Genomic DNA, 67,150 nt, shown 5'->3' with positions numbered 1-67,150 from the left:
GCTGGGGGTCCCCTGGAGCAGCTCGGCAGTGACTGCGCCCTCCTGCCCCTGCTCAGGGGCCTTCATGCTCAGGGAGGGGTGGTGCGGGGGCGGGCGAGGCTGGGGCTAGTCGTGGCCTCCCTGAGCCTCCGTTCCCTCATCTGAGGACAGGGTGCATGGGAATCTTGGCAGGCAGTGGGTCACACGAGGAGGGTGCTGTGCACAGGGAACAGGGGGCATACGTGGGGACGGGACTGGCCCGGGGCATTGGCCCCAGAAGCCTTTGCTCCCTGGGGTCCCCGCTGCCAGCCCCCCACCCGCAGGTCTGATAAAGTGATGGGCTTGCTGGAGTCTGGTGAAGCCAGGCGGGGTCCGGCACTCACAGGGTCTAGCCGGCCTTGGCCGCGTCCCAGAGTGGGGCTCTTGCTGTCACCGCTATCGCTGGGCCACTCAGATTTGGGACAGGAAGCGGCCATCAGATGGCCCTCTTTGTCACGGGTGGCTGGACCGAGACTGACCCAGGTGAGGACGAAGCCCACCAGCCGGGATCAGGCCTGAGCAGGGCCCCAGGGGGAGCAAGGGCCCCGCAGGTGGGTGCGATTCAGTGCCCCCCTCCTGGGGCGAGGGTGAAGATGGGGGGCAGTGTGCTCCCTGCAGCTCAGATGCATGAGGTGATGGAGAGGCAGCCCCCAGCTCCTCACCTGGGACAGAGCCCCCCCTCCTACTCCTCTGACGCCCATCACTATAGGAAGAGCCACGGTCCTGGGACTCCCGGCCCCCAGCCCTGGCCTGACCCTGACCCTGACCCGGCCCAGCCCAGCCGTTCCTGGGCAAGGTGACCAGGGTGGGGGACACTGGTTTCCACACCACCGGCCCCCTGTCGGGGTTCCTACCCTGGACACAGCCAAGGCCCCGAAGCAGGTGACCCACGGACCTGCTGGGGTCACTCAGTGCTGGCCAGGGGGACCTGGGGGGCTGCCCCCCAACTGCCCTGCTCCTCCATGAGGCTGCAGGCGGGGGCTCTGTCCAGGGGAGGCCAGGCTGGGCTAAGGCGGGAAAGGAGGCAGCTTCACAGCTCTTCTCAAGTGGGGCTCCATGGGGCTGTGTTCCCCCTCCAGGATGAGGAGGTCAGCAAGGACTGTCCTCCCTCCCGGTGCCCTCCAGGGGCTGCAGTCGGGACACATCCCACGGGGGGGCACTCCCACCCAGCAGTCAGCACTGCACCCCACACACCAGGCGCCCGCGCCCCCTCCCCCGGGGAGAGGCCCCTCCCAGTGGCCCTGAGGACCCGGCCGGCCACTCCAGGGCACCGACAGCCAGAGCCGGCCGGGCCCGCGTCTCGGGGCCTTCGTCCGTTCGTTCAGTCCTTCAAAACCCAGACCCCGGAGTGGGAGGAGGTGTGGTTACCCCACTTTGAGGATGACTCAGGTGGGAGGCACCCGGCCGGGCTGGGACCCCAGACTCGGGGAGAAGGTGTCCCACCCACGTGTGGCCCGAAGCCAGCGTATCACCTCCCTGCACCTCAGGTCCCTCCTCTGGGAAGCAGTGACCACAGGACCAGCTGCTCAGAGACACGAGTCAGCCAGGCATCCTCTGAGCTTCATCTGGACCCCAGAAGTGCCCCTACTGCCCCCGTGGGGCCCGCCACCCCACCCCACCCCCCGAGACTGGGGCCGAGTCGGGCCCTTGCAGAGTTCCTGCTGCCAAATCCCTGAAACGGCCTGATGACCCCGCACTGTGTCATTTCTTGGACTTTTGCACACTTAATGAGTGTGGTCTCTTGGCCCCCCGACTACATCAGATCTTGCACCGTGGCCCCGCCCGCACCGCGCCTGCCACACAGGACAGCCCGAGGGTCGCGGGTGTGGCCCCGCCAGCCCCCACCCAGGGCGCAGGTGCGGAGCTTGTTGGCGTCACAGATGGGGAAATGGACATTTGTGGGACGCTTACTGTGCGTCCGGTGATAGGGAGTGATTTCTCAACCGGGACAGGCCACGACTCTCATAACCGCGGGGAGGAAGTGGGAAGTGGGCTGGGCTCTGGGAGCCACTGATAGTGGAGGCCGGATTATCTATGGGTGCTGTTGACACAAAGGGCAGGTGCGGCCAGGAGCTTCCTTGATAAGGACAAAGACAACCCAATCCCTTCCTGCTTCGCCGCGGGGCCTGGGAGAGCCATGCTGCGGTGCCGGCGGCTGGGGTCAGCCTCCTAGCCTGAGGGGCCGAGACCCTCACTGCCCGATGGGTTGGCGGTCAGGGGTGTGCTCTCCCATGAGAGAGAAAGGGAGTGGAGAGTAAATTTGGTTTTATGGCGGGGCTGCACTGATTTGGAACCTTCGTGTGCGTATTTATTTATGTGAATCACTGGACAAATAGAATTCCTCCGGAGAGCTGGGCTGGCTGCTGAGCCCTGGCCCCCAAGGTCCACTGTCTGGTCGAAGGGACAGCTCCCCCCGCACCCCGCCCCCACCCCATCCACAGAGGGCCCCACCCCTGCCACCATCACCCCAAGGGTCTGTGACGCGGGGGGCGGGCACTGTCCACTGGGGCCGATCCCTGAAGGTGAGCACGTTTGTGTCCTAGGGGTCAGGGAGTGGCTCACAGGCTACCCCTCCTCTGCCCCCAAGGGGCCACCAGCCCCACCAAGCAGCCTCGTCCACAGTGCCATTTCCCCACCGGGCTCAGGGACCTGCCAGACCACTTGATCACCAGGAAGGGGGGACAGAATGCACTGTCATCCACACGTCCCTCACTGTGGCTCCCCATGGCACATGGACCATGGGTCAGTCCCTCTGACGTCAGCACCGCAGGGGTGTGTGTGGGGTGGAGGGTCTGTCTAATACTATCAGCAAATTTAAAAGGTATTTTTCTCAGTATAAAATCCTATTTGCAATAATTACAGCACCATTTCTGGGTATATCCCTCAAAGAATTGAAAGCAGGGTCTTGAGATATTTGCATCCCCACATTCAAAGCGGCATTACTCACAGCAGCAAAAAGGTGGAAACAGCCCAAGCGTCGTCGACGGACGAGCGGATAAACGTGGTCCATCCACACACCGGACCGTCACTCAGCCTGAACACGGAGGGACACGCTGACACCTGCCACAGCGTGGATGGACCTGGGGGATGTGATGCTGAGTGAGATAGGCCAGACACAGAGGGACAAATACTGCAGGATTCCCCCCACATGAGGTCCTTAGAGTCTCCAGATTCACAGGGAACAGAGTGGACGGTGGGCACCGGGGGAGGGATGGGGGTCGGTGACTCAGGGGGACAGAGAGTGGACAGTGGGCGCTGGGGCTGGGGGAGGGATGGGGGTCGGTGACTCAGGGACAGAGAGTGGACAGTGGGTGCTGGGGCCAGGGGAGGGATGGGGGTCAGTGACTCAGGGGGACAGAGAGTAGATGGTAGGTGCCAGGGGGAGGGATGGGGGCCAGTGTCTCAGGGGGACAGAGAGTGGACGGTGGGCACCGGGGGAGGGATGGGGTCATTGTCTCAGGGTGACAGAGTCTCAGTTTGGGAAGATGGAAAGTTCTGGGGACAGGTGGTGGGGACGGCTGCACAACAGTGTGAATGTGCTTAGTGCCCCTGAGCTGTGGGCTTAGAGACGGTGAAGACAGTACATTTTGTTATGTGTATTTCACCACAATTTTTTTTCTTTTTTTTTTTAAGATTTTATTTATTTATTTGACAGCGAGAGAGGGAACACAAGCAGGGGGAGTGGGAGAGGGAGAAGCAGGCTTCCAGCTGAGCAGGGAACCTGATGTGGACCTCGATCCCAGGACCCTGGGATCATGACACGAGCCGACACCAAGCGTTGGATGCTTGACCGACGGAGACACCCAGGCACCCCATATTGGAAAGTTTTTTAATGCTAATTTCCAGTAGTTTGTTACAGAATGATTGCACTGGAATACTTTCTTGTGTGTCTTAGGCTGGATCATGGCCTAGACATCCAGGCCCCAATCCATGCGACCTGTGGGTGCCACCTTACGTGGTGAAAGGGACTCCGTAGGTGTGATTAAATTAAGGATCTTGGGATGGGAGTGGGGGTTACCCTGGATGATGTGGGAGTCCCGATGTAATGAGGTCCAGGGTCTTTATAAAAGGGAGGCTGGAGGGCTGGAGGAAGGAAGCAGCAGGAAGAAGGCGGTGGACGCAAAGTTGGGGGGAGAAGATGCACCAACAGCGGTGCTGACGGGGGACAGGCCTCCAGCCAGGGAACATGGGCGCCTCCAGGAGCTGGAAAAAGCAGGGGACAGACCCCCACCGCACCCCGAGCCTCTAGGAGGAGGTCCTCTTCTCTGTTGACCTGTCCATCAAAACTTCTGCCAAGTTCTAAATTGAGCTGTTGGCTTTGTTATTGTTGAGGTTCAAATCCAAGCTCTTTACCAGATTTGTGACTCGTAAACACTTTCTTCCATCGGCGGCTGGTCTCCTCACCCTCATCACGGGGTCCGCCAAGGAGCAGCTGGTTTTGCTGCGAAGAGACTGTTTACCAAGTCCTCTTTTCACGGGTCTTGCTTCTGCTGACGCAGCTAGGAGACCTTGCCTTAGCCGGGGCCACCAAGATTTTCTCCTGTTTTCTTCTAGAGGTTTATAATTCTAGGTTTTATATTGAGGTCCTTGATCCATTCTGAGTGAATTTGTCACAAAACCGTAGCGGGGGGTCTCAGCCAGGCTGGGACACGGACGCTCCGGACAGGGAACCTTGCCGTCCCAGCGAGGAGCCGCCCCCCTCACGCCCACCACCTATGTAACCCCTGGCAACCACAAATCCGTTCTCTATTTCGATAATTTTGTTGTTTCAAGAATAGTCTCTGACCTTCGGGGATTGGCTTTTTTCATCCAGCATAATTCTCGGGAGATTCACCTCAGATTGTCTTGTGTATCGATAGTTCGCAGCTTCTTGCTGTGGAGTAGTGATCAGTGGTGCAGACGGCCCACCACTGGTCTAACCCGTCACCTATGGAAGGGCGGCTGAGCTGTCTTCCGTTCCCCGATATTCCAGAAATAAAGCTGCTGCCGACATCGTGAGAACATGAGCGTTTATTTGTCTGGGACAAACGCCCAAGAGGGTAATTGCCAGGTGGCATCGCAGTGGTGACTCTGGACTCCGGAGCACCTGCCAAACTGAGCCCCAGAGGGGGTGTCACGGGACGTTTGCATCAGCAGAACGAGCACGCCCGCTTCCTCGTGTGCTCACCAGCGCCCGGGGCCCCCAGGCGTCCTGACACGCCGCTGGGGTTTAATCTGCAAGGCCCCCAGGCCAGGGATGGCCAGTATCTGTCCTCGTGCGCATCGGCCAACTGGAATCCTCATCGGTGAACACACTCTTCGTATCTTCTGCCCATCGGTTATTGGCTCGTTTGATCTTCAGCGTCGAGTTTTGAGAGTCGGTCGTATATTCCAGACACAAATCCTTTGTTGAATGTGTGGTTTGCAAACATCTCCTCGCTGGCTGCCCCTTGTCTTTTCATCCTCGTTGGGTCTTCCATGGAGCAAAGGTCTTTCGTCTGGGTGCGGTGCGGTTTGCCGTGTTTTCCTTCTCAGGGTCAGAGCCACGAACGCTTGGCTCATCCCTGGACCCCAAAGAATTTCTCCTATTTTTCCCAAAAGTTGCACCATTTTGCACTTTGCACTGAAGGCTATGGTCCGGTTGCCCCGGTGACTTGTTGAAAAGACGACCCTTCTTCCATCAAATTGCTTTGGCACATTTGCCAAGATCAGTCAGGTGTATGGCGTGAGTCTCTTCATGGGTTCTCGGTTCTGCCCATGGACACACATCTCCATCCCTCTCCCAGCACCACACAGTTTGATCCTTGCAGCTCAGTAGGTCTTGAAGTCAGGGACAGCGATTCCTCCCAGCGATATAAGTCCCCCAGCCCTGCCTGAGCTTTGCCCAATTTCTGACATGCTGTGTCTTTCGTTTCCACGCGGCTCGGCGTATCGTCTCCGTGCTTCCTCGGACTCTCCCTCCTTGGCCCGTGGATTACTGAGACGTGTGTTTCCGAGCGTTTGGAGATTTTCTGGCTAACTTGCCATTACCAACTCCTAATTCTCTCATCAGAGAACAAATCTGCCCAGTTTGGTTTTAGTTATGTCCGACACGTAGAGGTTTGTTCTGTGCCCAGGATGTGGCCCATCTCGGTCTACGCCCTGTGGGTGCCCGAAAGGCGTGTATGCTCTGCTGCTCTTGGGTGGCGTGTTCCATAAATGCCAGTCCTGTTGGTCGACAGGATTAAGTTCCTCCACATCCTTGTTAATTTTCTGACCAGCTGTTCTATCAGCTGGGGAGGGGCGTGGGGTGTCTCCACAGGAATTGGCCATTTGTGTATTTCTCCCTTGGGTTTTGTCAGAGCTCAGTTCACATAGTTCGCAGCTTTTGGGGACATCTTCTGGTGCACAGATCTCAGCTCCTTCCTTGGAGGATGTTTTGCCTTCCTTCCACTGACGAGCCCCTGGCTGGGAGGGGAAGGGCTGGGTCGGCACCGCTCCCCTGATCCCGGCAAAGGGGTCATCTTCCCACCCTGACTCTGCTGGACCTCCAGCCGGAGCTTGGGGCGCCCCCCGGCAGCCGGGTAGGGGTGGGAGGCTAGCACCCTCAGCCTTTGCTGGGGGCCGGGGCACAGTCTGCTCCTGGAGTGAGGCAGCTGCTGGGCTGGCCTCTAAAACTGCTCTGGGGGCGCCTGGGGGGCTCAGTCCGTGACGCGTCTACCTTCCGCTCAGGTCGCGATCCCGGGGTCCTGGGATCGAGCCCCGCATCGGGCTGGGGAACCTGCTTCTCCCTCTCCCTCTGCCCCCACCCCTGGCACATGCTCTCTCTCTCTCTCTCTCTCTCGAATGAATGAATGCGCTCGTTCCACCAGCCTGCCCCTTTCCCGACCACCTTGGCTCAAGCGAGTAGGTTCTCCTGGCACACTGCCCGCTTCCGAAGCTCCAAGATGAGGACTTGAGGCAAAACTAAAGGCCAGAGACCTCACTGCTGGGGTGCACTTTGGGCCCCGAGGCCCCTTCTGTCCGCCCTTCCGTCTCCTTCTGTTTGTCTCACAGATCATGCTCGGGGTGTGCGGTGGTACTGCTCCTCTCCGTCCTGTTTCATTTCTTGTTTGAATTCCCCGTTTCCAGGTACGGACCCTGCAGCCACTGCGCTGACCTGCTCGTCCTCCTCCGGCACCTCGTGCCTTTACTTTTCTCTTTCCTGGGACGTGATTCTTGTCAATAACAGGTAGTCAGCCTGTGGTGCTTCTTTCCTCGTGGCCCGATCTCCAGCCTCCTTGCTGTAGGGGCCAGGCCTGTGCTAGCGCTGGGTCGTCTCGGTTTAACGCACCCCGCCCTTTCTCGTTGGTCATCTGTCCTGTTGCAGTTTGTCCATGGGTCCCTTGCCTTTTTTCTCCTGCAGATCTTCCCTCGATTCTAAGTTCTCACGGAGAAATCACTACGCTCTTCTTCCTTCCAGGTTGTTCTGAAATGTCCCCTCCGGATCGCGTAATAAGGTCCCCCCTGGTGACCCGTCCTCCAAGAATTATTTGTGATCTTTGTATTCTGTGTTGTCACCATAACGCACAGTTTTCCGGAACAACCCCTGAACCAGATCTTTCCAGGGTTCGCAGCAGGTTATTATGACTTCCCCACTCTTGACTTTTCCACTGAGATTGTGTCTCGGTCGACTGAAGCCTGCCTTTGAGTGTTTTTAGTTTTCAGGAAAGGTATAGGGAGCTATGCTTCCCCTTTGCTGGACAGTCTTTGGGGGGCCTGCCCCCTCCCACCACAGGCTTCGCCTGGAGCCATCGGCGTCTCAAGATCGTGTCCTTCCCCTGCCACTTGCTTGCGGCCACCTCCTCTGGCCGTCCCCTGCTGCAGGCTGGCCTCCCTCCCCACCATGGGTTTTCACACAGAATTACGTCCCTTTCGCAATTACACACCAACTACTGAGATTCTATAACCAAACCATAATCCTGCTAAATTCTAACCCCCATGAAAGCAAGAATTTTGTCTGTTCTGCACACTTGGCTCAATGAAAAGCAGAAGTTCTCAAACAGCTAGCTGAATGAGCAAGACTGAAGTCTTGTTTCGACTTGGAAATGCTTCGTTTTGTTTTTATTGTGTCTCCAGTCTCCTCGAGTTCCCGTGTGCTTGGCTGAGCTTACTACCGCCCAATTCAGTCTGTCCTTGTTCCTCTTCCCTTGTTTCTTTTCAGTTAATCAATGTATTCTTTATTTTAAAAATAAACTCTATTGAGATACAATTTCCATGCAATCAAATGAATTCATTTCAAGTTAATAGTCGGTGATTTGGGGCAAACGTCGGAACCACCATCACAATGAACATACAACATTCCCATCACCCCAAAAGGCTAGTGCGAGCCCCCTTCCCGTCAACCCCACCTGCCGGCCTGGGTTTGGTCGTTATACCTCATTTCTGCCCATTCTGGAATTTCATACACATGGAGTCATAATGGATTCGTGCCACTCGACATAATGTGCTGAGATTTGTCCATGTTGTGCGATATCTACGGACGGCTTCTCACTATTCTTGCCTGGCATCCACTGGGGATGCTGCAGCTTGTTTATTTCAACCACCGCTGGTGAGTAGTTTCGTTGTTTCCAGTCTTTTCTAATAACCAGAATGCTGCCATCAACATGTTTGTGCAAGTCTCTTCATACACACTCTTTGTACATTTCGTTTGGGTAAATATCTAGAAGTAGAATTCTGGGGCCATATGTTCAGCGTGTGGCACCTCCTCTCCAATTGGTCCACGGTCTTGCCAACACTTAGTACAGTCCGTTAAGGACTCTGCATTATTGAGCTTTAACACCTCCTTTGGCTTTCTAGCAATACCGCTTTATATTTTTAGGGATTTCTTTAAGGATTGTAGTATGCATTTGTTTTTTTTTTCATTTATATTTACCCACATATTACCATTTCTGGTATGTCTATCATGACATCTTTGATCTAGAGGTGATTTAGAACTCACCATGCTGTTTGATTTTCAAATATTTTCTCACTGTCTTACTGTTACTGGGTTTTAGTTAATTTCTAGTTTAGTGAGAAAACATACTTTGATGATTTCAGTCCTTAGAAGCTTATTGAGCCTTGTTTTATAGCCTGACGGTGTTCTCAAGATCTTAATGAACGGTCCACGTGGACTTGTAAAGAACGTGTATCAGGGGTTCTTGGGTAGTGTTTAAAACACTAACTAGGTCAAGTCTGTCCATGGAGTCTTTCAGATCTTTGATAGCCTTACTGAGTTTTTGTTTATTTGCTTTATCAGTTACTGAGGGGAAACAAAGTGTTAAAATCTCCAAATCTTGTGGGTGTGTCTGTTTCTCCCTTAAATTTTGTCAGTTTTTACTTGGTGTATTTTGAACCTTTGTTATTAGGCATGTCACGCTTTCCTGAGAATTGGCACTTTCTCATTATAAAATGACCCTTTCTATCTCTGGTAATACCCTTTGTCTTGAAGTCTACTTTGTTAGTAATACAACCACTTTGGCTTCCTTGTGACTGATTACTGATCACAAGGCATACATTTTCCCATCCTTTCACTTTTAACCTCTCTGCGTATGTATATTTACAATGTGTCTCTTGTAGGCTGCATATAGTTGGCTCATGCTTTTTTGTATACAATATTTGCCCTTTTACTTGGACAGTTTAGTCTACTTATATTTAATATAGATTTTTATATGATTGGATTTATAGCTACCATTTTATTATTTGTTTCCTCTGTATGCTATATGTATTTTTTTTTCCTGGCTGTTTAAAGATTTTCTTTCACTTGTTCTTTTTAGCACATTGACTATCATGTGCATAAATGTGATTTTTTTTTAATATTTATTCTTCTTGGGGTTTGTTCCTTGGAACTAAGATCCTTAATTTTTAGTCAAATTAGAAAACATCTGGCCATTTTTTTTCTTCAGATACGTTGTCTATCCCCTTTTTTCCTTTCTTCTCTTCAAACAACTTAATTTCTGACATTATCTCAGGTCACTGAGACTTTTTAGAACATCTGTTTCCTCTTTGTTCCTCAGTGTAGATTATTTCTACTCACCTCCTCCAAGCTCATTGATCCTTTCCTCTGCACTACCCTATCTTCTGCCAGTTAATAGCCATTAAATGACTATTCTATCTCAATTTTTTTTTTCAGTTTTAGGATTTCCATTTGGTCATTTTCCAGAGTTTCTGTATCTCTCCTGAACTTCCTCCTTCCATTATATCCATTTTCTTCTGAAGTTGCTTAGTTTCTTTATAAGGCTACTTTAAAAAGTTTATGTTCTAATTCCAAAACATGATCCCTGTGGGTGTTCTCTTCCTCTTGGTTGTCGGTCACACTATCTTGCCATGTGACACTGGACCTTGTGCGTGATACATGGCAGAGAACTTAGACTCTGTCATCTTCGTCACAAGAGTTTTCTGTTTGGTGCTAGCGGGAGTTAAATTATTGCTCGCTGGATGATCTTGAGGGAGATGCTTTAGGCTTTGTTGTCTGAACGTTTTTCAGCTTTGTGTCAGGTTTCAGGGCACAGCTCTTCATCCTGGGACACAGTCCTTAGCCCAGACGCAGTGCTCACGGAGTTTTAATGGCAAGTGCAAGCCGTTTATCAGGTGACTTGAACTCCAAACTCTTACATCTTTTAGCCTTCCACTATTTCTTTCCACTGCGATGCTAACGTTGCCCCCCCCCCCATTATGTGCGATGTTTAAGGACTCAGCCGATAACCTGTGGCTGCATCACTTCCATATCTTCCTTCTAACTTCCAGGCTCTCCAGCAACCTTGAGCTTGGACCTCAGACTCCTGAGCCCCGTGAGCATGCTGCATTTTACTTGAGCTCTGCCCAGCGTGCCTGCAGCCTGGGGAGGTTCTTCTGGGGGAAGCCAGCAAAATGTGGACCACTCCTCTTTGGCTTCTCTTTCTCAAGGGCAGTACCCATCTGGTTGCCATCAGCTCTGGGTTGCTCCCCATACTTAAAACCGTTGTATTTTATCCTTTGTCCCGAGTTGATCATCCTTGCTGGCAGGCACACTAGTCTGATATAAGCTGCTGCAAAAACACTGAAGAGGCCGCTCACACCAGTTCATCTCTTCGTCCTTTTCTTCTTTATTCTAAAGAACTTTTGATATCTTCCGCATTACTTATTCAATGCTGTGCACTGTCATCTTGCTCCTTACTGGTTTTAGCAGAGATGTCAGCTCTCCCTGTGTTGTCTACTTCCTTCACACACCCTCCTCGTGTCAGTCTGTTACCTTTCTCATCCATCTTCCACTTTTTGCTTCACTGAGTCAATGTTTCTTGAATTAATATTTTCTAAAATATATTTCATTTCCCTTTTTATTTTATCTTTTTTACAAAACTATGCGCCCCCCCCCCCACCTCTCAAGGGAAATGTTTGTTATAATAGCTAATGAATCTTTCCACTTCAGGTGGTTTGACTTGTTCGTTGCTTGCTTCCTTTGACCTCTGATACTTTCTTATTCATAAGGGCCGTGGGTTCGACTTGTTCCCAGACTCACCAGTCAGGTAGGTTTATCAGTTGTTGATGACATCTGATGTGACCACATCTCCCCCACAGGCCCAGCCTCTTTGCTGAAGCCCTGCAGGTGAGTCCCCCATTGGAGGAGGTCTGATGCTAGTTAGGGACAAGGGGGACAGGCTGACATTCTAGGTGTGTGTGACAAGGGTGGGGAAGGGTGGGTCCCACATGGCCCTTGGGAGGGAGGCCACAAGGCAGTCCCTGAGAACTGGCCCCATCCAGGTGGGTCTTCTGGAGCCTCACGGTGGGAGGAGGATGGTGGTGTTGATCCCCAGTCTGGGCCAGGACCATGGCCTTGGCTATCCCTCCTTTGGCCCCTCAATGGGTTCTCAGAGGTCTTGGAGACACTGGGAGCTTGCTCCAATAGTTTCTGCGTCTTTGTCCAGGTCCCTTCCCCCACTGCCTGTGGGTAGGACCGGTCTAGATTACAGGCTCCTCAGCCCACCTGGCTTTTGTCCCCTGAACCCCTCAAGCAGAAGGCAAGGTTGCAGACAAAGGGGTGTTTGCTTTCCTCTCCCCAGCTCGTGACTTCACCTTGGCTTTGGGCCAGCCTTGGGGCCCCAGGCCCACTCTCCCAGAGTGCCACTGGCCAGAGCAAGCTCCCAGGAAGCATGGGCATTTCTGGGGCTCAGCCAGAGGGCCTAACTTGGGAGCTGGACCTCAGGAGCCTATCTCCTTTCTGCAGGCACAGCAAAGGGGGACAGGAGGTTGAGGATGGACTCCAGGGGCTTCACTGCTCTCAGGGGGATGTGGCGGGTCTCATGGAAGGTGTCCTGGTTAGGCTCAGATGCAGGGTACATCTTATAAGTAGACATAGGCTGGAAGTGAACAGGCGTCCTGGGGGCAAAAATTTAGAATGGGCATGGTCAGGGAGTGCAGAAGTGGGAGAAGAAAGGGGCTGCTGGGTGCCCTGGGGAGGTCTCAGCTTGGAGCCCCAGCATCTGTGGGTCTGCACCCACCCAGGCCCCCAGCCCCAGCCCTCCCCTGGCTGTGGGGCAGCAGTGGGCCATGCTGCCTGTTGGTGGCCTGGGAACGCCCGCCTCAACTGGGTCTGTCTCGCAGCTCCGCCTGAGACAACATCCTGGCCCTGATAACGCCGATTTCACTCACCGGGGTACATATAGCACTAATCTGCTTATCTGCAAGGTCATCCAGGCCATGCCCAAGAGGAGCTCACGCTGGGCTGTGACAGAGGAAGAGGGAGAGGCTCGCTCCACGGCCCCAGCTCAGCTGTCCAGCAGGGTCCCCTCCCCCTTCCTGCAGGGGTCACCTTGGAGCCATGCCCACCTGCAGGACAGCCAGGCTAGGAAGGACCTCCGTCCATGGTAGTGGCCAGGTCCCAGGCTGGGGGAATGCCCATATGTGGTAGGGAAAGGTCAGGACACCCTAACCCCCCTCCTGGTTGGCTGGACACTGTCTGCATACCCTGGGCTTGCAACCAGAACCAAGTCCTTTGACCCCTTTTTCATCAGGCAGCTGTGGGCAGGGTGGCAGGGAGGCATTTGCCAGGTGACTCTGAGCCTCAGTTCTCTGGCTGGACATTGAGAGTATTGGGGCAGGTGCAGCATGCCCCTGAGCCCCTCCCTGGGGCTGGGCACTGGGCACCCAGAGGGAGGGAAATGAGATCCCTGCCCACAGGGCTGCCCGCCAGGGTAGAAGGAGTGGGGAGGGCAGGAACCACTGCCCTTCCGCTGTGGGGTGCAGCAGCTTGGTGGGGACAGGAAGCGGTTCCAAGCGTGGGAGCTGGAGAGGGGTGGGTCCTGGGGAAACCATCAAGGAGTGGGGCCAGCATGACTGCACCCTGCAAGCTACTTGAGAGTGGACAGGGAGGGCAATGAGAAGTGGCCAGCATGGTGGGCACTGTGGGGTGCCACCTGGGCCCCTCTAGGACCACCGCCCTGTCCCCACCCCCAGCCACTGGAAGGGTTGGCTATGAGGCTGGACCGACCCAGCCCCTCGTCCCAGCTCCAATGTCCCCAAGCACCAGGGCTCCCAGAACGGTTGTCTCGCAGCTCGGCCAGTACCCCTCCCTACAGAGGTGCCCCTCACCTCACTCCCCAGAGCCCCACCCACCCCTGCTCTCCCAACTCAGATGGGACTTGGGGAATCCTGACGGATGGTGGTCTGTTGGTCCCTCTGTCTCCAGAGAAAGGCCTGCCTGGCTCCCAGCAGTAGTGACCACTGCCCATCAGGGATTTACTCCATGAATGCAAAAGTAATTGGGGCAAAACTTGGCATATTCTGTTGCCGAACCAGAAGGTGTCCAAGAGCAAACACTCCACAGAGGCCCACTGGCCAGCGCTTGAATGACCTTAGCAACCTGCCCCCGAGGACTTCACCCCTGCGTGTTGTCCCATACATGCTGTGGGGCTCGTGGGAGATGTGCTGGTGACCTGGCAGGTCAGGCCCCTGGTGGGACAGCTGGATGTTGCCCTCAAGTGGAGCCGGATCATCCCAGGAGAGGGTGTCCTCCAGCGAGTCAGACCCAGCCCGGGGTCCAGCTCGGGACGGATCCCTGTGCTTATCACGTGGTGGTCTCACAGCGCCCCCAGCACCCCCCCCCGCAGGAGAGCCAGTGCACCCCACTGGCTCAGGGGGTTCTGGGCGCCTGGCACTGAGGGGGATCCCGCCCATCCTGCCTGCCCCTGGGGACAACGCTGTCTGAGCTGACTTGAGGGGGTGTGGAGGGGCGCAGTGTCCCCCAAGTGGACACACGCAGGAAGGTCGTGTCCGCGCTGTGCCCTCCAGGAGGGCGAACTCGGGCTGTTGCCCGCGACCCACCAAGGGGCTGCCTGGGGAGCCACCCAGCGAGGACACCTGCCTCAGGGAGGCCCGGCCCAAACCACGGTTTTCTGTTGTCACCTTGTGGTGGATTAGCAGGCGGCGCCCCTTCCCCCAGGGGTATTTGATGACAAAGGCAAGTGTGCTGGTCTCCAGGGCTAATCCAGGATCTCCACCTGCCCCGGGGGGTAGCAGCAGTTCCGGGTTCCCTGGGGCAGCCTGAGTCACGGCTGTGGCCCCGCAGGGCTCACGGGCCTGTGAGCCATGTCCTTGGCACCGGGACAGTGAGAATCACGTCTACTCAGAGAGAAGGAAAATATCGTCTCTTCTCCCCTCCTCCCTGGGAAAACAAAGGCCTGGTTCATCAGTGCCTTGGGGAACATGCCCTGGGTTGGAGAGTCCAGGCCCTTGCGAGAAGGAGGGGAGACAGGACTCAGCCACGGCCAGACCCTGGGCCATCGGAGGCTGACCCCCCCGCTGCAGCCACCGCTCAGGCCTTGGCCACGGAGGGGCTGGGGGCGCTGGGGGGCAACAGCTGGGCCGAGGGTCTCCAGACGCCCCACTCTGAAGGACCCCCCCGTGACGATGTCCTGGGGCCGGCCCCCAGGCCGAGGCTCTCGCCCCTCCTGGCAGGTCAGGCCCTGGGGGCAGAAGCCTGCAGTCCAGAGTCAGGTCTCCACGATGGCAGGCCTGCCCCACGCACTGTCCCTGGGGCTGGGCGGCCCAGCGCAGCACGTCCGTCGGAATCCCAAGGGCACTTCTGGGCCCATGTGGGAGGGCCAACTGAGGCACAGGAGGACAAGGGACAGGCTGGGGGTGGGACCATCCTCAGCTGTCCTGTGTCCCTCCAACTCGAGAGCCTCGGGGACTCTGCAGCCCCCTGCCCCGTGGGGATGCTCTTGTGTGGGCACCTCCTTCCTCGTCCCACAGACACATGCCTGGGGGCTGCCCCGCCCCTGGACCTCACAGCTGAAAGGAGAAGGCAAACGGCGGTCACACAGGTGATGACCGACAGTCAGCACAGACTCTCAGCCCACCGCCACCCCACGCAGGGCCCTGGACCGCAGGACGCTGGGCTCAGGGCCCTTGTCCTGCCGCCTCCAAGCGCCCCCAACAGCCACCCAGGCTGGCCCTCCAGGAGTGGGGATCAGCCCCTTGCAGTTTAGTGACCTCTGTGTGGGGCGCTCCAGGCAGAACTTCCTTCAGGGCACCCGTGGGGCAGGAGGGAGGCCATCGGCCCACCTGCAGGTCTCACGCCCCCCCCCCAAGGCTTCCCATGACAAGGCCCACGGGTGCGGCCCGGGAGAGCAGGCCCTTGCTAGCCCTCTCCATCATGCTCAAGGACAGGGAACACTGGGGATCGCCAGAGCAAGATTTGGGGTTTGCATAAGCGGTGAGGAGAGTGTGGTCTGCCCAGCCTGGCCTTCATGGAGCCCTGGTTCTGCCTGGGGCCCAAAAAGAACACGGGGAGGGGGGATCCCAGCAGGACAAAGAAAGGCAAGTGCCCCCCGATGTCAGGTCATGGTGTTCGGGGGCCCGGACAGCCCTGCCTCCAGCCTGACCAGCTGAAGCCAGGAGGTCCGTCGGAAGAATGGCCCCGCTTGTTGCACCTATACCCACCTCGCGGCCGTTTGGGGCAACGTGGAGGGGACAGACCCTGCCTGCCACAGTCCCTCCCCAGCAGGGGCTCAGCAGGATGGTGGCAGGGCCACCGCCCCACCACGACCCTCCCAGCAAACTATGAAGCTAAGCTACCCCCAGAACAGATGGGGTTAGCTCTCCCCAGCCCCCACCGCCCATGAGGGATGGCGTTTGCCGGGAGAGGTCGAGGTCGGGGCGTGGCACACACGTTCGCAGTTTCCCTCTGTGCCAGGGCAGAGGACAGACACACCGAGGTGCGGGCCCAGGCCGGTGGGAAACAGGCCACACAGCCCTTCCCGCAGAGCCCCCAACTGCCAGCCCCGATTGGGTGGAGATGCTGTGGTCCGACCCTCACTGTGCCCGTGTCGTGTAACCCATGGGGCAGCCACGGCCAGAACGAGCAGCCAGTGTCCCAAGCAGCCCGGGCAGGAGCCGGATCTGCAGGGTCCCCAGCTCAAAGTGAGCCAAACCCAGGATGGAGCCAGCGCGGCCTGGGGGGTCTCAGCCCGAAGCGCGCTGCTCCTTGGCCCCCCAGCGTGTCACTCTGAGCGGCAACCCCAAACCGCTGCCTCCGGGTCCTGGGGCCTGTCCCCTCCCATGGTCTGCTCTCCCTCCTCTTTGTGAGTCACCCTGTGGGCCAGGCCTGTGCCGGGCTGCAAGGGTGGGGCTGCAGGGGTCCCCTGAGCACCCCACCCTGTCTCAGCAGCTAGACCCCAGCCAGGCTGGGCCACTGTCCCCTTGCACTTTGGAAGGACATTGGGTAAGGGTGTGTTGGTGCAGCCAGGAGGGACTGTCCCAGAAGTGGGACTTGCTGGGGGACTGTCCATCCCCATCCCCAGGACCTGGTCCCCACACTCCTGAACAATGGGGTGGAGGCCACACGGATGCTTCTTGTTTGCACACAGGGCTGGCCAGGCTGCCTTATTTAGTTATGAGATTTATGGGGTTTTAACAAAGCCCCATTTAATGACGCAGTCACTGGTCAACACCAAAGTGGGGCGTGGTCTGAGAGATAGAGACACAGAGATACAGAGATGCAGAGAGACAAAGCCCGAGGCTGCTTAGCTGGGGGGCAGCTGAGCAGGGAGGGCAGCAGGAGGCCACGGGGACGCAGGCTGGTGAGGCCCCTCCATCTTCCCCCGGCCTCATCCCTCATCAGGCTCCCGGCTGTGGAGGTTGGAGGTCGAAGGTCGGCAGTGGTGCCCGTGGGCCGAGGGGAGAGACGTGTATCAGTGTGTCATAAGGGCAATAACCAGGCAGGGCCACGGGCCAGACCCCCCGGCATTTGTTCCTCCCAAGCCCCTGCCCGCACCCGGGCTGCTGGGTCAGAAGCTCCTCCTCCCCGGCTGCCCAGCCCAGCTCACGTCAAGGTGGGTCTGAGAGCTTGTCCTCATGAGACATTGACCCCATCAGCATCCCTCCTTCCTCCTTAAGAAGACCCTGGAATCCTACCAAACAACTGAAAAGGGGCCTCAAACCAGCACATGCACCCCCATGTTCACAGAGCAGTGCTGAGAGCAGCCCAAGCGTCGTCGACAGACGAGCGGATAAACGTGGTCCATCCACACACCGGACCGTCACTCAGCCTGAACACAGAGGGACACACTGACACCTGCCACAGCGTGGATGGACCTGGGGGACGTGATGCTGAGTGAGATAGGCCAGACACAGAGGGACAAATACTGCAGGATTCCACCCACGAGGTCCTTAGAGTCTCCAGATTCACAGGGAACAGAGTGGATGGTGGGCGCCAGGGGAGGATGGGGGTCGGTGACTCAGGGGGACAGAGAGTGGACGGTGGGCGCTGGGGCCGGGGGAGGGATGGGGGTCGGTGACGCAGGGGGACAGAGAGTGGGCAGTGGGCGCCGGGGGAGGGATGGGGGTTGGTGTCTCACAGGGACAGAGAGTGGGCGGTGGGCACCGGGACTGGGAAAATATGGAGATCGGTGTCTCAGGGGGACAGAGTCTCAGTTTGGGAAGATGGAAAGTTCTGGGGACAGGTGGTGGGGACGGCTGCACAACAGTGTGAATGTGCTTAGTGCCCCTGAGCTGTGGGCTTAGAGACGGTGAAGACGGTACATTTTATGTGTATTTTACCACAATCAAAATTTTTTAGTTTTCATGAAGATGAACAACATTAAAGCAATAATGGGAATAATATGCTGACAGTAAAAGACAAAAGCAAGGCTATAAACCAAGCGCCTGGACCGGACGGTCAGCCACTGTCATCGGGGAGGGCCTGGGGGCGCTGACCCAGAATGGCTCCTGGTGTGGACCCTCATGAGAACATCACCAAAGGTGAGTCACGCTCCTTAAGGGGAGTGGACGTGAGTCTGAGAAAGGTGAGCCCGGCTGGGACTCCTCCACGCACTCTGGTGAAGGGACCACGCAGCCATATATTTTAAGTGCCAAAGGAAAGGATCTTTGAATTTTGTTTTATACCCAGCTGAACCGTCACTCAAACTGCAGGACATAGAACCATCCTCGGGGTCTTGAGGCCCCCGAGGGCTTGGCGCAGAGACTCAGGGACTCAGATGCCAGGAGTAAGCGCTGAGCTGCCACAAGTCATAAGCCTGGTGAGAGAGTGCACGTGTCCGGGGGGCCCGGATTGGGACCACAAACACACAGGTTTGGGGGCAGGTGGGAGAGCCCAGCAGGTGCATCACCAGTGTGGGTGTTCTGACGCCCTTGGGGACTTCTCCCCCCATGCCACCCCCAACCCCGTCTATGCAAGACATCCAGACCCCCATGCATCAGCCAGTCCCCAACAGGCTCCCCAGGCAGGGCTGGGGAGATGACAGGAGCACCCCCACCCTGATTCCAGCCATCGGAGGGGTGCACCCAACCACAGCAAGGACCCCCAGGGTCAACAGTGTAGCTGGCACCTGCTGCATTCCCAAGAGGCTTCATCCAGCTTCTGCGTAGACCATGTCAGCACCCCACATTGGGCAGAAGCGGTCCCTGTGGCTGGTAAACTTTGAAGCATGGAGCGCGGCCCACCGCCCAGCCAAAGGGTCTGAAAGGGCCCTAAGACAAATGCTCTTTGGGGTCTGGTCTTGTTTGGGCCCTGATTTCACAGACAGGAGGCCCAGGATGCCCCTGCCGGAGACCCTGTCTGGCATCCTCCCCCGGGAGGGTCTGGAGGCCAGCACTAAGTGGGGGTCACATTGGGGCCCACACTCACTGCAGGGGTTACCCTCCAAGTTCTCAGCATGTGTCCAGGTCCCTCTGGGGCCCTTCAAGCAAAGGTGGGAATTGACTCTGCCGGCTGTAGGGGGCAGTTTGGGCAGTGGAGAGGGGCAGACACCCGGAGGCCCAGGCTGCGGAAGGGGCAGCATCCAGGTTTCCCTGGGGAGGGGGCTGGCCAGAGCTGGGGGGAGGGTCATGGAGGGGGCATGGTGGCCCCGTAGCCCACTGCCCACCCTGCAGAGCGGTGGCCGAGCCCTGTCTGTGTCATGGGCAGGCCGGGAGCGCCTCTCAGCCGTGCAGGAAACGGGATGGTGGCTGGATAGCTCGCTGAGCCTGGAGATAAACTGCAGAAAGCAACCCTTTCGTCGCCCAGAGCAGCCCAGTGACGGCCTCGGGCCACTGGGAGGAGCCTGCCATCTCTCTGGGGCCTCTTTAAATAAGCCGGCTGACACTTGAGGAGATTCGAGGTGAAAATGCCCAAACTCTCCACTGTCCACTGACGGTGCAGGGGGGAGGTGGCTTGGCTGCAGAGGTGCATAGGAAGAGCAGGAATTAGGGCCGAGGGAGCGTTTCCGGCCAGGACAGGGCAGGTACTCCTGCAACACGACCAGCCTGGGCCAGTGTGTGACCCAAAGTCACTTGCCCATTTCAGCCCGCTTGCCATCTGTGAAGGTGAGGGGCCCCGCCTCAAGATCGCCACGCGGATTAAGCAGTTCTGCCCTCGGCACAGGGCACTACGTTGGTGCTTACTCCCCCGTTATCCCTGCGGCGCCTCGGGAAGTGGATTCTCAGCAGAAAACCGCCTGGCCCTCTCTAAGCTTCTCGAACTGTCTGCCTGTCCTCCCTCCCGTGTAGTCATGGGCTGGGTCGGCCTGTGAGTGTCCAGGAGCAGCCGTGACACAGTCCCCCAGAGAAGGCAGCTCACACAACACGTATTCTCTCCTGGTCTCTGCAGGTGTGGGGCGGCAGGGTCCCCCCGAGGACTCTCGCTTCGTGTGTGGATGGCCATCCTCCCCCTGGGCCCTCACAGGGTCGTCCCTCCGTGCGGGTCTGCATCCCGATGTCCTCTTCTTACCAGGACCCTGGTCACACGGGATCAGGGCCACCCTGGTGACCTCGTGTTACCTTGATCACCCCTTTGAAGACCCTCTCTCTGGGCGCCTGGGTGGCTCAGTCATCAAGCGTCTGCCTTCGGCTCAGGTCATGATCCCGGGGTCCCGGGATAGAGCCCCGCATCGGGCTCCCTGCTCGGCGGGGAGCCTGCTTCTCCCTCTGCCTCTGCCGGCCACTCCCCCTGCTCGTGCATGCTTGCTCTCTCCCTCTGTCAAATAAATAAACAAAACCTTTAAAAAAATAAATAAAGGCCCTCTCTCTAACTACAGTCATCTTCTGAGGTGCTGGGGGTAGGCTCCTACATACGAAGTTTGAGAAACACAGTTCAGCCCAGGACAATCTATAAGAAAGTGAATCCAAACTCACTCCCCAGGGAGAAAATGCCTTCCAGGGGCCCAGCAGGTGGGTGGGTGCAAGGACTGGCTGCGGACCTCTGAGCCAGGGGATTTGATGTGACGCCATCAGCAAGCATGGGAGCTTCTCCGCTGGAGTCCACCCAGCGCCTGAGGTTTTCAGAGCCTGGCCTTCACCTGTACACCCCTGGTCTTGGGTCCGTGGGCTCCGCCTGGCCGGCTTAGGGGAGGGAGAAGCCGACAACAGCACAGGGGAGGACCTGGGACCCGACATACTGGGGCGGGGCTCAGGGCCGAACCTGGCACTTGCCCACAGCAGGCCTGAGACCCCACACTGAACAGCTCGGAGCATCACCACCTCCCATTCTCTGTCCCAGGAATGACTTCAAACACACTGTGAAGAACAGAACATGACCACATGGGTGCCCATGTACCACCGACAAGCTTCACCCACCACGAGCAGGTTGCCATTCCTGCTTCACCCACGTGTCCATCAAGAAAGAAAATACTCCCTGTCCCTACACCCAGTCCACTCGGCCTCGTGGGTGGTGCAGACGGATGAAGCCAGCCTCCTCACCTTGCACTTCTTTGAAACGCTCTTGGTTCCCCGTGGCTCTTTGCCCCTCTCACGGGTTGGTGGAGCGGCCCGCCGCGTCCCATGAGAAGCTCCCTACAGATCCTGAAGGGCATTTCACGGGATTTACACAGCTGTTGGCCGGGAATTGACCTTAGTTTTCAAAACTGAATCTTACCTCTCGTGAGCATGACGTATCTCTCCACGGATGAAGATCCTCCTGCTTGCCCACCCGCAATGTGGAGGGACTGCCCCGTAAAGGCCGGGGACATGTTGTGTGATTGGCTCTTAGGAATCTACACAGGTGCTAAGGCTGCTGTTAGTGAGATAATCTTCTATTACATTTGCTACTTGGTTTGGTGTGGTTTTGTTTTTCATTAACATTGTATCCAACAATGTTACTGAGCTCTCTGTTCCCTAAACAGAGCAGAGTGTTCTCTTGGCTTTCTCGGTGGTCACCGCATCTTTAAATCAGGTCAGTTTAATCTCTTCCTAATCCTGGTATATACTATTTCTTTTTCTTGTTTTATCGATCCCGCAAGAACCTCCAGAAGGCCGCAGGTGGAGAGCAGGAGCAGTGGACAGCCTCCATTCTCCCCGACCTTCACGGGAATGATCTGAAAGTCGCAGCGTCAGATCTGAGGCCTGCTGCCATTTTTTGACAGCGACCCCTTAACATGTTAAAGAACGTTGCTTGTGGTCTTAGTTTTCTTTCTTAAAACAATCGAGACCAGCTGTTTACTTTTGTGAGACCCTGCTTGTGCGTCTACCAAGAAGCTCACGGGGCTTTTCTCCCGCAATCTGCGGAGGTGGGACTCACCGGGCTCGTAGCGAGCCGCGGGCTCCCCCTGCCGCTCCCCTAGCGGCATTGCACCTCCCGGCCCACGGCGGTGAGCAGCAAGCAGCCGCTGATGGCTGCTTGGAGGATTACACCCCGCGGGGCCCTCCCACGGCCAGTGGCCAGCGATCTTGGAGACCCCAGGTCCCCGAGGGAGAGGATGTGCAGCTGGGCCCCAGCCACACAGAAGCAGCCAGGAAGCCTGAATGACCAAACACCAAGATTCGGGGGCTTTGGTTACTGCCACACAGCAGAGCTCTCCGGGCTGGCACAGGTCGTCGGTACCTGTTCTCGTGCTCCACTGTCCTCGGATCCTGGGAAAACCCTACTCGCTTAGGGTTGTTGGGACGTAGGGTGCGGGGGGAGGTTCGTACACAGCAACCCCCACACCTGAGTGCTTGAATCAGCTGAAAAACAAGCAAAGGGTCTCGGCAGATGCAGGGCCACACCTGACTTTGTGAATTATAAATTCACGGACTGGAGGCCACGGACTACGTTTGTGGGTGAGAATATGTCCCCCTGGAATTCAACAGACAACCTTCCGGTGGCTGGCAGCATGGGGCCTGGACCAGCTCCCCTCCGGGTCACCCCTAGAGGATGGCAGAGAGCAGAGGCGGGATGCCCGTGCCCTCTGTTTCCAGCGGAGGGTGGCAGGCGCCGGGGCGAAGGGCACCAGACCCCCTGTGGACAGAGAAACGCTCCTGCCCCTCGAGGCTTCTCACCTCCGCTCCGGAATTTGCTGTGCTGATGTATTCCTCAGGGTGTCTGTCTCTGTGTTAACAAGTGGGTCTTGCGCAGTGTTCCTTCCTTGGGCAGCTCTTGAGCCATTTGGGGACCACACTAATTCGTTTCCAAATGAGACGGCTGGGCTTTCCCACTCTTTCTACCATCTAGTCTGTGTGACGTGAGGCTGCCAAAGTCCCCGGTCGTGCATACCCCGTGGCGTGTCCTTGCTGATCTGGGCATGGTCGTGCACGTGGCTTGTGGCCACCGGAACAGCCGCGAATGTGATGGGGGCAGCACAGGAAGTGCTTGTGTTCGGGCCGTCCTCTTGTCACTCTTGCAAACAGTGGGGCACCTTGTGACCTGCCACCTCACTCTGGAGAAGAGGATTTGTGCAGGGGGGCGTCCGTGAGCCCCGCTCCCCCAGCCACAGCTGGCCCTGTGGACCCCCCAGCTGACGGCAGACACATGACAAGCCAGCCTGGGCTGCAAACCGGAATAATGAGCTAAATAAGTAATATTTGTTTGAGGCAACTGTCAGAAGGCTCACTCTTGTATCGAAGTGTGATTTACGTGCCGTAAACGACATCAGGTGACGTGCAGTCTGATACACGGCATGTGCCCACCACGGAGCGTGTCTGTGCCACTCTGCGGCCGGTCCCCTCCCCAGGCCCCCGTCCCAGGAAACCACGGCTCTGCTTTCTGCTCCCACACTTCGTCATTTCCACACTCCGCAGTAGGAAGTGTGTGGTCGCGTGTTGTCCCAGCGCTTTCGAGATGCATCCGTGCTGTGTAAGCCAGAACCAGCTCGTGTTCACCGTTTGGACAGTGGACTCAGCTCTGACTCCAGACAAACACTCCCCCAGGAAAGGGAGGTGGGGAGACAGCCGGGGCGGGGGGACAGTCCTCAGTCGCCCACCCTGCCTTCCCAAAGCCACTGCTCAGGGAAGGCTCTTTCTTGGCTCTTTCCACGGAAGCCCCATGACTGAGGGTGAAACAGTGGGGCCTGGGGCTCCCCTAACCCGTGGTGCCCAGCAGACTCAGGAGGAGTAGCACCAGAGTCTGGACAGGACCTGACATCCCAGCAGGGTGACCCCGAAGCCCCTTCTGTCTCTGGGGCCAGGCAGGGGTCCTGGCTCTGCCGCCTTGCCCTGTGCTGAAGAATGAGCGTAGCCTCTGGGAGGCCCGTGGGCAGCAGGCTGGCCACTGGCCGTTCGTCGTCATGGTCATGATCCCACTGTGAGGTGAGGGGCTGGGAGGGCGTCCCAGGCCCTCAGCCAACTCAGCCTGCCGGCATAGCCAGAGCCTGAGCCGGACTGACCCCTGGAGGCCACACCAGGCCCACAAGGCCCAGCTCCTGAGAGTGTGTGAATGCCCACTGACCCAGACGCTCGGGATGCCGTGGCGTCCCCAGGAACCAGGCGTAGCAGGACCACGAGGCGCGCATCTAATCTAAGGGATGCTGTGTGGAAAGAAGGTAGCCAGTGTGGCCAACACAGGCCATAACCTCTGGACACCTCGTCGGGCCCTGGGCGGCCTGTCCCCCTGTCCCCAGAGCCCCCTCAGGTGGCAGCAGGGACCACGTGGCCCAGCATCTGAGCTTACAGCCACCTGGCCCCTGTCCCAGGCCCCGCGTCCCCACTGAGCCCCAGGACAATGCAGCTCAGGGATGTGGGCTGGATGAGGGAGACGAAAGAGCTAGACGTGACCGGACCTCCTCCCTCGCTGCCCCTCACCCCCCTTCACCTGCACCTACCTTCCTCCTCTGAAGAGGACGCTCCAGGACCTGCCCGTCTGGTTCTGGGCAGAGAGAACCCAAGAAGACCGTCCTGGCTGGGCCGACAGAGCGGGGGTCGGTTGGGGGCAGGGGGCCCCTGCTCTGCTGAGCCCTCACTGAGAAGCCCCTGCTTTACAAAAGGGCACCAAGCTGGGTCCCATGAATGTGTGATCGAGAACATCCGAGGCCTCCAAAGGCTGCGAGGGTTCGGGGACAGCCCTGGAGACAAGGTGGGGGCCTCTCTGCCTCAGGTCAGAGGGCAGATCAGCATCTCCAACTGGTCCCAAGGGTGTCCGTGCAAAGCTGGTGCTCAGCCCAGAGAAGGAGGAACCATGGTGGGTAGAGTGTGGCCTCCATGCTGGGATCTCCACGGGGACTCCTCCCCGGCTAGAAACCGGACCTGGGCAGGTGACGGACACCCACGGAGCAGACTCTGGGCCGGTGGGCTGTCCTCCGGACCGGACCACTCTGCTGGAGACCAGAAGCTGGGAAGCGGTAGAGGGGAAGGGTGAGGAGGGGCTCAGCCAAGGCGGTCGCTCCTGGGCAGAGGGCAGGGTGGCTGCCCACGGCACGGGCATCCCTAGCAGAGCCCTCCGAGCCATCATGTAAACATGGGAACAGAAGGGGCAGCCTGTAAGAAGCGAAGGGACACCCCCCACACGGCCTCTGGGCCAGGCAAGGCTGGGGCACAGTGCGCGGATCATTCATCCGTCCCTCCAGAGAGTCGGGCGGGGGTTCTGGGGAGCATCCTCTGCTTCCTCCGGTGGAGGGGGGCAGTCTCAGCAACCATCTGCCAAGGGTCAACAAATGATTTTGAAGCCGAAAACCTCTCTCCAAACAAAGCCTCATGGAAACTGCCATGTGTCAAAGAGAAAACCTGGCGATGCTGCTTAAACTGGGGTCTGGGGGCGCAGCCTAGAGAAGCAAGCCGGGCGCAGCTGCACCCTCGCCCACCCCTGGTCACCCAGAGCCCCCACCTCACAGCTGCAGAGCCAGGAGGTGGATGAGGACGTTGGCCCGAGGCTGACCCTCTTCCTGACCAGATGCAGGCCACGAGCCCCCCCCCCATTCTTGTCCTGCAGGTGGTCCCGCCAGTGCTGGGCTGCCCGCCGGAAGGGCACAGCCAGGAGGGGCAGAAGTGACCCACTGCCAGGATGGGCCAGGAGCTCAGCTCCACATCAACGAAACACACCACACAGTACGAGAATTTCTGGAGCTCAAGGCCCTCGGTGGCTCCGGGGGGCACACCTCGGAACAGGTGAGAGCCACAGGGTAGGCACGTTGACCGCTCTACAGAAAGGCTAGTTCTGAAGCACCCAGAACCCCCACTTGGCCACACAGCCGAGGCTGGGAGCCCCCCCCCCGCCGCCCCGTGCCCTCAGCAAACCTCCTGCTCGAGGGGGTCACTGGGCGGCTCCAAGGCCAGCCCAGGCCAACTGACCACCTAGAAAGTCCACAGGTCTTGGCCAGGGACAGTGTGGGTTCCTGTGATCACCAGAGGGGGCTGTGCAGGGCTTTCGCCATCCCCCAGGCCAAGAAGGCATTGGGCAGGCCCCCAGGTCCCAGGTCCCAGGTCCCAGGATCGTGCCAATGTGCAGACACACCCTGACTGAGCATCACAGCCCTCCCTGATGTCAGGCGAGGCAAGTCGGGGAGGGCTCAGCTGAGGGAGGGCCGAGCCTGCAGCCCAGCTCCTCAGGACACAGTGAATGCAGAGGAAGGGATGTTCCGGTCCCCCCTGGTGCAAGCCCCCCCGGTCCCCCAGCATTGAGGAGACTGCTGTGGGCACCACCCTCCCTGAGAGCCTCCATTTGGTTAAGTGTGAAATGTGGCAGACACTCGTGGGAGAGGACACACTGTGGGCCCCAGGGGACATCGGCAGCCTCCCCTTAGGCTTCTGAGGATACTCGCAGGTGGGATGACTGCACTCAGGGCCCCTCGGTCCAGGGCCCCAGGGCTCCCATGCCCTCGCCAGCTGCTCAGGCTGGGGGTCTGCTGCCTCAGAACAGACAGCTGGCTCCCCACCCGACCTTGTGAGCTTCCGCTCTGGTCCAGCCGTCTCCCCGGCCACCCAGACGGCCCACCAGCCTGGCACGCTCTGTTGTAAAAGGACCAGAGGCGTCCCTTCCCTAAAATTCCCACTTTGGCGGCTCAGCTCCCACAACAGCTTCCCAAATACATGCGGGCAGGTGGCCACGTGGCTGCACGCCCGGGCACACGCACGTGCACACTCACAGGGCCAGCCTCCCGGCTGGGTCCACAGAGCCAACCAGAACTTCCGCAAGTGGGTCTGAGGGTCTGCTCTGCGGGCACACCGAACAGCCAGGAAAGACCCCCCAGCCTTCGCAGCCGCAGCTGGCTTGCTGCCCCCGATCCATGGACCAAGGACGTTCTTCTTGCCAACAGAGAGACCCAGGATGTTTCAAACGCACGTTTCAAACGCACACACTCAAGCCACACGTGTACATGCATGCGCACACCCAGGTGCACACGCTTGCCCTGAGCTGCCGGGCCTCACCAAGGGGAAAGCCCCGGAAAGGCACCCGAGAGCCCTTTTTTGCAAACTCAGATTTGGAAGTCCTCCCGGAAGGGGGCCTCCTGCGCCGTGACACGCTGAGAGCAGGACAGGGCTTTCGGAGGTAGCCAGGGAAGGTGGTCACTGGGGGGTGCCCTCTCTGGGCCTTCTCCGCCCACTCGCCCCATGGGAGCCACCCAGACCCTCGGCACAACTGAAACACACCAGCACAGCGTCTGCCCAGGTTTATTTTGGAAAGCAAAGACTTGAACAAAGACTCAGAAAATAAATATCCGCAGAGAGGAGGTCCGCTAAGGTGAGGAAGCTCAGAGGGTCAGCGGGAGGGGGGCGTGCGGAGGACGGTTTTGGGGTGGGGGGCTGGACGGCGGGGCCCCGCTCAATCCCTCCCCGGGGGCAGGCCCCTGGGGCTGGTGCTCCGGGCGTGGTGAGAGACGCGGTGCGGAGCCTGCGGGAGCTCACACACGGTGTCCTTACACAGGCAGCTCTCGATGTGGGTGTAGGTGTGCTTCAGGGAGCGGCCGTCGGGGCAGCTCAGGTGTACCTCTCGCTGGCTGGTGCGCACCTCCTTACAGCAAGAGCACCGGCGGTCCAGGGTCTGGGCCCGCGCCGAGTACCTGGGGGAGGGCCGCGGTGAGGAGCTGCTCCCTGGGGCGTGGGACCGCCCCCCCCCGCCCCCCCCAGCAGGGCACACGCAGGGCCCGGGACTCACATGACAAAGGTCCCACAGGACCCAGAGCAGGAATTCATTGTGACTTTCTTGGTGCAGCCGGAGTAAGAAATTTCCTTGGTAATGGGGACGGTGGAACAGTAGACCCCGGTCTCATTGCGAGGGATGCCTGGCAAGAGGGGGTGGAGGCTCTGGGGTGGGGGCTCCACACCTTCAGGGGGCCTACAGGTTCTTCCCTCACGGCTTCTTCTCCCTCCCCAAGCGCACCCGGCCTCAGCCACCCCCCAGCAAGCAGGGCACCCCAGGTGATGCCCTCAAATTTAGCATCCGGTGGAGAGTGGCACAGAGGGGACAGGGATCCCAGGACACCGTGCCCCGTGCCTCTTCCCCCCGAGGGTCCCAGCTGGAGCGCCCCTGCCTGGCCGCGCCTTGTGCCCCAGGAGCCTCCCTCCCAGCAGCCTGCACTCACATTTCTTGCAGCATCCGTTGGGCATGAGTGTGATGGAGCCCTGGAGGGAAGGAGAATGAGCCTGGCATCCGGGACTGCCCCCTGACGGTGAGCACCCCCCTCCTGCCACAGGGTGGGAAGGGACGGGGACTGGCCTGGCCCTGGGGACCCCCACTCACTGGGAGGCAGATGCTGGGGTCAAAGTCAGGGCAGGTGATGTTGGAGATGGAGGAGATGAGCTGGTCGTGGATTTTCACGCAGCTGAAGAAGGTGCAATTGTTCGTGGGGTCGTGACTTATGTCCCCGGGCTGCAGGGCACAGGGCAGTGTGGTGAGGCCTAGCAGGAGGCCCGGCTGGCAGGCCCAGAGCCACCAAGCAGGTGACACCCAGGAGGGGCCCCGGGACAGCCACCGGCCTCTAGTTCACAGACACGTCCACATCCTAACCCCCAGCACCTGCAGATGTGACCTTATTTGGAGAAAGGGTGTTTATAGATGTGATTAAGTTAAAAATCTCAGGATGAGACCATCCTGGATTACACAGGTGGCCCTAAATCCAATGACCAGTGTCCTTATAGAGAGAGGAGGGGCCACGGGAAGATGAGGCAGAGAGTGGACGGATGCGGCCACAAACCCAGGGCCGCCTGGAGCCCCAGAAGCTGATGAGGCAGGAAGGTCCCCCAGAGACTTTGGAGGGAGCATGGCCCTGCAACACCTTGAGCTTGGACTCGGGCTCCATGCTGGGAAAGTCAGTCACTCCCGGTGTGTCCAGCCCTAGTCTCTGGTCCCTTCTCACAGTCGCCCCAGGACCCCTGCACAGCCGTGCCCAGCCCTGGGGAGACCCAGCCAGGGGCAGCAGGAGTCGTCCCAGGCCTCGCCCACCGCTCCAGGTCAGCCCCTCCCATGTCAGGAGGCGGACGCGAGCAGGTGGAGCTCCCTGCGCACCTTTAGGATCATGTTCTCCATGCTGGGTCTTTTGATGATGCAGTGGGTCTGCTGACACTTGCCACAGCACTCCCCAGGGATGTCCACCAGCTCGAAGCCCTGCGAGACACGCAGGCTCAGGTTGGCGTGGGGAGGGGAGGAGCCGGGAGACGGGCGAGGGTGGCTCTTAGGGACGGGGTGGCTTACGGGGCTGCAGGAGTTATTGCAGTGCACGTGGGTGCAGGAGATGATGTTGAGCTGTGAGCTGCTGTTCCTGTCGCTGGTGCAGACACAGTCCTGGCACTTGGAGGAATACACTGGGGACCCGGGCTGAGGGCACAGGGAAGGCGGGTGAGCAGGGCCACCTCCCACACCTCCCACCCGCCTGCAGGAGGGCTGCCCTCCCCCGGCACCCTGCCCAGCCTGAGAGCCTGCCCGGGACCCCTACCCCTGGGCCCAGGGCTCACCTGGTACTCAGCATTCCCATGAACACACACACCCTTGGGCACTGGGAGGAAGAGAATGGGGACATGGGTCAGGCTGGCCTGCCTGGCCCCGCGGCCGACACCCAGCCACCGGACGGCATGGGCACTCGGGCCCGGGGTGGGTGTGCGTACCATGTGGAGCGACCCCACCCGCGGTTCCCAGGCCCCACTGACCACAAGAGTAGGACGGACAGCACTTCCCAGGACCGGCCTCGCTGCTCACTTCGAAGCCCAGTGGGCACTTGGGCGGCAACCCCTCACACAGGCTGGTATTGCATTCTGGGGGGAGGGAGGGGGACAGTGGAAAGGGTGGGGCCTGCGGGCAGTGGCCTCCCCCCTCCACACCCAGCTCGGGTGGACGGCCCAGCCCCCGCAGGCCCCCAAGTCAGAGGCGTCCTGGCTCAGCGGGGAGGTGAGAACAGCCCGGGGTGGCGGGGTGAGCCCCAGGCACCCAGCGCTGCCCGGGGGGCAGCCTTACTGCAGGTCGTGATGTTACAGCACGTGTCCGCCGGGTTGACCTCCGTGACCGGGTAGGTGCCGTCCTCCGTGCAGGTGACCGGCTCCTGGCGGCACTCCTTGGGCTGGCAGATGATGCCGCGCCCGCCCTCCAGGCACACGCAGTCCTTGCAGTCGAACTCAAAGTGCTCCCCGAACTGCAGGGAGGAAGTGGGCGGGCAGGGGTCACGGCGCCAGCCCCCCTCGGCCACGTGCCAGGGCCACCCCGCAGCACTGCCCACGCCCAGCCAGGAGGAGGCACCGCGGTGGGCGTCGCACCAAGGGTCCCGTGGGAAACCTGTGCCCTCCCCACCTCCCAGCACGTGGGGCCACGTCGCTGGCACCATAGCCATGACCTGCCCCTGGCATTTGCCTCCACGGGCCCGGCACACAGCAAATGCGCCACTCGTGTGGAGGGGTTCACGGAATAGAGCTCAGGAATCAGCCACGTGTGGGAGACACGGACAACACTGCGGTGGCTAAGATGTCATCTCAGGTTTAGACGGAGCATCAAGTGACCGATGGGTGGTTGGTATGAAGGGGTGGGTGGATGGGTGGATGGATGGATGGACAGTTGGATGGACAAAGGGATAGATGGATAGTTGGGTGAGTGCATGGATGGGTAGAAGGAAGGAAAGAGAGAGGGAGGAGGGGGGGTGGGGGGAGGGAGGAGGGGGAAGGAGGTGGACGGGTGGGTGGGCGCCCAGGGGACACCCCTGCTGGCTCAGCCTTCCGGGACTTAAATGACATGACTCAGGGTTTGAGACTCCCAGACTCTTATGTGCAACCCACCCTAGCCCCCCAAATTCCAGGCTTGTGGGTGAACCCCACCCCAGCACCAAGAGGAAGGGCCTACCTTTCTAGGCACATCGTCAGGTCCCACACAGCCTGGGCAGGGAGAGAACACAGTCCGTTAGCAGAACCCGGTGCCGCAGGACTGGGGTGGGTTTCGCGGAGCAAGGAGGACGGGCAGCGTACCACACAACTCCACACAGACGTCGAATCCTGGGGCGTAGTTCATGGTGCCCTCGGGGCAGAAGCAGCCTTCCACCAGGCCGGTGCTCTTCTGCTTTGGGAGTCTGGGGGTGGGAGGGCATCATGAGATGGGTGTGCGCACGGGCTGGGCCCCGATGCACAGCCTGAGGGGCGAGCCCGCCGTCCCTGCGCACCTTGTAGCAACTAAGCTAAACTCGCAGGAGGGCTCGTCTGCAGGACCACAGGCCCGGTACTCCCTGTGAGGCGGGCACGTCACCGCTGCAGGAAGGAGACAGGACTCAGAGGGGCCAGAGTTGGGAGGGAGGAGCCCGTGGGCCCCCTGGCGAGGGACAGGCCTGCCCAGCCACTCCCGCGATGGCTGAGGGTGACTGGCCACCCGGTGCTGCCCACCTCGGCCCCCCACGCCATCCCTGAGCTGGTACGCAGGCTGGCTGTAGCCCCAGGCCCCCAACCCCCCAAGCCCGCCCTTCTTGCCACCCCAAGGCCCAGGCCTGCTCTCCCTGTCCGCCCGGCCCTCCCACCCCGGTGTGGCTTCAGGCCAGGCGCAGCGCCCAGCGGAGCCCAGAACCCCGATCTGGCCTGCGGGACCACAGGTCTGGGGCAGGGGCAGCCAGGCACGCACAGCAGACCCCGTGGGTGTGGTTCCGCCAGTCGATGCAGACGTTCGCCTGGGCACAGAGGGTGGCATAGGTCTGCAGGCTGGCGCACTCCAGGCCTGTGCCAGGCACAAGGCAGCTGTCGAACATGCAGGCTTCGTAGTAGTGCCGGGGGGGTACCAGGGCGTGGCACGGGGCAAACAAGCTGGGAGGGAGGGGGGGTGGGTCACACTCTGGCCGGCCCTCCCCACCCGCCCAGCACCTCCGCCCGGCTGCCCTCCTGGAGCCTGGCTTAGCCCGCATCCCACCGAACGAGTGCCCGTGGGCAGGCAGCGGTCGGAGGCGAGGGAGCTCCAAGCTCAGTGGCTGCCAGGTGCCGGGACCCCCGCCTGCAACCCTGGCAGAGGGCCACCCAACCTCAACTTGCACACCTCTGGGGACAAGGCTCTTGCTCGCATGGCTGCCAGCTTTGGGGGTGCCTCCCTGACCCAGCCCTGAACGCTAGCTCTGCCCTGGTCAGCCGCTCTCCGTAAGGCCCCCAGCTCCGCCGACCCTGCCGAGGCAGGAGAGATCTGGGAGGTCAGAAAAGGCCCAGGGATATCTGACAAGACAGCTCAGCCCCGTAGACATCAGGAGCCCCTGCCCTGGGCCCTCCGGGACCCAGCACCTGCCCGTGGTGCCCTGACTTCCCTCCGACACCCCAGCCCCGTGCTCAGCCCCCTGCCTCGGCGCCTCTCTGCAGACAGGGGTGCAGCACAGAAAGGGGAGAGGTAGCCGCTCCCCGAGACCCCGCAGTTCGCTAGTGACGGGCAGGGGCACCTGTCTTTCATGAGCTCGCAGAGAGGAGAGGCGCAGTCCTTGCGGGAGGTGGTGCTGCCCCCCGGCGGCGTGATGGTCGGACCCTTGGTGGTGACTCTGGTTTGGGGACAGTGCGGCTTGGAGGGGTCGTTCACCACCCACTGATCCGCTGCGAACTCGCAGCTGGCAACGACCTCCCCACTGGGCAGCACGCAGTCGTCCGCGGTGTTGTTGGTGCACGTGCCTGTGTCGGGAGGAAGCCCACATCGCACCAGCACCAGGCCCCACACCCCCCCTTCTCCAGCCCAGGTCCCCCGGTGACCATCAGGCCGGGGCTGAGGGCACAGACCAGACAGGACTCCCGCTGGCCTCTTCCCACGGGGCCCCGAGCCGGGGAGCCAGAGAACCACCGCTGGGCTGGCAGGTGCTCACACCCAGCCTCCCCCACAGCCTGAGCCGCCCTCCTCAGGGCTGCAGGGAGCCCGCAGGGGCCGAGGGGCTCACCACACTGGCCCTTGGTGTTGTTGCCAAACAGGTGGTAGGGCAGCCTGATGGAGAAGGAAAGTCCGTTGTAGGTGATGAGGGCGCCCAGCTCGGAGATTTCCACCATGTAGTTGATGCCGGACTGGTACACATGCAGCTCACTCTTCATGTAGGGCAGGGCCACCACCTGCCTGTTGACCTGCACCTATGACCGGACACCTGGGGTCAGGACAGCCAGCAGGGCAGGCATGGTGGCCACTCACCTGGGGCCCCGCCCCGGCCACCTCGGGAAACAGAGCCTCCTGGGTCCAACAGGGGTGAGTCGGGCAAGCTGAGTCTTCAGAGAGCACCTGGGATCACCCCACCCCTGCCTGTTTTCAGGCCTGTGCGTCCAGTGGGGTACCTCTGCCTGGCCCCTGCCCTGGTCCCTTCCCCACTTCCTTTCCATTGCTCTGGGCCAGACTTGTCCCGGCCGGTCCCTGGGGGAGGTCGCAAGGATACTGCGCTCAGAGGCCCCTGGAGTCGCCGGGGGTGCATGCCGAGGGCAGAGCTCCCCAGGCCACAGGAACCAGCAACCCCACGTGAGTGTGTGCCCAGTGCCTGTGCTCGGGAAGGGGGCTTCTGCCACAGAGACCTGGGACCAGGGCAGGTGCTGGGAGCACGAGTGGGGGAGGTCAAGGGGTCCCTGAATGCCCCTGGAGGGCCTGCGAGAAGAGCCCAGTCCCCTGCCGAGTGAGGGAACCCGCACACGGGTGCATCCCGCCTGGGTGTCCTCGACCTTGCCACACACCTGAACCTCGATGGGCATCATCTGCAGCGTCTTGATCAGCACCTCCTGGAACTCGTAACGCACGATGAGCGTGCGGGGGCAGGACACCTGGTCGTTGACGTCACAGTGGTAGTTGTCGATGTAGACCCCGAAGTTGTCCAGCGTGGGGGCGATCTGCTCCACGAGCACGTACGTGCAGTTACCCTGGTAGCTATAGTATAGCCCGTCGAACGTGACGTAGTGAGGGTCCCCCCAGCCTGTGCAGTAGCCTGCGGAGGGAGCGCCGCTGAGCCACACCGAGCCCCGGGCCGGGGCCGCGCCGGGGGCAGGGGCTGGTGGGAGCCCAGGGACGGGTGGGAACAGCAAGCAGGAATCAAGGGGGGGCCGCACATCCCGGTTCCTGGGGCGTGCGGGGCATCCAAGCCCGTTCTGTGGGACGGAGCCTCGCTTTGGAGCCAGAAGGCCTGGGTGCCGAGTCCAGCTCTGCTCCTCCAACCCCGGGAGCAGCCTCATTCTGCGCAGGTGCCTGTGCTCCACCAGGCAAGCCCCCCCCACCTGGACCCCCTGCCTGAGATGAGACGCAAGCAGGAAGCCCACCGTAGGCGGCCATCACGTCCAAGGACCTCGGGCCCTGCCGCCCCCCGCCCACAGAAGGGAGAAGGCAGAGGGTCCTGCGGCATCAGGGGACTTACAGTCGCACTCCCAGTGCTGGCAGCAGTCGTGGGGACCCTTGACGAGCACGGGCTGGAGGCCGTTGGAGCAGGTGGGCTTGGGCGGGACCTCGCACTCCATCTCCACGAGCTCCACGGTGTTGTTGTACTTGCAAATCGCCATGGTGCAGTTACACAGCCACCACGTCTCGTTCTCCTACGGCAGGAAGGGCGCAGGATCAGCGGGGACCAGCCTGGACCCCCCCCCCGCCCCCGCTGGAGGCTGGGGCACCGGGCACCCCGTGCAAGAGGCAGCTCACTGAGGCAAGGAAGGTGTGGGTGAGAAGTGGGGGGCTCCAGCGGACCCTGCACCCAAAAGGCTGCTTGAAGCCTCAGTGGTGGTACAGGGCATAGGGACAGGGGAGTCTTGGATGACCAGCAGAAAGGCAGTGTCTGGGCTCCGGATACCTGGCTGGTGGGTGAGTGTGCTCAGTGCCAAGGGGACAAGAAATAGCCCGCAGCACACTGACCTGTCTGGGAGGATCAAAGTCTGGGCACGCAGGGGGCTTGGTGGTGGCCGGTGTGCTCGATGCTGTGGGCGTGGGCGGTTTGGGTGTTGAAGTGGGTGCCGGCTTGGAAGGGCTGGGTGTTGGGGAGGGTGTGGACGGGCATGACCAGTTGAAGATCTCGATGGTGCAGGACAACGAGCAGTTCGCATAATAGCAGGTGTCCCCGTGCGTGCCGTTGTACACCATCTCACCTACGAGGGGAGAGAGACCAGTCCTCCACTGTCCAGACAGGGCTGGCCACCAGGGCATGCAGGCAGGTCCCACGAGGCCACCAACCCCCACTTCCCTGATTCATGGCTACAGCAAAACGGGCCTGACCACAGGGACAGCCGCCCACACCCAGCATCCAGCTTCCCAAGTGAGCTCCTGGTTTAGACTGACGCCTGACCCCCAACCACTGGTAAAAGCAGAGACCAAAGCCCCACCAGCCTCTGTCGCCTGAAAGCCAGAGGGAAAAGCTTGGGTACCTGGTGCGTAGTAGGTGTCGTTCAAAACGCAGCAAATGACTTGAGTGGGGGTGATGACTGAGCCCGTGCTTATAGTGAGGTTGGGGGTGGAGATCGGGGTCAGTGTAGGGGTGGGCACATGGGAGGTCGTGGGGCTGGCGGTCTGTGGCCTGGACGGTGTGGGCGGTGTGGAGGTTCCTGTGGTGGCTGTTGACACAGTCATGGGAGTGGGCGTGGAGGGGGCTCCTGGGGTGGGCGAGGGGGGCCCGGTTGTAGTTTCGCTGGTGGGGGTGGTCTTCGAGGAGGTGGGACCGGAGGTCTGCATGCCTGTAAAAATGAAGGTTTCAGGTGGGAGCTCAGAGCATCCACTCATCTGAGAGACCACAGGGGCCCGATGGCAAATGCAGCCACCTCGTAGAAAACCCGCTCAAGGCGTGGCATGTGTCGTGGAAAGGCCGACGTCCACTTTCCTGGCTCTTGATCTCAAGGTAGGGCAAGGTGAGCAGGGCCCACCATCCAGTGTTAGGTCCACAGCGGTGAGGCTAAAGGGGTTGTCGCAACACCGGTCCGTCTGAGATTATGCTGACCAGCTGCCCTCTGAAGCCCCACGGGGAGGTGCTGGCAGAAGTGGGGGACAGAAGGGGGGTCTCCCAGGGCACCTGACAAGAGCCTCCATTCCCAGCCCTGGCCCCACATGCCACAGTGGGGCCCCCTCCCTGGACTTCTTTGCCCATATTGCCCATCACACAGCCAAGGATTGAGGAACAAGGACCTCAGGAAGCTGTGCCTGAAGAGACATCTTGTGGGGGGGAAGTGGGGAGCTCTGTGCTCTGCTGTGACACCTCATGTCTGAGAAGCTGTATGGCTCCCGGCAGGAAAGCTTGCTCTCCTAGGGTTAGGAGGACCCTGAGCACACCACTGGCAAGCACACTAGCTCCGTGGGGCTTATGTACCTGGAGTGCTGGTAGCAGGAGTGGGCGGAGAAGGCAAGGTGCTTCCTGTGGTAGTGCCCTTTGTTTCTGTTGGCGGGGAGGGCGACAGTGTGCTGGGTGTCTCCGTGATTGTTGGGGTGCTGGTCAGAAGCGTGGTTGATTCTGTGGAAGGAGGAAAGATGAACTGAGAGTCTGGAGGAAAGGAGGGCTCAGGTGGGGGTTTTGGCATGGTGGTCTTACCTGCAGGTTCAGTGCCCGTGGTAGTGGTGATGGTCGGGGTGCCCATGGTGGTGGTGGTCGTCGTGGTGGTTGGGGTGGGGGTCGGGGTCTCAGTGCCCGTGGTGGTGCTGATGGTGGGGGTCGGGGTTGGGGTGCCCATGGTGGTGGTGGTCGTGGTGGTGCTCGGAGTGGTGGTGATGGTGGGGGTCGGGGTCTCAGTGCCCGTGGTAGTGCTGATGGTCGGGGTTGGGGTTGGGGTGCCCGTGGTGGTGGTGGTCGTGGTGGTGCTCGGAGGGGTGGTACTCGGAGTGGTGGTGATGGTGGGGGTCGGGGTCTCAGTGCCCGTGGTAGTGCTGATGGTCGGGGTTGGGGTTGGGGTGCCCGTGGTGGTGGTGGTCGTGGTGGTGCTCGGAGTGGTGGTGATGGTGGGGGTCGGGGTCTCAGTAATGGTCGGGGTTGGGGTTGGGGTGCCTGTGGTGGTGGTGGTCATGGTGGTGCTCGGAGTGGTGGTGATGGTGGGGGTCGGGGTCTCAGTGCCCGTGGTAGTGCTGATGGTGGGGGTCGGAGTCGGTGTGCCCGTGGTGGTGGTGGTCGTGGTGGTGCTCGGAGTGGTGGTGATGGTGGGGGTCGGGGTCTCAGTAATGGTCGGGGTTGGGGTTGGGGTGCCCGTGGTGGTGGTGGTCGTGGTGGTGGTGGTCGTGGTGGTGCTTGGAGTGGTGGTGCTCGGAGTGGTGGTGATGGTGGGGGTCGGGGTCTCAGTGCCCATGGTAGTGCTGATGGTCGGGGTTGGGGTTGGGGTGCCCGTGGTGGTGGTGGTCGTGGTGGTGCTTGGAGTGGTGGTGATGGTGGGGGTCGGGGTCTCAGTAATGGTCGGGGTTGGGGTTGGGGTGCCCGTGGTGGTGGTGGTCGTGGTGGTGGTCGGAGTGGTGGTGCTTGGAGTGGTGGTGCTCAGAGTGGTGGTGATGGTGGGGGTCGGGGTCTCAGTGCCCGTGGTAGTGCTGATGGTTGGGGTTGGGGTTGGGGTGCCCGTGGTGGTGGTGGTCGTGGTGGTGCTCGGAGTGGTGGTGATGGTGGGGGTCGGGGTCTCAGTAATGGTCGGGGTTGGGGTTGGGGTGCCCGTGGTGGTGGTGGTCGTGGTGGTGGTGGTCGTGGTGGTGCTTGGAGTGGTGGTGCTCGGAGTGGTGGTGATGGTGGGGGTCGGGGTCTCAGTGCCCGTGGTAGTGCTGATGGTCGGGGTTGGGGTTGGGGTGCCCGTGGTGGTGGTGGTCGTGGTGGTGCTCGGAGTGGTGGTGATGGTGGGGGTCGGGGTCTCAGTAATGGTCGGGGTTGGGGTTGGGGTGCCCGTGGTGGTGGTGGTCGTGGTGGTGGTGGTCGTGGTGGTGCTTGGAGTGGTGGTGCTCGGAGTGGTGGTGATGGTGGGGGTCGGGGTCTCAGTGCCCGTGGTAGTGCTGATGGTCGGGGTTGGGGTTGGGGTGCCCGTGGTGGTGGTGGTCGTGGTGGTGCTCGGAGTCGTGGTGATGGTGGGGGTCGGGGTCTCAGTAATGGTCGGGGTTGGGGTTGGGGTGCCCGTGGTGGTGGTGGTCGTGGTGGTGCTCGGAGTGGTGGTGCTTGGAGTGGTGGTGCTTGGAGTGGTGGTGATGGTGGGGGTCGGGGTCTCAGTGCCCGTGCTAGTGCTGATGGTCGGGGTTGGGGTTGGGGTGCCCGTGGTGGTGGTGGTCGTGGTGGTGGTCGTGGTGGTGCTTGGAGTGGTGGTGCTCGGAGTGGTGGTGATGGTGGGGGTCGGGGTCTCAGTGCCCGTGGTAGTGCTGATGGTTGGGGTTGGGGTTGGGGTGCCTGTGGTGGTGGTGGTCGTGGTGGTGCTCGGAGTGGTGGTGATGGTGGGGGTCAGGGTCTCAGTAATGGTCGGGGTTGGGGTTGGGGTGCCCGTGGTGGTGGTGGTCGTGGTGGTGCTCGGAGTGGTGGTGATGGTGGGGGTCGGGGTCTCAGTGCCCGTGGTAGTGCTGATGGTGGGGGTCGGAGTCGGTGTGCCCGTGGTGGTGGTGGTCGTGGTGGTGCTTGGAGTGGTGGTGATGGTGGGGGTCGGGGTCTCAGTAATGGTCGGGGTTGGGGTTGGGGTGCCTGTGGTGGTGGTGGTCGTGGTGGTGCTCGGAGTGGTGGTGCTTGGAGTGGTGGTGCTCGGAGTGGTGGTGATGGTGGGGGTCGGGGTCTCAGTGCCCGTGGTAGTGCTGATGGTCGGGGTTGGGGTTGGGGTGCCCGTGGTGGTGGTGGTCGTGGTGGTGCTCGGAGTCGTGGTGATGGTGGGGGTCGGGGTCTCAGTAATGGTCGGGGTTGGGGTTGGGGTGCCCGTGGTGGTGGTGGTCGTGGTGGTGGTGGTCGTGGTGGTGCTTGGAGTGGTGGTGCTCGGAGTGGTGGTGATGGTGGGGGTCGGGGTCTCAGTGCCCGTGGTGGTGCTGATGGTGGGGGTTGGAGTTGGTGTGCCCGTGGTGGTGGTGATGGTGGTGCTCAGAGTGGTGGTGATGGTGGGGGTCGGGGTCTCAGTGCCTGTGGTAGTGCTGATGGTCGGGGTTGGGGTTGGGGTTGGGGTGCCCGTGGTGGTGGTCGTGGTGGTGCTTGGAGTGGTGGTGATGGTGGGGGTCGGGGTCTCAGTAATGGTGGGGGTTGGGGTTGGGGTGCCCGTGGTGGTGGTGGTCGTGGTGGTGGTCGGGTTGGGTGTCAGGGTCTCAGTGCCTGTGGTGGTTGTGATGGTGGGGGTTGGGGTGCCCATGGTGGTGGTGGTCATGGTGGTGGTCTGGGTGGGTGTCGGGGTCTCCGTGCCCGTAGTGGTGGTGATAGTGGGTGTCGAGGTCAGAGTGCCTGTGGTGGTGGTGGTCGGAGTTGGGGTGCCTATGATGGTGGTGGTAGGAGTGGTGGTGATGGTGGGGGTCGGGGTCAGAGTGCCCGTGGTGGTGGTGGTTGGGGTGGTGGTCATGGTGGTTGTTGGAGAGGTGGTGATGGTAGGTGTTGGGGTCTCAGTGCCCGAGGTGGTGGTGATGGTAGGGGTTGGGGTTGGGGTGCCTGTGGTGGTGGTGATGGTGGAGGTGGTGGTCGGGGTGGTGGTAGGAGAAGATGTGGAGATACAGTCGTCAGGCATTATACAGCATTGGACATTGATCGCATAGTTGAGGCAGAAGGCCTGCGGCATGATCCCCCCTGGCTTCTGGTCTTCATTTCTACACACCAGCCCAACAGAGAGGTTACACACCACGTTCTGCCCAAGTTCTCCGATGGGAATGTTGGGAAACTGTGTGGCTCTGCAGGAGATGTTGACTGCCCAGCCTCCTTTACAGACGTTCTTAATTGATTCAATGTCTCCACCCGGTTTGGTAAAGCTTGGTTTACCTGAATCCAACCAGCCCGTCCAGTTGCAGTGAGGCACACAGGGAGAGATTGTTGGCCCTGTGGTGGTTGATCCTGGGGTAGGCATGGTGGTGGTGGTGGTCGGGGGTTCTGGAGTAGGTGTGGACGTCGAGGTGGTTGTGGTGGTCGGAGTAGGTGTTGGGGTTGGGGTCTCTGTGCCTGTGGTGGTGGTGATGGTGGGAGTTGAGGTTGGTGTGCCTGTGGTGGTGGTGGTCGGTGTGGTGGTTGGTGTGGTGGTCGGAGTGGTGGTGATGGTGGTGGTCGGAGTGGTGGTCGGTGTGGTGGTCGGAGTGGTGGTGATGGTGGTGGTCGGCGTGGTGGTCGGAGTGGTGGTCGGTGTGGTGGTCGGAGTGGTGGTGATGGTGGTGGTCGGCGTGGTGGTCGGAGTGGTGGTGACGGTGGTGGTTGGCGTGGTGGTCGGTGTGGTGGTTGGCGTGGTGGTTGGAGTGGTGGTGATGGTGGTGGTTGGAGTGGTGGTCAGAGTGGTGGTTGGCGTGGTGGTGACGGTGGTGGTTGGCGTGGTGGTCAGAGTGGTGGTGACGGTGGTAGTCGGCGTGGTGGTCGGAGTGGTGGTGATGGTGGTGGTTGGTGTGGTGGTCAGTGTGGTGGTCGGAGTGGTGGTCGGAGTGGTGGTCGGCGTGGTGGTCGGAGTGGTGGTGATGGTGGTGGTCGGAGTGGTGGTCGGCGTGGTGGTCGGAGCGGTGGTCGGCGTGGTGGTCGGTGTGGTGGTCAGAGTGGTGGTGATGGTGGTGGTCGGTGTGGTGGTTGGAGTGGTGGTGATGGTGGTGGTCGGCGTGGTGGTCGGAGTGGTGGTCGGCGTGGTGGTCAGAGTGATGGTCGGCGTGGTGGTCGGAGTGGTGGTCGGTGTGGTGGTCAGAGTGGTGGTGATGGTGGTGGTTGGTGTGGTGGTTGGAGTGGTGGTCGGCGTGGTAGTTGGAGTGGTGGTCGGCGTGGTGGTCGGAGTGGTGGTGGTGGTAGATGTTGGGGTCGGGGTGCCCGTGGTGGTGGTGGTGGTAGTTGGGGGTTCTGGTGTCAGTGTGGAGGTCGTGGTCATGGTGAAGGTGGTGGGAGTGGTCGTGGGGGCCGTGGTTGTGGACGGGTGACACTCATCCATTGGCACGCAGCAATTGACACGTATCTCGTAGTCGTAACAGACTGCAAATGGCCCGTTTCCAAACTGGTCTTCATTGTAGCAAATGAACCCAAAGGAGACATTGCACTGCGCCTTCTGGCCCGCCTGCTCCCAACTGAGGTGGGGCTCTACGGCCAACCTGCACTCGATGTCCTCAGGGGCTCTGCAGACACCATCGAAGGTCTCCCGGTCTCCACCATCATGGTGCGTAGTGGGGTGGTTCTCATTGATCCAGTCAGACCAGAAACAGCACAGCCCTGGGGAAGGAAGACCCGAGATTGGTCCCCACTCTGGATGCAGCTTCCGGGGAGCTCACTGGGACTTGGAGAGGTCAGAGTCCCCATGACCACCCTTCCTATCATGGCCAAAGAGCCAGCTTATAGAGTGTAAGGCCGGACACCACTTCCATCCTCCTCCTGCAGCTGAACGCTGAGCTCCTCATGCCACACCTAGGTGATAGACCCTGGCCTCAGGGCCCAAAAAAAGTAAATCCAGGAAGGGTCACCCATTGCAGTGAGGAGGCCCATGGGAAGGGGCCTGGTCTGGACTCCTGACCAACAGTGCTGTCACCCAGCGCCGGTCCCCTCCCCATGCTGAGCCCAGGGCCTGGTGAGAGCACCCTCTCTGCACAGGGGAGCCACACCGGCCACCCGGCCCCACAGCTGGCTCCCCTGGAAAGTTCCCTTTCCCTCCTGGCCTGTGTCCCGCCCCTCCCCTGCCCTGGCCCCTTCCCAGCCCCTGGAAGGGCTGCTTCCGTGGGCTCAGGACAAGGCAGGCACTCTGGGGAGGTGAGGGGTGTGTGGCCTTGGGTTCTACCTGTGCTGGGGGTTGGGGTGGTGGTGGTGGTGGTGGTGGTGGTGGTGGTGGTGGTGGTGGTGGTGAGGGGGGTACTGGGGGTGACGGGGATCGTGGTGGAGGGCGGCCGGGAGGTTGAGGTTATGCAGATGTTGAAGTATCTCTCCAATGTCCCGTTGGGGCCACAGGTCTCCCAGTAGCAGAAGAAGCCGTCCTGGGTGTAGTTGACAATCTTCCCTGGGGGGCAGGAGGGAAGGCCCAGGTCAACACGGCAGGAACAAGACAGAGAACCCAAGACAGGAACAAGACAGAGTCTCCCAAGAACCCCCCAGGCGTCCCCCCGCTCCAACAAATGCCGGGCCAATTCCCCCTCGGGACTCCACCTCCAGACCCCAAAGGGGCCCCCCTTCAGGGCACAGAAGCTGGATGGCAGAGGGGTGACCTCAGCTCCCGTCACCAGCGTGGGGAGGCTGCTACAAGTCAGAGCCAGCTCTGAGCCGGGAAAGGCCCCTGGGGGGCCACGGGGCCAGGGGAGGATGAGACGGAGCCCCAGCCCCAGAATCCAGGGCAGGCAGCCTGGGGGCTCTCCTGGGGGCCGCCTCGTGGTCGACGCAGAGGGCAGCTTGCCTTCTTCTGGCCGGCAGACAACTTCCGAGGTGTTGGTACACACGCTGTAAAGCAAGTGCAGAGCTGCAGACCGCAGGACGTGCCCCTCCGGCCTCCCGCCCTCGGCCTCCGGCCTGCTGGGTCCCAGGCACAGCCCCAAAACCTCTGCCCGTGGGCGGGAGCTCGCGCTCCCAAACCCTGGCTCCTGGGGGTGCACGTGTGGCTGTGCGTCCGCCCTTGTGTGCGTGCATGCGTGGCGTGCGTGTGCGTGTGTGTTCGTGTGTGCGCACGCACCACGCGTGTGCAGCTGAGCCGTGCGTGTGTGTGTGTGTTTGTGTGTGCGTGCACACAACGCGTGTGCAGCTGAGCCGTGTGTGCGTGCGTGTGTGTTCGTGTGTGCGCACGCACCACGCATGTGCAGCTGAGCCATGCGTGCGTGCGTGTGTGTGTTCGTGTGTGCGCATGCACCACGTGTGTGCAGCTGAGCCGTGCGTGCATGTGTGCGCGTGCATCACGCGTGTGCAGCTGAGCCGTGCGTGCGTGTGTTCGTGTGTGCGCGTGCACCACGCGTGTGCAGCTGAGCCGTGCGTGTGCGTTTGTGTGTGCGTGTGCACCACGCGTATGCAGCTGAGCCGTGCGTGTGCGTGTGTTCGTGTGTGCGCGTGCACCACGCGTGTGCAGCTGAGCCGTGCGTGTGCGTTTGTGTGTGCGTGTGCACCACGCGTATGCAGCTGAGCTGTGCATGTGCGTGTGCGTTCGTGTGTGCATGTGCACCACGCGTGTGCAGCTGAGCGGTGCATGCGTGTGCGTGTTTGTGTGTGCGCGTGCACCACGCGTATGCAGCTGAGCCGTGCATGCGTGTGCGTGTGCGTTCGTGTGTGCGTGTGCACCACGCGTGTGCAGCTGAGCCGTGCATGCGTGTGCGTCTGGCCCCCCCGGGGCCCCCGGCCGCGTGAGCTCAGGTACCAAGACAGGCAGTCCTCGTTGGTGGGAACGGATCCTCCAGGCGGGTAGCGGGTGTCCCCAGCATAGCAGCCGCATTTGTCTGCCGTGACGCACTGCTTCAGGTCCTCGTCATAGATGGGCCTGTCCTTCGGGCACCGGGGGTAGCAGCCTGGCGGGCACGGGCCATGGGGCTTGGACCACTGAGGAAGGTCCCACAACCACCAGACCCCACCCACCATCCCCACCACGGCAGGTCCTTCTCTCCGGGATGTTCCTCTGGGAAGGCCAGGGAACAAAAGGACAGGGGCCGGGACCCCCCCCCTCACTGAGCCCTACACACCACCGCATGACTAAAGGGACAGCCAGCCCCCGCCCCCAGCCTCCTGACCCTGCATCCCTCCCACGGGCTTGGATGCTCCCTCCCCAGAGGTGGCTCACTCCTTCATGCCCCTAGTTCGCGGCTCAAAGGCCCTGAAGAGTCCCCCAGACCTGTTGTCTGGGACACCCTGCCTTGTCCTACTCTGCAGCTTCCTGGGGGCCCTGTCCGCTCCAAGATTCTTTCTGCCTCTCTTAGCTCCATGAACGCACTCTGCAGCAAGGTGAGCCTGGTCCACCTGGACCTCAGGTCCCCAGCCCCACGGGGCGTCTCTCGTAGGGTCACCACCCCTCTGCCCCTGAGGCCCGCTCACCCTCCAGGTAGGACACGGAGATGTTGGAGTGGATGCCATTGATGGTCCTGCAGGTCTCGAAGCTGCGGTTCCCACAGGGCTCATAGTGCCACTTACACTCATCCGGGGGGTTGTAATAGTCACAGAATATGGCTGCAGGTGGAGGGGAGGGGTCAGATTCAGGGAGGGCCGAGGCCAGGCTGGCACGGCCCCCGAGGAGCAACACTTGGCCCCTGGGGCCAGGGAGGCAGGAGGAGCCCCCACACACCAATCGCTTTGATGGGTGAGGACTGCTTCCCCAGCACAGCGCAGCCCCCCGCTCCAGGATCGGGGACACTCACGGCACAGGTCCGGCGTCCTCCAGAACACGCAGGCCCCCTCCTTAGTACACTCCTGAGCGTAGGAGGCCACGGCGGAGCAGAAGCACTCACAGTCCCCGCCGGTGTCACAAGAGCACGAGTCACGGACGCAGGCCTCGTAGAAGGGCTTGGGGTCCACCTGGGGGAGAAGACTCTGTGTGCCCTGAGCCCATACTGCCCGCATGGGGCCAGACCTGCCCAGGAGCTCCGGACCCCGGGACAGGGCGCAGTCCAGCGCTATCCTCCCAGGGGGGTCGGCGGTGGAGGCCCGGAGACAGGTGGGCCAACCCTCCCCCCCGCCGCCCATGGCCTGGCGCTGCGGGCGTCCTTGCTCCCTCCTCAGAAGGTGCAGTGGGAGGGGGCGAGCCAGGGGTCTCGGGGAAGGCTGGACCTCTGGTCAAAGGACAGAAGGTGGCGCAGAAGCTGCAGGAAAGGTGCCACGTGGTGGCAGCAGGATGACGCCCCAGCATGAGCCCACGGCCACGGGCTTCTCACGGGCCCGCCCCCGGCCCGCCGACCTTGCTGTGGCAGATGTCAAAGACGGAGCTCTTGATGATGCTGCACTGCTTCTCGGCCCAGGAGCGGCGGTGCGGTTCCTGGGCGCATGGATCCGGGGTGACGCTCACGTCCGGACAGTTGGCGGCCTCCTTCCAGCTGTTCCCGAAGTCCAGCTCGCTGTCCACCACCATGTGGTCCCTCGTGGTGAAGTCGTTGCTGGAGCGGTGGTCAAAGTTCCCACACAGCCCGCACACCATGCCCTGCAGAGACAGCCAGCCGGGGCCTCCGTGAGTGGGCTCGAGGGTGGGGGGCTCGTCCCCTCCCCCGGCAGGAAGGCCAGGCAAGTGAGGGCTGCCACACACCTTGTAGGACGGGGCCAGCTTGATGAAGATAGTGGTCTTCTTGTCCCAGATGACGATGATGCCGATGCTGGCCTCCACCACCAGGTACTGACCCACCTCCCGCGTGGTGTAGGCCACGTGGTGGCCCGTGTCCCGCTGGATCACCAGGCGGCGCTTGTCCTCCAGCTTCAGCTCCGTCCTCTGTGCCCGGGGGAGAGGCCCTGTCACTAGCCGAGTCCAAGGGTCCCCGAGGGCTCGCGTGTCCCCAGGGTCAGGCGGCACTCACCCCCAAGAAGATTTTGATGGCCTTGGAGCAAGTGACCCCCGTGGTGCCACAGGGAACGTTCTCGGTGAAGATGCCGAAGGAGCCTGAGGAGGAGTTCCGGCCACAGTAGTCCTGGGACCACAGAGGACGTGAGCCAGACCGGCCAGGCCCCCGGCGCCCCCCCCAGCTGGGCTCTGCCCACCGCAGCCCTCCTCTGGTGAGAGGGGTGACCACGTGGCACGAGCCCCTCCCTCCCCACGTGGCGTGGGAGGGTCCTGGAATGGGGGGACCCGGGCCCCTCACTGGGCTGGCCAGAGCTCAGGGTGCGGTGCGGTGCGGGGCCACGGGCCCGGGCCGGCACGCGCTGGGCCTCACCTGGGCCACCACGTAGGAGCAGTGCCCGTCGAAGTCATAGTACTTCCCATCGAAGGTGATGTAGTGGCCGCTCCCGTGGATGACGCAGGAGCCGTAGCACAGCGACCTGGTGCACGCCCAGCGCCCTCTCCGGCAGGTGCTGAGGAGAGCGGGAAGGGGGCCTGGAGGGGCCGCAGGGGCCAGCCCTCCCCTGCTGCTCAGAGGGCAGCCCGGCCGAGTCGGTGCCGCGTGGACGGTCCCACCAGAGCGCCTGGGGCCAGGGTCCACCGGGCCCGGCCACTTACCACGTGTTGCAGTCCACCTTGATCGTGTCCCCAGGGGCGTACAGGTCTGTGTTGTGCATACACGGGCACTCCTCCTCCACGACGCAGCCGCCACGGCCGTCGTCCATCAGCCCTTGCGGGCAAACGCAGCCGCTGACACACTCCGTCTGATACTGCAGGTGGCCGGAGGGTGGGCTTCAGGCCCCGAATGGCCAAGTCAGCCCTTCCCACGGCTGCCCCCTCTCCTCGCACTGCAGACACCCTCTTTGTCCCTTCCCCACCCTACCCCTGGCCTGTCTTCTCTCTCGGGCTCAGCCCTGGGCCGGGAGACAGGTGAGGGCTGCCGGCCAGGGGTCCCTACACTGGCCCCGAGCCCTCCGTGGGCTGGGCGGGGGCCCCCAGGGACGGGGAGGGCCAATGAGGCCCATGTGTGTGCAGGACCCAGCATCCAGACCCCAGGGCCAGTGTGGAAGCCTGTCCACGCCCTCCCCTTTGGTGGCCCCGCACACGCACGTGGCCGGCAGCCAGCGTCTGGCAGCTGGTAGGTCGCGAGTTCTGGATGGTCAGCGCTGTCAGGTTGCTGCAGTCAATGTGGATCTTTGGGGCCGAGCAGCCTGTGGGACAGAGGGGTCCCCTCGGCTCAACGGAAGCTGGGGCCGGGGGCGGGGCCGGCAAGGCCGGGGGGCGGGGGGGCGCAGGGCAGGAAGCCATGCCGCGGCCGCATCTACTTACTCTGGCCGAGCAGCCTGACCTGCACGCAGTGCAGCCTCCCGTTGCGGCAGACGCTGAGGGGAAGAGGGCGGAGGTGAGCGGGCCTGGCTCCCGGGGGGCAGGGGGCGGACACGCCCGTGGCGCGGGGACACGGGCAGGGACGTGGGCCCTCCCCACCCAGCCCAGGCCACCCACCAGCGCTCCTCCTGCTTCAGCATCACTTCCCCAGCCTCCAGGTAGAGGCCCCGGTGGTAGCAGGAGCACTTGGCCAGTGGCACGCAGCGGCCCTTCTCGTCCAGGAAGGTGCCGTCTGGGCAGCCACAGCCGTCCACGGGCGCGAAGCCCTGAAGGCAGTGGGCGTTGGCCTCGGAGAGCGAGCGGCAGGTGGGCAGGCAGGTGGTCAGGTTGTACAAGAACACCTGTGAGTTGGGGCAGGCGCCCACGTCCTTGTCTACAGAGAGGAGAGGGGCCCGCGTGAGGAGTGGAGGGGCGGCCCCCAGCCCCCCAGCTCCGTCCCCACCGGCCATCCCCGAGCCCCTCCTCTGTCCAGGACAGGCAGATGCCCGCCCAGCCAAGGGGCCCACGGGAGCCCACGGGAGCCCCTGCCCCACACTGGGGGCCACAAGCCAAGAGAAGCAGAGGGCGGCTGCAGCGGGCTGACCCCTCCCGCCACAGGGCACCCCGGAACCCCAGAGGGGACGGCACTCACTGCAGACTTGCTCCCGCCAGCCCCACAGCATGACGCCCTTGGCGGCACAGGCGCGGGCGTAGGAGGACAGCACGGCACACATACAGCCCTCACTGTTCTGGCAGTTACACGTGTCATATCTGCACCTCTGGAGGGAGGGGGACAGGCAGTGAGGGAGGGAAGCGGGCGGCACACCCCCGTGTGCACACACAGCCACCTGCACACACGGGGGTGCACACACAGGGACACCACGTGCACACCCACGTGCACACCCACGTGCACAGACACCTACGTGCACACACGTGCACACACGTGTACACACAGACACCTACGTGCACACCCACCTGCGCACACACGTGTACACACAGACACCCACATGCACACACGTGCACACCCACGTGTACACACAGACACCCACGTGCACACCCACCTGCACACACGGGGGTGCACACACAGAGACACCACGTGCACACCCACGTGCACACCCACGTGTACAGACACCTACGTGCACACACGTGCACACACGTGTACACACAGACACCTACGTGCACACCCACCTGCGCACACACGTGTACACACACACCCACATGCACACACGTGCACACCCACGTGTACACACAGACACCCACGTGCACACCCACCTGCACACACGGGGGTGCACACACAGAGACACCACGTGCACACACACGTGTACACACAGACACCTATGTGCACACCCACCTGCACACACGGGGGTGCACACACAGGGACACCATGTGCACACACAAATGTGCACACAGACACCCACGTGCACACACCCACACGTGCACACACAGAGATACCCACATGCACACCCACCTGCACACACAGGGGTGCACACACAGAGACACCATGTGCACACACACACACAGTGACATCTGTGCACATTTACACACAGGCTTACATCCCTGCAAGGTGCACATACACGCATGTGCACATGCACATACGTGTGTTTGCACAAACAAGCTCAGCAACTTCCAGCAGCAGCCTTGCAGGCAGGGGTCAGGCTCAGCCCGGGGCACAGAGCACACCTTGCTGGCACGGATCAGGTGGTGAGCAGTGCGTGTGCAGGTCCCACCCACCTTGTAATAGTCCGAGGGGTCCACGGCCGAGTGGCACCTGCCAAAGGGGGTCTCTGTCTTCTTCAGCAGGGAACACCAGTGCTCGGCATAGTTGGCTGGAGAAGGGGTCAGAACCTCAGCAGGGGCAGCCCCCTCCAGCACATCCCATGAGCCCAGCCGCCTGGCCACCCAGGCCCCTCCAGCCCAGTGCAAGACCACACCCCTCGTAAGGTGGGGCACCCACAGCCTCCCCTCCCTCAACTGCCCCTGACGTGGCGGGCAGCATGTCATGGCACCAGACCAGCCCCGGGACGAGGGCCACCACCCAGTGATTAACGAGCGGGCCTAGCCCCTTTGCTGTGTCTCTTGGCGGGCTGCCTCTGTGGGCCACCATAAACCAGCCACGTGGCAGAAAGCAGCAGGTGGTTGGGCTGGCCACCAGGCCTCACCCACCCCCACCCACCCACCACGTCCCCCTGGGAGCCCCACGTGCCCCACGAGGCCGAGCCTCACCGCTCTCGATGTTGAGGGAGCAGGGGTCGTCCAGCCAGTCCAGCTTGTCGTGGCAGCTCGCCTGGGCCTTCCAGGTGTTGGCAAAGCCGGCCCCCGTGGCCTCCACCAGCCCGCCCACTGTCTTAAAGTCATCCCCTTCCAGGCCGTTGAAGTTCCCGCAGAGGCCTGAGGGGCCAGCACAGGGTTGGGAAGGGGCAGGGCTCCGGGGGGCAGGCCCTGAGCGGAGCCTCTGTGGGGGCTAGCCGAGGGCACCACTCACCCTGCACGCGCCCCTGGGCAGCCTGGTCCAGCGTCACGAAGAGCTGCATGACGGGCATGAGCTGGACCTGCAGCCTGAGGCCGAAGGCGGTGCTCACCATGATGTGGTAGGAGGACGGCTGGAAGATGGAGAAGCTGGCTGCAAGGCAGGGGGGTCCCGGCTGGTCAGCAGGGGCTCTCGAGGTTGGGGGACCGCCCTCCCGCCAGCAGACCCTGCTGGGCGCTCCGGGGGCGGGACTCACCCGTCACGTGGGGCAGGTTCACCTGCAGCTCGTTCAGCAGGACGCTGCCATCCGACTTGAAGGCCACCACCTGCGGGAGGGGCAGAGGGGACGGCCGGGCTGAGAAGGGCCTGGGGGCCCTGGGGTGCTGGGGGGGGAGGGCTGGGGCGGGGCACCCACGTCCTTCCTGCTGTCGGTCAGCAGCAGCACCGTCTTCAGGCAGGTCTGCTTGTCCGTGGGGCCGCAGGGGGCCAGCTCGCCCACGAGGGCGTAGGAGTTGTTGTGGTCGCCCTGCGGGGGACGGGGCGGTGGCAGTGACCGACTCGGAGCCTGACGCGGGGCCAGGCCCCCGCTCAGCCCGCACGCCGCCCGGCCAGCTACCTCGATCAACACGTAGTAGCAGTCCCCGTGGAAGGTGTACTTCTTCCCATCGAAGGTGGTGATGTGGGAGCCGCCCTCCAGGGCACAGGTGCCCGGGCACGCCAGGTCTTGGCACACCCAGCGGCCAGCGGTGCAGATACTGTGGGCGGTGAGGCACGACGTGAGGCTCAGCCGCCCCCCAGCCCTGCTCCCCCCAGCCCTGCCCCCAGCCCTCCCCCCAGCCCTGCCCGCCAGCCCTGCTCCCCACCAGCCCACCACCCCCAGCCCTGCCCCCCAGCCCTGCTCCCCCCAGCCCTGGGCCCCCGACCCACCACTCCTCGCAGTCCCTGCTAATGCGCTGGCCGGGCGAGTGCAGGTGCCCGTGGAGCTTGCAGTGGCACTGGCTCACGGGGACGCAGCCACGGGCTGCGATGTCATCGTACACGGTGCCTGACGGTGCGGGACACGGCGTTACAGCCGGCCAGCCTCGGAAAGCCCAGAATGCCCACAGCGGGGCTCCCTCTGGTGGGGCCACAGCCCCGGGCTGGCGTGCGGAAAGTGGGGCGAGCCCCGAGGTGGGGTCGCCGGCCAGGCCTTCCCCGCCCCCCGCAGGTACCTCTGCTTCGGTGCCCCCCCACCCATGCCGTGGGAGCCTGGCCTCCAGACCACCTTCCTGGGGGCCTCCAGGCTCCGTGAGCGGGGCAGCAGGACGTGTGCGCACAGGTGATGACCAGGAAGGAGTCCCCACACCCAGACCTCCCGAAGCCACCACTGTGTGTGTTTAGGGGGAGGGGGTCTTTGGCATTCGCCAGGGGAGGGGGCACTGCACCTCGCTTCCGGCCCTGTCGCTGCCCCGACCCCTGCCCGGCGGCCTCCACAGCACACACCTTCCGGGCAGAAACAGCCGTCCATGCGGTGCTCCTCACACAGGCTGCTGACCTCCAGGTGTGAGCAGGTGTCCATGCAGGGCGAGCCGCTCTCCAGGTAAACCATGTTCCCGGGGCAGCTCTTGGCTAGGAGGGCAAAGGCAGGCCACTGAGCGGGCAGGGGAGTGCAGTGGCCGGGGGAGCGGGCGCCGGCTCGGCCGACTGCTGCCTCACACGCCTCCCCCGGGGCCGCCCCACCACCTGGTGGGCACAGACGCGGCTCCTCCCCGGCCAGGGCGCCGGGCTGCCCTGCCCCCTAGGCGGCGCCCCCAGCCTCGGGGCCCCAAGCGTGCCCGCCGCCCCACCATCCCGGCGGCTCTGCGGCGCTTACGGCAGAGCTCGGCGGTCCTCCAGTTCCGGGGCTGCCCGCCCGCGTGGGAGCACTGGCGGGAGAACTCGGCGAGGGTGCTGCAGCTGCACGAGGAGCCCGCCGGGCACCCGCAGCGGTCCCGCACGCACGCCTGCAGGTAGGGCTCCAGCGGCACCAGGCCCAGGCAGTCCTCGAAGGCCGCGGCCGTCAGCAGCTTCTCGCACTCAGTGCGCTGCAGACACGCGGGAGCGGGAGCGAGGTGAGGGCTGCCCACGCCCGCCCCTTCTCCGCGTTGTCCCTGGAACGCCCGTGCCCGGGAACGGCTCCTCCCCCGGGCAGGGCTCTCCGGCCGCGACTCACGTGCTCAGAGCAGGACTCCAGGGCCGGCGCCTCCTCGGGGTCATCGCACACCACCTCGGGCTTGTGGATCTTCTGCATGTTCCCAAACTCGAGTGCACTGAAGAGCACGCCTGGGGGCACAGCCCGTCAGCGGGGGGGCGCCCAGAGCCAGGACAGCCCGCCCCCCCGCCCGCCCCCCCGCCCCCGGGGAGGCTCTCACCCTCAGACAGGAACTCGGAGTAGGTCTGCAGGCCGTTGTAGTCCCCGCAGAGGCCACACGTGTGGTTCCGGAACTTACTGTCCAGTTCCAGCTGTTGGGGGAAAAGGAGGCAGGTGAGGGGCTGGGGGCCGGCTGGACCCCAGGCCGCGGCAGCCAGATGAGCCTCCCATGGCCAGGCCAGCCTCAGCAGCTCCTCCAAGTGGCATCCACCGGAGGGCTGGAGTCAGGCCGGGGTGTCCTGGCACCAGGGGTCACTGAGGACCAGGAGGGTCTTGGGACGGGGGGAGGGCCAGCCAGCTCCCCAGGCCCCGAGGGTCCCCTCCCTGGGAGGGCTGCTCGGCCCCATCTGCCCCTCCAGAGCGCCGCCCCATGGCCGAACCCCTCAGGACAAGGCTCAGACTACTGGCCCCCACGCTCCCCAAGGATCCCAGAGGCCTGGTGGAGGCACCCCGGCCCCAGGCCCATGGTGGGGGCTGCACGCACCATGAGTGAGTCCTCCCGGTTCCACATGAGGGTGAGTCCAGCGCGGGAGTAGACCTTGGTGTAGGCGTCGCTCTTCTCGATGAGCAGCCCAGAGCTGTAGTGCGGGGTGCTGACCCTGGGGCAGGGGCGCCGGGCCAGAGTCACACGCCAGCCCACAGGGCCACCCACCGCGGCAGGCCCGCCGCCATCCCCTGCCCGGGGCGGGGCTGGGGGGGCCTGAGGCTGCACGTCGGGTGGGTGGGGTGGCCTCAGCTCCCAGCCAGCCGTGTGGGGACCACAGAGGGCGTGGTGGGCCGTGGCGGGACAGCCCCTGTCCACCCCCTGCCTGCCTGTCTCCCTGGCCCCGCGCCTCCTCAGGGCCCTGTCCTCAGAGCCGGGCTCTGCCCACCGCCTGACCCAGGCTGGCCCAGGTGCTAGCTCACCCCAAGTCCGTACCCACCCCGCCGCCGAGACTGGGGGAGACAAAGGACGGACCCTGCTGGAGGCTGGGCAGGAATGCAGCTTAGAGCCCCATTGTTCCAGAGACAATGGGGGACAATTGCCTGGGAGCGGGAGGGGCTCCCACGGGCTCCCCCTTCTATAACTAGAGCCTGGGTAACAGGGGGGCCTCCTCACTCGGAGGGCGGAGGGCAGAGGGCAGATGCTGCCTGGGGCCCCCAGGGGAGGGGCGGGAGCCCTCACACCCTCCCCCGCCCAGCCACACTCACATGGCCCCGTTGACCACAGCCAGATGGCGGGTGAGGTAGATGGTGTCGTCCTTGATGTTCAGCAGGATGTGCTCGAGCTGGGGGTGCCCTCCGGCGCTGCCCGAGCCCCGCTTCAGGTGCACTGCGAACTCCTTGTAGGAGTCCCTGCAGTCGGACGCGAAGTTGTAGTCACACAGGCCCGGGAAGCGGAAGACGTCCCCGTCGAAGGTCTTGTAGTGGAAGTCGCCCCAAGTGCTGCAGACGCTGTGGCCATGGTTCTGGGTCCTGCCCTCTGGGGGAGCAGGGGCGCGCAGGGGTGAGCAGCCTACACCGCCCCCCGGAGGCCTGTCCCAAGGCCCCACCCCACAGCCGCCCTCCGAGCACCCTCCGTGAGGCCGTCCTGTCGGAGTGGCCCCTGCTGGACCTTGGTCACCCCACCCGGGGTTCTCAGCCCCCCGAAAGGACATCTCCAGCCGTCACACCTTCACACCCCAGCCTGGCACGGGATGCAGCCATCGGCCGGGCGGGCAGCAGGGGCAGAGGTGCTTTCCGGACCCCCGGGCACCCTCTCCACCCGGCCCAGTGCCCCCTGCCCTGTCACTGACAGAATCCGTGCCCCCCCCGCTGCTCCCGCAGCCCCTCATCCAGCAGGACTGCATCCCCGCACCCTCAGACGGTGCCCACGTCGTGTCCAAACATTTGAGGCCAGCTCCCCTCCAGTGGCTTTGTCACCCAACCCACATGGGATGGAGATGTCCCCAGCCTACGTGACCAGTCTTTTCTGGAACGACCCCTTCATCATGTGCCAAACACTCTGCAGAAGGGCCATCTTGGCCTTGGCCCTCCGAGGGTCCCTGACACCCAGCCCCTCTCGGCTGCCCCTACCTCCCCCACACACCCCTGGACAAAGGCCCAGCACAGGGGTTTCCAGCAGGTACCACCTCCCGAGCCAGGAGATCACCTTCAAAGGGACGGCGTGAACCCAAGACCACCTGCCCTCCTTCCTTCCCTCCACCCAAAGTCAGCAGGGCTTGGGGGCAGGATGCCCAACCCAAGTGGTACCCACAAGGGCTGGGCAGAGGAGGGTCACCTACTCCCAGGTAGAACCTCTGCTCTGGGCCGCCCCGGTCTTCCTGCCGCCTCTCACCTCTCTGGAGCTCTGCACACCCAGCGGAGCTCAGGGCCAGGCAGACGGCCACCAGGTGGGCTAGCGGCAGCCCCATGGTGGCTCAGAAGGGCGGCAGGGAGAGCAACTGGGGCAGGGGTCCAGGCCTTATATGGCCCAGGAGGGCCGGCAGAGGCGGGGAGAGCAGGGGAGGGGTGAGGGGTGGGTGGGGCGTTTGCCAGGTTATCAAGAAAACAGCTGTGGGGGCTCCCGAGGTGCCACCCGGGAAATATTGATTCAAGTTATCTGTGGTTTATCTTTTTATTGAGCCCTCGGTAAAGCTAGCCCTCCTCAGGATGCCTCCGCACCAGTGACCCCAGTTCCAACACATGCCCTCCCAGCTGTGAGCAGGACCGGGCCCAGCGGGGAGGTCCTGCACCACCACACCCTGGCAGGCGCGTGCCCCTCCCGGCCCCAGCCCACCCTGCCCAGCATCCCCGCAGAGCCAGGCCTGAATGAGGCGCTTCCCCAAGGGGGGCTCCCAGACAGGACCACCGCCCCGTGTTTGCTCCTCTCTCCCACTCTGATCCCCCAGCCTCCCCTACCAGGGGCCCGAGGCCCCCAAGCCAGGGAACATGTGGGCTCCTGGGAGGTCCAGGGGCTGCCCCATCTCGGTGTGGACTCTGCTCCTGGGCCCGTTTCGGCTGGCAGCTCCATGTCCGGCCCCCAGCTCCGGCACACCCCCTAATCCCCTCGTGTTCCCAGGCTGAGCCAGTCTCTGGAATTACCTGTAATTGGAACTTGGGAGCCCAGCCCACAGGCGCCTAACTGAAACACATCCTCAGGCACAGGAGGCCTGGCTGGAGGCTGGGAGCGGATGTCCCCGAGCCGACTGTGGCCCAGAGGCAGCCCCAGGCTGGCGGCCTCCCCTGTGGGTCCAGAGCTTCGTCTTCTGGGAAGTACAGGGAGAACCGAGTGGGCTCGGACTCGACAAATTATAATCTAGTGTCCCTGAGCTTCAGGGCAAGTGGGGAGAGACTCATGTCAACAATCACTAAGACTCTGGACGAGGTGGACGCCCTCGGATGGGGGCATGGGACACGCTGTTTGCCTGACCCAGTCTCCCCTCAGAGGTATGACCAGGAGCAGTGCCCAGCAGGAGTCGGCACCTGGGCCTACCACCTTCCAGGGGGCCCCTCCCTGCAGACAGGACCTCCACGCCACCGTGACAGCATCTAGGACAAGAAGCATGCATGCACCACCTGACGATTCCTTGGGGCCAGTCCCCCAGGGTCTGACAGGGTAACCGGGAGCCGAGGTCAGGGAGCCTGCCGCTCCCAGGGGGCCTGGGATGAAGCCCCTTCTCGCGTCCCACTGCCCAGCCCCAGGCCCAGGAACTGTCCTCTCTGCAGGAGCCCAGGGACCCAGGCACGAGTGTGTGGCCTGAGCCAGGAGCAACAGGGATTAGAAACCAGAGCCAGACGGGCCCGTGGGCCCATTGTCCACTTCCCTGTGGGGCCAAACAGGCTGGCAGCGAGCCCTGGGGAAACCCAAGGACGGGGCCCCCTCACACCCCCCAGAGGCAGTGATTTTCCATGACAGGTTTCCTCTGCCCTAGTGGGATTCAGAGAAATCCTGGCCCCACACTGGACACCCAGCCTAGCCCCTCCTGCCCTGAGAATGATAGGCAGGCATCCTCCCCTGGGATGGAGAAGTGGGGTCCTCCCCTGGGATTGAGAGGTGGGGTCCTCCCTGGGATTGAGAAGTGGGGTCCTCCCCGGGACTGAGAAGGTGGGGTCCTCTCTAGGACTGAGAAGGTGTGGTCCTCACCTGTGATTGACAAGTGGGGTCCTCCCCTAGAATTGAGAAGTGGGGTCCTCCCCTGGGATTGAGAAGGTGGGGTCCTTCCCTGGGATAGAGAAGTGGGGCCTCCCCTGGGATTGGGAAATTGGGGTCCTCCCCCGGGACTGAGAAGGTGGGGTCCTCCCATGGGATTGAGAAGGTGGGGTCTTCCCCTTGGATTGAGAAGATGGATTCCTCCCTTCGGACTGAGAAGGTGGGGTCCTTCCCCAAGACTGAGAAGGTGGGGTCTTCCCCCGGGATTGAGAAGGTGGGGTCCTCCCCGGGACTGAGAAGGTGGGGTCCTCCCCTGGGACTGAGGAGGTGGGATCCTCCCCTAGGATTGAGAAGTGGGGTCCTCCACTGGGGTTGAGAAGGTGGGGTCCTCCCCAGGATGGAGAAGTGGGGTCCTCCCCAGGATGGAGAAGTGGGGTCCTCCCCTGGGATTGAGAAGGTGGGTTCCTCCCCTGGGACTGAGAAGTGGTGTCCTCCCCTGGGACTGAGAAGGTGGGGTCCTCCCTGGGATGGAGAAGTGGGGTCCTCCCCTGGGACTGAGAAGGTGGGTTCCTCCCTTGGGACTGAGAAGGTGGGATCCTCCCCTAGGATTGAGAAGTGGGGTCCTCCCCTGGGTTGAGAAGGTGGGGTCCTCCCCAGGATGGAGAAGTGGGGTCCTCCCCTGGGATTGAGAAGGTGGGTTCCTCCCCTGGGACTGAGAAGTGGTGTCCTCCCCTGGGACTGAGAAGGTGGGGGTCCTCCCTTGGGACTGAGAAGGTGGGGTCCTCCCTGGGATGGAGAAGTGGGGTCCTCCCCTGGGACTGAGAAGGTGGGTTCCTCCCTTGGGACTGAGAAGGTGGGATCCTCCCCTGGGATTGAGAAGGTAGGGTCCTCCCCAGGACTGAGAAGGTGGGGTCCTCCCCGGGACTGAGAAGGTGGGATCCTCCCCTGGGACTGAGAAGGTGGGATCCTCCCCTAGGATTGAGAAGTGGGGTCCTCCCCTGGGGTTGAGAAGGTGGGGTCCTCCCCAGGATGGAGAAGTGGGGTCCTCCCCTGGGATTGAGAAGGTGGGTTCCTCCCCTGGGACTGAGAAGTGGTGTCCTCCCCTGGGACTGAGAAGGTGGGGTCCTCCCTTGGGACTGAGAAGGTGGGGTCCTCCCTGGGATGGAGAAGTGGGGTCCTCCCCTGGGACTGAGAAGGTGGGTTCCTCCCTTGGGACTGAGAAGGTGGGATCCTCCCCTGGGATTGAGAAGGTAGGGTCCTCCCCAGGACTGAGAAGGTGGGGTCCTCCCCGGGATGGAGAAGTGGGGTCCTCCCCTGGGCCTGAGAAGGTGGGTGCCTCCCTTGGGACTGAGAAGGTGGGGTCCTCCCCTGGGATTGAGAAGGTGGAGTCCTCCCCAGGACTGAGAAGATGGAGTCCTCCCCGGGATGGAGAAGTGGGGTCTCCCCTGGGACTGAGAAGGTGGGATCCTCCCCTGGGATTGAGAAGGTGGGTTCCTCCCTTGGGACTGAGAAGGTGGGGTCCTCCCCGGGATGGAGAAGTGGGGTATTCCCCTGGGACTGAGAAGGTGGGAGTCCACTACTGGGGTCTGAGAAAGGCAACCCTATGTCTCCTATGGGTGGGGCAGCAGTGTTGACCTGAGGCCCAGAGGTCTGACCCTAACACTCCTGGCCCAGTTGCAGCGTCTCAGGTGGGGCTCCGAGGAGCAGTGACATCAGGCCGCCAGGCATGGGGTGGAGGCTCAGAGCGTGCGGTGGGAAGGAGCCTGCAGAAGGTGCTGGTGAACGCTCCGTCAGGCTGGGGTGACCCACATCGCCCCACCGCCCCCAGCAAAGTCTAGGTTGGCTTCCCATGCTCAGCGCCACCCTCGGATCCCTGGTCAGCGCCCACAGCCAGCTGGGCTGTCTCACTGTGGTCGTGGGGCCCCTTACAGGTGAGTCAGGGCGCAGGTTCTGCTACATACAGGACAGAAATGCCCAAACAGGGCCACAGACGCCTGGTACACTGAGACACATACCCCTATCACCTTTACCACGTGGACAGATGTGGATGTGTCCCTGGAAGTGTCCCCTCTGCAGCTGGAGCATGTTCTCCCCCTGGGACCCACAGGGACCCCTCCCCATCCCCAGTCCTCAGTGGAGGACACAGCCTTGCCCAACTGCAGCCAGGAGGTTGTTGAGGAGACGCTGACCGCCCAGCCCCGAGAGGTGGACCCCCCAGCACAGGGCCCGGGACACCCAGAGCCTCCCTGCCAGACCCCACACCCAGCAGTGTTTACCCTGACAAGACACTGCTCCCAAGGATTGCACGAATTTACCACAGGGAGGAGGCCACAAAGACGTCATGAAACAGCCTAAAGTGAGTGTCTCACTGCTTTCTGTCCACAAACCTGACTCATCAGGAAGTAGAGGGGTTGTGGGGGAGGGTTGTAGGGGAGGGAATGGGGGTGAGGGGCATTGGGGTTGTAGGGGAGGGGAGGAAGAAGAAAGGAATGTTGTGGAGAGAAAAGAGGAAGCCTCACACCTGTCGGGGGGACCTGAAGATAGCAGGCGTGTCCCCAGCCGGCCAGCCCCCCGTTTTGAGTCACCTAGTGTGAAGGTTAATTTTATGTGTCAACAGGACTAGGCCATGGTACCAATAAAACACCAGTCTAGATGTTGCTGTGAAGGTATGTTTTAGATGTGAATAAATCACCCTTCATGTGGGTGGGCCTCATCCAATCAGTTGAAGGCTTTAAGAGGGAAAGAAGGAGGTCCCCTGGGAGAGAAGAATTCTGTTTCCAGATGGCCTTTGGTCTAGAGCTGCAATATCAGCTCTTCCCTGGTGTCCAGCCTGCAGGCCCACCCTGAGGCTTCAGACTTGCAGCCCCCACAATTCCTTAAAATAAATCTCTGTCTCTCTCTCTCTTATATATGTATATATACCCTTCTCAGACCCTACGCCCAACCCCAGTTCCACGGCTCTGGCCAAGCCTCATCAGGCAGATGGAGGGTGTGCCCAGAGAAATCTTGGGTTCCCATCCCATGGACACCCAGGGAGACTCCAGCCCCAGCCAGCCACAGGGACAGAGTCCCTGGCAAGTGAGTACATTAGGACTCAAGAGCAGACAAACAAAGCACCAGCCATGCCCACCTCCTCCCCATGTCTTCCCCAAGACATCAGAAAGGGGAACTCAGACATCGCAGCATGCCCACTTCCTGCACCTTCAAAGATTCTGAAAGATCTGGGGTGTGCAAGCCCAGGTCCCACATCATCTGCAACGGGACTGCAAGGGTTTACTAGTAGGATGTTAACTTACCCACCCCGCAGCTGGGTGTAAAGGGTGGGTGGTAAGCACACAGAGGTATTTATTCTGGGTAAGAATGGGGAGAGGCCAAGTCAGCAGTTTGGGCTTCTTGGCCTGGGTTCCACTGGGCAGGTGTCCACTGGGCTGGCCTTCCTATGAGGAAAGGGCCACTGTGCTTCAGAAGACCAGCCACCTTTAGGCAGTCACCCCCACCTTGAGATCTGGCCCAAGTGTCATGCCCTTGCCCTGACCATTGTCCTCACCACCCTGGCCACAATGTGTACCACTGCTGGCCTTTTTTCTATAAGTGCCTTGAGGACAGCAGCCTATGTGGGCTCCTCCATGGGCCAGCTTCACAGTAGATGTGCTCAGTAAATTTATTTCTGGGTCGCTGGGTGGTGGTGGAGGGAGGGAGGGAGGGAGGGAAGGAGGGAAGAAGGGAGGGAGGAAGGGAGGGATGGGGAAGGATAGGGGGATGGGTGGATGATGAGTGGATGGATGGATGGTTGGATGGTTGGATAGTGGATGGATGGGTGGATGGATGAATGCATGGATGGATGGGTGGATGGGTGGATGGATGGGTGGATGGATGGATAGTGGATGGATGGATGGGTGGATGAATGAATGGGTGGATGGATGGATGGGTGGCTGGGTGGGTGGCTGGCTGGCTGGCTGGATGGATGGATGGATGCGTGGATGGGTGGATGGATGGATGGGTGGGTGGATGGATGGATGGACGGATAGTGGATGGGTGGATGGGTGGGTGGATGGGTGGATGAATGAATGGGTGGGTGGATGGATTATGAGTGGATGGGTGGATGGGTGAGTGGATGGGTGGATAGTGGATGGATGAATGGGTGGATGAATGAATGGGTGGATGGATGGATGGGTGGCTGGGTGGGTGGCTGGCTGGCTGGCTGTATGGATGGATGGATGGGTGGATGGGTGGATGGATGGATGTGTGGGTGGATGGATGGACGGATAGTGGATAGTGGATGGGTGGATGGGTGGGTGGATGGATTATGAGTGGATGGGTGGATGGGTGGATAGTGGATGGATGAATGGGTGGGTGGGTGGATGGGTGAACGGGTGGGTAGATGGATAGTGGGTGGATGGGTGCATGGGTAGGTTAATAGGTGGATGGATGAGTGGGTGGGCAAATAGGTCTGTGGCTGGATGAGTGGATAAAGAAATGAAATCTCTTGGGGTGATGGGGTATGCCATGCCTTCTGTAACAGCTCCTCAGAGCTCACACCTCATGAGGGCTCATCATCTACAGGCAGTGGCCAAGTGCTGAATTGCCCCACCTCCTTAAAGCCCTTCATAGCTCTGGGAAGCAGGTGCTCACATTACTCCATTCTAGAGATGAGGAAACCAAGGATCAGGGAGGGTGAAGGAGCACCCTGAGCTCACTAGCCAGAGATCGGCAGATCCATACAGTGGACCCCATGTGTCCTCTCTGCCCTGAGCCCACGCTGTCCACTGACTGACAGTGCTGTGGCCATTTTTCACAGAGGGTTGACTGTTGCTCTTTGGAGAAACACAGTATGAGTAACAGGAAATCAGATATTACCAGGTGGTGTCGAGTCCCAGGGGAGGGCTCTGTGTGGAGCCCCCAAGGACAGAGCCCTATGCCCTCCCCCAGCTCCCAGGGAAGTCACTTCATGTATTTGTAATACAGTTGGATTGTCCGTCACATTTCTGCATGCCATCCTGGGATCCCCAACTTCCTCACTCACTTTTTCCTTTTGCATATAAGCCTCACTCATATAAAGTTCTGTGAGTTGTAGCAAATGCACAGTGCTGCATGAATCCCACTGCCCCAAATCGCCCTGCTCCACCTATTCTGCCCTCCCCCAAAACCCCTGCAAACACTGACTTTTTTTTTACCATCATTACAGTTTTGCCTTGAATATATTTTTATGATTAATTTTAAATCTTTAATTGCTAAAATAATTCTGGAATGTTATGTTCCTCTTATAAATTATGGCTATGATTTTATGTTACAAGATGGAAAACACTCATGACTTCTGCTCTGGAAAATTCAGGACAAAATTCATCTAATAGCTGCAACTCAAAATATTTTAAAAAGGCTTTACTGAGGGGTAGCTCATACACAACACACTGAACATGCTTAAGTGTCCAGATCATCAGTTTGACATAAATACACACCTGAGACCATCGTCACAGTCAGGATGGTGACCTTACGTACAGCCATCACCCGTGAAAGACTCCTCATGCCCCTTCCCTGCTCAAGAGGTACCTCCGATCTCTTTTCTGACCCTACAGATTAGTTTGCATTTCCTGGGAAAGGAAATCCATCAAACATTTAAGGAAGACAAAAGAGCCTGCTAGGATTTGGGCTGAGATTGCATCGTATCTACAAATGAGTTTGGGAAGAATTGATCTTAGTGATACTGTGTCTTCCAACCCACAGACATGGTCTATCTCTCCACTGGTTATGTCTTTAATTTTTCCAAGCAGCGTGTGGTGTTCAGTTGCACGGGCCTTTCACATCTGTTTTCAGATTTTCCTCTCAGTATTTCATGTTTTTCACGCTTTTTAAAATGGTGTTTTATTTCAATTTCTGATTTTTGCCAGTTTATAAAAATATAATTGATTTTTGTACATTGATCTTACGGTACCTACAACCTCGATAGAGTCACCCATTACTTATAGCAGCTTTTTTGTAGATTCTAGATTTTCTACATAGAAGACCATGTCACCTGTGAATAAGTCTTACTTCTCCCTTGCCAGTCTAGATGTTTTTTATTTCTCTCTCTTCCTGACTGCACTCGCTTGGCTTCCGAGGTGAGGTCTGAGCCTGTGTCCTGGCCGTGTTCCCGCTTCCAGTGAAAAGCATGCAGTCATTAAGTACGATGTCAGCTGTGGGCTTTTTATAAATGCCCTTTATCAGGAAAGTCTTTTCTATTTTTAGTTTGCTGAGAGTTTTTATAGGAATGGGTGTTGAATTTTGCTAAATGTTTTTTTTTCTGCATCTATTGAGAGGATTATATGGTTTTTCTTCTTTAGTCTGATAATAAGGTGAATTACATTGATTCTGAATGCTCAACAACCTCGCATTTCTGGAATAAAACCCAATTAGTCATGATTGTCATATGTTGTTAGGTTTGATTTACCAAAATTTTGTTTAGAATTTTTGCATCTGTGTTCATGAGGGATGTTGGTCTATAGTTTTTCTTCTCTTGTGGTGTCTTTGTGTAGTTTTGGCATCAGGGTAATTAATATGGCCTCAGAGAAAAGGGTGGGAAATATTTCTTCCTTTTCAATTTTTCTGTAAGAGTGTGTGCGCATTGGTGTTATTTCTTCCTTAAACGTTTGATGGATTTCACTAGTGAAGACATTTGGGCCTAGAGCTTTCTTTGTGGGAAGGTTTTGGTTTTGTTTTCTTTTTCTTTAATATAGAGAGCTTTCAAATTACTTCTGCTTGAGCAAGCTTTGGTAAATTATGTCTTTCAAGAAATCTGTCCATTTCTGGGCGCCTGGGGGGCTCAGTTGGTTGGGTGACTGCCTTCGGCTCGGGTCATGATCCCGGAGTGCCAGGATTGAGTCCCACATCGGGCTCTCTGCTCGGCGGGGAGTCTGCTTCTTCCTCTGACCCTACCCTCTCTTGTGCTCTCTCATTCTCTCTCTCTCTCTCAAATAAATAAATAAAATCTTTTTTAAAAATCTGTCCATTTCATTTCAGTTGCTACATTTATTGGCAGAAATTTGTTCACAATATTCTCTTTATTATAATTCTAACATCTGTGGGATCTGTTGTGATGTTGCCTCTCATTCCTGGTGTTCATATTTAGTGTCTTCTCTGTTTCCTATCAATTTATCAATTTTATTGATCTTCTCAAAGAACCAGCTTTCCAATTCATTGATTTTCCTCTGGTGCTTCATTTTGTTTTCTTTTCTTTCTTTTTTTTTTTTTAAGATTTTATTTATTTATTTGACAGAGAGAGAGATAGCGAGAGCAGGAACACAAGCAGGGGGAGTGGGAGAGGGAGAAGCAGGCTCTCCGCTGAGCAGGGAGCCCGATGTGGGACTCGATCCCAGGACCCTGGGATCATGACCTGAGCCGAAGGCAGACGCTTAACGACTGAGCCACCCAGGCGCCCCTTCATTTTATTTTCTGCTTCATCTTATCTGTGATATTCCTTTCTGACTCTGGGTTTAATTAGCTCTTCTTTTTCTTTTCTAATTTCTCAAGGTGGAAGATGAGGTCATTGATGTGAGACCCTTCTTTCTTCTCTGTTGTAACTGTTTAGTGCTATGCATCCCCCAAATCCTGCTTTTGTGGCACCCCACAAGTTGTGAAGCCCCTCCTTCCTGAGGCTCTGTCTCTGGGGACCCACTTGCCCCCTCACCTGCTCTGTAGTCTCCCTCCAGCCCTTGGACCGTGGACTGAGCTAAAAATCCATCCTGTATCAATTACTGTCCCAAGAGAAAAAGGAAGCCACACTAGGTGTTTCAAACAGAGAGAATCCAGAGAATTGGTTACTCGGGTGCTGGAGGCTGGAAGAGGAAAAGGCGGCCCTGAGGCACTGACATTAGGAGCAGCAGAGAACAGCTTCCACTCCTGTGGCTGGGGCGTGGGCAGCCGAAAGGGGCACTGGGGGGTTTGACACGGCTGGTAGTGGGAGTGCCCAAGAGAGCTGAGATGAGTAGGAGCCATCCTCTGTGACTGGAGGGGCTCTGAAGAAGCTGGCAAGGGGAAGGAAATCCATTCCCCCCTCCCCACCTTTCAACGGTGCCTTCCAGGAAGCCAGCTGGCCAGGGAGCCTGGAAATACAGTTTGCAAAGTCCCAGCCACATGTATCAGTCAGCTATTGCTGCGTAACAGAACACCCCAACCCCAGTGGCTTAAAACAATACACACTGGGTAAATAATTGATAGATGGACAGATAGGTAGAGATACATAGATAATAGAAATAGATAAATGGGTGGACGTGTGTATGTAGCTAATATACATACATGTATTTTTCTAGTGTGGCCCTACTGAGAGGACCTACACCCCAGGAGCAGTTGACCACACCCAGTGTCCAGGTCTTGGTTTTTATTATTATTATTTTTTAAGGAGGCTCCGCACCCAATGTGGGGCTTGAACTCATGACCTGAGATCAAGAGTTGCATGCTCCTCCAACTGAGCCAGCCGGCACCCCCAGGTCTTGGTTTTTAAATACCATTCTCCAATAAAAGGAACCAGGGCTCCTTGGAGAAGTAGTTGAGCTTCTGGACAAGGAAATTATGAGATAAGCCTGGAGTGTTTTGTGGTGGCAGAAAATAAGGAAGTGTTCAAAAAATGATGGAGGCGTGTCAGAAGGGCACAAGAGGCCACCTGAGGCCACACCCAAAGGCCGGACGGAGCTGGAACAATTTAAGCAAAGAACTTAGTAGCTGTAAAATGAGATTATAACCCAGAGAATAAAACAAATATCACTGAGTCCATTGTAATATAAATCATCGGACAAGTAAATACATGAGAAGGAACAGCTCATTTTTATAGAGGAATCCCAGTTCATTAACGTAGAAGGAGAGAGGGAAGGAGAAGTCAGCACCACGAACTGTGGGATGAATTGCCGTGTCTACTGATGGATACTGCAATCAGCGGGCCCACGTTCAAAGAGAAACAATTTATGTGTGTAGACTCAAAGTAACTTCCTGCAGATATTCATCAGTTAAAAAAGTAGAAAAATGGTAAATTAGTTAAGAAGTTGAAAAATGGTAAGAAATAGGGCCGCCTGGGTGGCTCAGTCAGTTAAGCGGCTGCCTTCAGCTCAGGTCATGATCTCGGGGTCCACGTCGGGCTCCCTGCTCAGAGGGGAGCCTGCTTCTCCCTCTCCCTCTGCCCCTCCACCTGCTCGTGTCCTTCTGTCTCTCTCAAATAAATTAATAAAATCTTAAAAAAAAAAAATGGTAAGAAGTAGAAGTGGTGGCGAGACCTGGCAGACACCCCCTCACCCAAGCGAGGGAGGTTAGCCCCGCCAGGAATCCCGCATCGCCACAGCCCGCACCCTCCGATATGGTGCACTCAGAGGGGCACCTCGCTTCTGCAAAACTTCCACTTGGTCATGAGAAAGTATCCAACAGACTGAAAATGAGGGACATTTTACAAGATACCTGACCAGGGCTGTTCAGAAGTGTCAAGGTCAGAGAGGACACGGAAGGAACAAGGAGGTGCCGCCCAGCAGAGGAGAGGCGACCGGAAAAGGGCACAGCAGGGAAGCGAGAGACGTCAGGGTGCAGCCCGCGGGTGGTCCACAGCAGAACCAATGTGAGGCAATGGGGCTGAGGGTGGTACCGTTAGGGGAAGCTGGTGGAGGGCACACGCTTCGTCTCTGGGCTATTTTGGGGACTATTCTACAAGCCAAAAATTACTCCAAGATAAGGTTTGTGAAAACAAGCCTTTATTATTGCTGAGGGTCCCAGTCATCTGGCCTTAGTCCTGGTCTCACTGGATCCATATATTTCCTCCCACTTCAGGGCCACAGTCTGACCCTCAGAAGTGAGGACCTGCTGCCCCAGCTGAGATGGCAGCTCCACGTCTCACCTGGTGGCTCCCAGGCAGGAGAGACCACAGGGCCACTCCCAACCCGTGATTCGAACAGTCAGTCCCATGTCCATGGGTGGGAGCGGCCCTCCCTTCAGAACCAAGACCTCCAAGCTGGAACGAAGAGCCTCATCCTAAGAGCAGGCGGCGAGGCGTAACAGTGGGCATGACCCCTGGAGCCCATGGATGTGGCTGCCCCGCACACAGCCCCCCGCTGGGAGGGCGCCCAGCCCCCCCAGCCAGCCCCCCAGCAGACGCCATAGCTGAATCTTCATGGGCCGTCCTGCCTTGGCATCAGGCCAGCGCTTACGGGCACTGTGTGGCTTGAAGCCCAGCCACCCTCACTGCTCCAAGATGAAGCATCAGCAGGAAGCTGTGGGGGGTGGGGGCCCCTGGCAGTGAAGGAGATGCTGCTGGGTCTACGGATGATGTGCTGACGGCAGCTCCGTGGGCAGGAAAAGCAAGTCCACGCCCAGGAAAACTGTGGGGTCCAGCTGCTGGCCCCCTGTGACCTGGCCATCCCTCCGCCGACTGCCGTGACATCCTGGGCGGGCACTCACACGGGACACCAAGGGCTCTGTCCCCTTGCAGAGGCCCGTCCAGCCCCTCCTCCCTAGACCTCTCGGCCCCGGCCTCACGACCCTGTGTTCTAGGCCCGGGGACATTCAGCCAAGTCCGCTTCAGCCACTCAGGGATCAGTGCAGATCCAGACCTCTGGCCACGTTGCAGTCCTGCCAACTAGCCAAGCAAGGCCCAGGCCAGAGCTCTGTCCTCGGGGACCAGCACCCCCAGAGTCAGCAGCCCCGACGCACCCCCGCTGGTGCACTGGGCAGCCGCTCTGGGTGGGCCTCCAGGGGCTTCCCCCAGACTCACCCAGCAGAGCCTCCCCTCCGGCCCAGGGCTGCCCCAGCATCCCACGCCAGCACACCCTGGGTGACGTTCTGATCCCTGGGGGAGGGTAACCAGAGGGCAAATCCTCCCCTCCCCCCAAACCAATGGACCATGAAGAAATGGTGCAGCGGTGGGGACAGCCCCCAGGGTTAGCGGACCCCCCCCACGCCCCCCGCTGACCCGCTCAGTACCGCGTCTGCACTGCGCCCCCCACCCCCACCGTTTGAGCCCTGAAAGACAGAGAGGCTTCAGGTCTGTGTCTCAGACTCTGCTCTCTGGCAGCAAGCTTCCTGGGGACACTTCTGACAGAGCCAACACCCCGGGGTCAGCCCGCACCCCCGCTCAGCCCCTGCAAACCAGGCCCCAGATCTCTGCCAACAGGCCACGGGTGTGGACAGAGCCGGTCTCCCCGGGCCTCCAGGAGCTGCTCCCTCGCTCTCCTCCTCGGCCTGACCGAGCTCCACAGGGCCCTGCAGCCTGCCCGCAGCATGGTGGGCTGCGGACCCCACTCGCAGGGCAGGAGGG

At 60.6% G+C, this 67,150-nt stretch overlaps 1 protein-coding gene across 1 annotated transcript; it reads right to left on the bottom strand.

Moving 5' to 3' along the window:
• Window positions 1-27,372: 27,372 nt before the first annotated feature.
• LOC118530319 (mucin-2) lies at window positions 27,373-54,172 on the bottom strand. The gene is made up of 50 exons (XM_078059131.1): window positions 54,097-54,172; window positions 52,971-53,241; window positions 52,264-52,378; window positions 51,781-51,871; window positions 51,582-51,691; window positions 51,243-51,453; window positions 50,873-50,998; window positions 50,318-50,435; window positions 50,007-50,145; window positions 49,806-49,916; window positions 49,647-49,716; window positions 49,406-49,543; window positions 49,150-49,311; window positions 48,655-48,749; window positions 47,576-47,702; window positions 47,062-47,317; window positions 46,888-46,940; window positions 46,669-46,769; window positions 46,177-46,328; window positions 45,893-46,031; window positions 45,539-45,649; window positions 45,274-45,453; window positions 44,932-45,171; window positions 44,396-44,552; window positions 44,076-44,207; window positions 43,408-43,555; window positions 42,463-42,506; window positions 41,857-42,072; window positions 40,572-41,297; window positions 39,641-39,932; window positions 37,512-38,179; window positions 35,383-35,439; window positions 34,877-35,106; window positions 34,389-34,563; window positions 33,718-33,965; window positions 32,949-33,132; window positions 32,466-32,688; window positions 31,673-31,851; window positions 31,232-31,308; window positions 31,033-31,123; window positions 30,911-30,942; window positions 30,038-30,212; window positions 29,734-29,838; window positions 29,542-29,582; window positions 29,282-29,404; window positions 29,096-29,194; window positions 28,331-28,459; window positions 28,173-28,212; window positions 27,746-27,872; window positions 27,373-27,650 (listed from the first exon to the last, which is right to left on the bottom strand). The coding sequence occupies exons 1-50, from the start codon at window positions 54,170-54,172 to the stop codon at window positions 27,413-27,415; spliced, it is 8,148 nt and encodes a 2,715-aa protein (XP_077915257.1). The 3' UTR covers window positions 27,373-27,412.
• Window positions 54,173-67,150: the final 12,978 nt, after the last annotated feature.

Source organism: Halichoerus grypus, chromosome 11 (assembly GCF_964656455.1).
Source record: "Halichoerus grypus chromosome 11, mHalGry1.hap1.1, whole genome shotgun sequence".
In the NCBI taxonomy this organism is placed as follows: Eukaryota; Metazoa; Chordata; class Mammalia; order Carnivora; family Phocidae; genus Halichoerus; species Halichoerus grypus.
The sequence above is the reverse complement of the archived record's forward strand: the minus strand, read 5'-3'. Positions and strand labels throughout refer to the sequence as shown.

Excerpts from the sequence above, each read along its gene's own strand:
- LOC118530319 (XM_078059131.1), bottom strand. The coding sequence starts at position 54,172 with ATGGGGCTGCCGCTAGCCCACCTGGTGGCCGTCTGCCTGGCCCTGAGC. Across the intron at positions 49,717-49,805 it reads TGACCGACAGCAGGAAGGAC|GTGGTGGCCTTCAAGTCGGA; the intron begins GTGGGTGCCCCG and ends CCCCTCCCGCAG. Across the intron at positions 28,213-28,330 it reads ACCCCAGCATCTGCCTCCCA|GGCTCCATCACACTCATGCC; the intron begins GTGAGTGGGGGT and ends CCTTCCCTCCAG.